A 72,089-nucleotide genomic window follows, 5' to 3' on the forward strand; every position below is an offset into this window, starting at 1 on the left:
ACTTTACATCATATAAGTTTCTGATCTATAATTCTAGTTTACTATTTATTTTGCAATCTCTATTTTCCAATCTATACAACAAAAATACCAAAAATATTTATATTATTATCGTTATCATATCTCACTTTTGCAAGTGGCCGTGAAGGGATTGACAACCCCTTTATCGCGTTGGTTGCAAGGCTCTTGATTGTTTGTTCAGGTACTAGGCGACTTGCGTGTAGTCTCCTACTGGATTGATACCTTGGTTCTCAAAAACTGAGGGAAATACTTACGCTAATTTGCTGCATCACCCTTTCCTCTTCAAGGGAAAACCAACGCATGCTCAAGAGGTAGCAAGAAGGATTTCTGGCGCCGTTGCCTGGGAGATCTACGCTCAAGTCAAGACATACCAAGTACCCATCACAAACTCTTCTCCCTCGCATTAAATTATTTGCCATTTGCTTCTCGTTTTCCTCTCCCCCACTTCACCTTTTCCTTTTCTTCGCCCTTCTTCCGTTCGATCTTTTGTTTGCTTGTGTTACCATGTACCTTCTTTTTGCTTGCATCTTCGCTTGCTAAAAGTTTATGGATCCTCATCCACTTGCTAATCTTTGTAAGAGATCCAATTATGATGAACCTTTTGCCAGTGAGTTGAGTGCACTAGATTATCTTTATGAGGTTTTGCTTGAAATTCGTGAATCTGAAAATTGTGATGAAGTACTTTATGAAGCGATTCACGATAGACCTTTGAATAAAAAGGATGATTGCAATGATTTTAATATAAATTCTATCGATGTAAATTGTGCTAATAATATGCAAAACCCTAAGCTTGGGGATGCTAGTTTTGCTATGTCCTCTACTTGTTGCAATGGTCATGATTAGGGTGATAGTGCTTCTTATGATCTTGAAAATTTATTTAAGCCCCATGATGAATATGAGATTGATAATAGTGTTTGCAATATTATTGAAAGTGGTTTTGGAAGAGTGTCAACTTTAGATCCCACATATTTGGATAATGTTCAATCTTATGAAGTTTTTGATAAAAGTGGGTTCGGAGAGGTCATGACTTTATTTTATGATAATCCCACTATTTTGGAAGAGTGTCAACTTTGCATGCATGTGGATCATGTTGAGAAAATTTTATTTGATAGTTATACTATTGAATTTGCTTATGACCCTACATGTAATTATTATGAGAGAGGAGAATACGGTTGTAGAAATTTTCATGTTACTAAATTACCTCTCGTTATGTTGAGATTGTTATTGTTTCTCACTTCTTTCTTGCATATGCTAGTTTTTGCTTGTCTTGATAATTTATTTGCCTATAAGATTCCTATGCATAGGAAGTATGTTAGACTTAGGTGTGTTTTTTTATATGCTATATGAAACTCTCTTTGTGCTTCAATTCTTGTCTTTCATGTGAGCATCATTGAAATCTCAATGCCTAGCTAGGGGCGTTAAACGACAGCGCTTGTTGGGAGGCAACCCAATTTATTTTTGTTCTTTGCTTTTTTTTAGTAATAAATAATTCATCTAGCCTCTGTTTAGATGTGGTTTTATGTTTTAATTAGTGTTTGTGCCAAGTAGAACCTTTGGGAAGACATGGGAGAAGTCTTTGCAATCTTGCTGTAAAAAAACAGAAACTTTTGTGCTCACGAGATTAGATGCCTTTTTTTACTCGAGAGTGATTTTAGGTTGATTCGTTTTGCAGATGATTAATAGACAAATTCCTCACGTCCACCAATTTATTTCAGAATTGTTTTAGTTACAGAAGTATACGTTTGATTCAGATTGCTACAGACTGTTCTGTTCTTGACAGATTCTGTTTTTCGTGTGTTGTTTGCTTATTTTGATGAATCTATGGCTAGTATCGGGGGGTATGAACCATAGAGAAGTTGGAATACAGTAGATTTAACACCAATATAAATAAATAATGAGTTCATTACAGTACATTAAAGTGGTGATTTGTTTTCTTATACTAACGGAGCCCATGAGATTTTCTGTTTAAGTTTTGTGTTGTGAAGTTTTCAAGTTTTTGGGTAAGATTTGATGGATTTTGGAATAAGGAGTGACAAGAGCCTAAGCTTGGGATTCCCAAGGCACCCCAAGGTAAAATTCAAGGACAACCAAAAGCCTAAGCTTGGGGATGCCCCGGAAGGCATCCCCTCTTTCATCTTCGTCTATCGGTAACTTTACTTGAGGCTATATTTTTATTCACCACATGATATGTGTTTTGCTTGGAGCGTCTTGTATGATTTGAGTCTTTGCTTTTTAGTTTACCACAATCATCCTTGATGTACACACCTTTTGGGAGAGACACACATGAATCGGAATTTATTAGGATACTCTATGTGCTTTACTTATATCTTTTGAGCTAGATAATTTTGCTCTAGTGCTTCGCTTATATCTTTTAGAGCACGGTGGTGGTTTTATTTTATAGAAATTATTGATCTCTCATGATTCACTTATATTATTTGGAGAGTCTTTTAGAACAGCATGGTAATTTGCTTTGGCTATAAAATTATTCCGAATATGATAGGCATCCAAGATGGGTATAATAAAAACTTCCATATAGAGTGCATTGAATACTATGAGAAGTTTGATACTTGATGATTGTTTTGAGATATGAAGATGGTGATATTAGAGTCGTGCTAGTTGAGTAATTGTGAATTTGAGAAATATTTGTGTTGAGGTTTGCAAGTCCCGTAGCATGCACGTATGGTAACCGTTATGTAACAAATTTGAAGCATGAGGTGTTTCTTTGATTGTCCTCCTTATGAGTGGCGGTCGGGGACGAGCGATGGTATTTTCTACCAATATATCCCCCTAGGAGCATGCGCTAGTGCTTGGTTTTGATGACTTGTAGATTTTTGCAATAAGTATGTGAGTTCTTTATGACTAATGTTGAGTCCATGGATTATACGCACTCTCACCCTTCCATCATTGCTAGCCTCTTCGGTACCGTGCATTGCCCTTTCTCACGTCGAGAGTTGGTGCAAACTTCGCCGGTGCATCCAAACCCCGTGATATGATACGCTCTATCACACATAAGCCTCCTTATATCTTCCTCAAAACAGCCACCATACCTACCTATCATGGCATTTCCATAGCCATTCCGAGATATATTGCCATGCAACTTTCCACTGTTCCATTTATTATGACACGCTTCATCATTGTCATATTGCCTTGCATGATCATGTAGTTGACATCGTATTTGTGGCAAGGCCACCATGCATAATTTTTCATACATTTCACTCTTGATTCATTGCCTATCCCGGTACACCGCCGGAGGCACTCATATAGAGTCATATTTTGTTCTAGTATCGAGTTGTAATCCTTGAGTTGTAAATAAATAAAAGTGTGATTATCATCATTATTAGAGCATTGTCCCGTCTGAGGAAATAAAAAAAAAGGAGAAAAGCCAAATAAAAAAAGGAGAAAGGCCAAAAAAAGAGAGAAAGGCCAAAAAAAGAGAAGGCCCAAAAAAATGAGAGAAAAAGAGAGAAGGGGCAATGTTACTATCCTTTTTCCACACTTGTGCTTCAAAGTAGCACCATGATCTTCATGATAGGGAGTCTCTTATTTTGCCACTTTCATATACTAGTGGGAATTTTCATTATAGAACTTGGCTTGTATATTCCAACAATGGGCTTCCTCAAATGCCCTAGGTCTTCGTGAGCAAGCAAGTTGGATGCACACCCACTTAGTTTCTTTTGTTGAGCTTTCATACATTTATAGCTCTAATGCATCTGTTGCATGGCAATCCCTGCTCCTCGCATTGACATAAATTGATGGGCATCTCCATAGCCCGTTGATTAGCCGCGTCAATGTGAGACTTTCTCCTTTTTTGTCTTCCCTACACAACCTCCATCATCATATTCTATTCCACCCATAGTGCTATGTCCATGGCTCGCGCTCATGTATTGCGTGAAAGGTGAAAAACTTTGATAATACTAAAGTATGAAACAATTACTTGGCTTGTCATCGGGGTTGTGCATGATGAGAGCATTTTGTGTGACGAAAATGAAACATGGCCAAACTATATGATTTTGTAGGGATGAGCTTTCTTTGGCTATGTTATTTTGAGAAGACATAATTGCGTGGTTAGTATGCTTGAAGTATTATTATTTTTATGTCAATATTAAACTTTTGTCTTGAATCTTTGGGATCTGAACATTCATGCCATAATAAAGAGAATTACATTGAAAATTATGTTAGGTAGCATTCCACATCAAAAATTCTATTTTTATCATTTACCTACTCGAGGACGAGCAGGAATTAAGCTTGGGGATGCTTGATACGTCTCCAACGTATCTATAATTTTTGATTGTTCCATGCTATTATATTATCTGTTTTGGATGTTTAATGGGCTTTAATATGCTATTTTATAGTATTATTTTTGGGACTAACCTATTAACCGGAGGCCTAGTGCAAATTGTTGTTTTTTGCCTATTTCAGTGTTTCGCAGAAAAGGAATATCAAACGGAATCCAAACGGAACGAAACCTTCGCGAGGATCTTTCTTGGAACAAACGCAATCCAGTAGACTTGGAGTGGAAGTCAGAGACGCAACAAGGCGTCCACGAGGCAGGAGGGCGCGCCCCCACCCTCGTGGGCCCCTTGTAGATCCACCGACCTACTTCTTTTGCCTATATATACTCTTATACCCTAAAAACATCCAGGAGAGCCACGAAACCACTTTTCCACCGCCGCAACCTTCTGTACCCATGAGATCGCATCTTGGGGCCTTTTTCGGTGATCTGCCGGCATTCGATCACGGAGGGCTTCTACATCAACACCATAGCCTCTCCGATGATGTGTGAGTAGTTTACCACAGACCTTCGGGTCCATAATTATTAGCTAGATGGCTTCTTCTCTCTCTTTGGTTCTCAATACAAAGTTCTCCTCGATGTTCTTGGAGATCTATTCGATGTAATACTCTTTTGCGATGTGTTTGCCGAGATCCGATGAATTGTGGGTTTATGAACTTGATTATCTATGAATATTATTTGGTTCTTCTCTGAATTCTTATATGCATGATTTGATATGTTTGCAAGTCTCTTCGAATTATCGGTTTAGTTTGGCCTACTAGATTGATCTTTCTTGCAATAGGAGAAGTGCTTAGCTTTGGGTTCAATCTTGCGGTGCTCGATCCCAGTGACAGAAAGGGAACCGACACGTATTGTATTGTTGCCATCGAGGATAAAAAGATAGGGTTTATATCATATTGCTTGAGTTTATCCCTCTACATCATGTCATCTTGCCTAATGCGTTACTCCGTTCTTATGAACTTAATACTCTAGATGCATGCTGGATAGTGGTTGATGTGTGGAGTACGTAATAGTAGTAGATGCAGAATCGTTTCGGTCTACTTGACACGGACGTGATGCCTATATTCATGATCATTGCCTTAGATATCATCAAAACTATGCGCTTTTCTATCAATTGCTCGGCAGTAATTTGTTCACCCACCATAATATATGCTATCATGAGAGAAGCCACCAGTGAAATCTATGGCCCCCGGGTCTACTTTACATCATATAAGTTTCCGATCTATAATTCTAGTTTACTATTTATTTTGCAATCTTTATTTTCCAATCTATACAACAAAAATACCAGAGATATTTATCTTATTATCTTTATCAGATCTCACTTTTTCAAGTGGCCGTGAAGGGATTGACAACCCCTTTATCGCGTTGGTTGCAAGGTTCTTGATTGTTTGTGCAGGTACTAGGCGACTTGTGTGTAGTCTCCTACTAGATTGATACCTTGGTTCTCAAAAACTGAGGGAAACTCTTACACTACTTTGCTGCATCACCCTTTCCTCTTTAAGGGAAAACCAACGCATGCTCAAGAGGTAGCACCCTACCTGGCACGCCAAATGTCGGATTTCGGGTTCCGAAAACCCTTGAGAGGTTCGAACTCTGGGGTGCGTGCGAAGAACTCGTCCTCCCCAGTCTGCCTACTCGCTAATCTCATGGCCCAGCTTGACAAACTGTAAGGGAAAGAGACACATCAGTTTACCTAGGTTCGGGCCACCTTGCGGTGTAAAACCCTACTCCTGCTTTGTGGTGGATTGGCCTTGAGGGGCTGAGGATGAACTAGTACAGTGGGAGAACAACCTCAGGAGGAGGAGTGTTCTTGGGCTCGAGTGAGCTAGTGAGTGTGTGGATGGAATGGATCCGATCCGGTCTCCCCTCTTCCCAGTTTTCTATGGCGGTGGCTAAGTCCTATTTATAGTGGCCCTGGTCCTCTTCCGAAATGAAGGCGGGAAGGGATCCCACAACATCCAAATTCAAAGGGAGACAACTAGTACATGCTATCCTGACAAAAGTAGTCTTCGCCTGCAAAAGCCTCTGGTCGTGACGCCGTGGTGGGCTCGATGATGACCTCCATCGTGCCATCCTGACGGTCTTGGTATTATTGCACAGGAATGGAAACCTTTGGCTGGTTCCTCGGGACTCCGCGCCTGCGCTTGCCTCCTTAGCGCCAAAGAGGAAACCGATACACAGCGCCCGCTGGCGCCCGCCTGGCCTTGGTCGTCATGGCTCACGTCATCCGAACCTCGCGAGGTGAGGCTTGCATAGAGATCTCCGCTCCTCAGGAGCCAGCCTGAGGAGGTGGCTCCTTGTGGAGGTCTTGGTGTCGTCTGCCTCGCAAGGGTCTTGAGTCTTGTCGCTGAAGCTGGGCCGTACCAGGCCGTTGATGGAGCCACGCCGTGGGCCGCAGGCAGGCAAGTCTGGGTACCCATGTTCCCAGAACGCCAACAGGTTGTTTGAGTTCATCGCCCATGGTGTTGTCTGAGTAACCGTCTGCAATAGAAAACCCCAATAGGCAGGGTAATTAGCCTATTATTGATAATCCATGTAGTAATCAAATTGACATTTCTTATAAAACACACCAGATATTTCATATCCATATAACGGCAACCAGGATTTCATAATCGAATTACATCAGATAGCTTCGGCACTCAGTTATGCCATTACACAACAGCACCATGTTTCACATGCAACATCAAAAACCTTTGGAAAGTAGCATCATACACGGTAAATAGACAGATGAATCTCATCTGGGAAACTGCAGAAGCAGAAGGCAAATATTGAGCCTTCAGTGATGTTGAATGTCCTTGCAACTTTAGGCCAGTGGCTATGGATAATTGCTCGCCCAACCTTCATCCTCTTCAAGAAGACTTCAATATTGTACCATGGGTGTTGAATGAATACCTTCCTCGCCTCTTGACCATGCAGGTGGTTTGAGAGGTAATCATCGGTGAACTGCTTTGAAAAGTACTGAAAACAAAGATATGCATAAATCGCTGTTATAAATTTTGAAATGGCACAAGGGGTAAAAACAAGGTAAAAGAGTTAGTACCATCCAATAGTTGACTGATGTCTTCTTCATTGTGCAAACAAAGATCTTGCTATTATTTGTCGCAAGTTTCTTCATCCTAACAATATTTTTGAGTTTCTTAACTTGACTGATATCCATGGACATCTCATTTCCCCATATGCAAAATGGGTCGAGCAGTGGGTCTAAGCCTCTGACAGTAGGACCTACATATGCAAGACCAAATTGTAAGAAACCTAAATATTAGAATGATTCCTGCAAATGCACAATAATGTGCTATTAGCAAAAGGACCATGCATGAGCAAACCTCGATGGTAAAGTGCAGTGTCTCCCATTGTTTCCCTGCAACACATATAAGGAAGATCTTGATCAGGTTAACTGAGAGTTGCCATACATGCATAACAATACAAAATTGTACCCCCAGCAAATGAAAATCAAATTGCAGAATTGAACCAAACAGTTAGATGGACAGTAGACCAAATGAACCAAAACAGTTAACTGAGCATGACATTGTAGAATAGAAACATGTACTAGAAGATAAGACAGTTAACAAAACAAAGAATGCTTGAGAACAGTACTACGAAATGTAGCAATTGTTGGACCAAACTGTTAACTGAACATTACATTTCAGAGGACCAAACTGTTAACTAAACATCAGATTGCATATTAACATTACAGAGGACAAATCACTAGAAGGCACTTGCGGTGGCCTCGAGAAAACAGCACGAACTGTATTTTAAAGTAGACAACCACGTGGCGGTGTCGACGGTGGCCTCGAAGACGAGGTGCTCCTTCAAGATCTGGTGGTCGGCACGCATGGCAGCCATAGCGACCTCATGCGCCCGTGCGGCCGTGATTTGCTTCTCCGCTGCCAGATGCTACTGAGCTCCTCATTATACTGCGTGCAAAATGGCTGTGGGCGGCACTTAATTGGAGGACGGGGCCAGTGATTTCGGCGGAAGGTGCCGCACCGTCGGTCGGGGCATGTGGGACGGGGAAAGAGGAGAATGGTGTGGGTGGGGTGTGGATTACCTGACTATATCGACGAGGCCGCGCAGCAAGAAGAAGGGTCGGCGGCGAGGAGGCCGCGCAGTAAGAAGAAGGGTCGGCGGCGAGGAGGCGGCGCTGCAAGAAGAAGGGTCGGCGGCGAGGAGGCGGCGCTGCAAGAAGAAGGGTCGGCGGCGCGGAGGCGGCGCTGCAAGAAGAAGGGTTGCCGGCGAGGAGGCTGAGCTGCCAGTAAGCAGCAGTGAAGGTTTGAACTTGGAAAGCAAGGAGGAACAGCGGAAATGTGGCTTTTGGTGGGAGGGAGGGGCGGGGGAGATAGATATTTCCGCAGTGGTAGCAAAATTTCGCTCGGTGCCGCGAGAAACCGGCGCACAAGTGCGGTCCAAGCGTGGGCAGTGGATTGTAGACGACGAAGCTTCCTGCGTAAGCCAGACAAGATGGTGCGCCAAGATATTTTATATCGCATCCCACACGATTCCTGCTAGTAAACTGTTTGTGGTATGCCTGATTTTTTCATTATGTTTTGAAAGACAAAATGGTGTTACGGAGGGAAAGGATGGTGTTTGAATTGCTAGAACATTTATGTACAGTGAACATGCACCTACATGAGTGTCGTTTTTAAATTTGGGATTATTCCAGGTTCGTTTGGCATTTTTATGCATTAATTGAGTTTTTAGGCATTTAATGTGCATAATTAAAATTTGAACTACAAGCACATGCTCCAGTGCACCAAAGTTTATTGAAAAATCACATGTGTGTCTTTGGATGAATTAATAGGTCCCATGCAAGAATGGGAATGAAATTCAAACATCTGGGCGTCGTGGCTCGGCCAGGAACATTGAGAAACATGGTTTTTAAATTCCTATAAATTCAAAACTCGCCTGAAAATCATGAAACTTGGCATGGTGTCATTTCATGCACCAACATACCGTGGTAAAAAAATTGGCCGCATTTGGACAAGTTTTGGTATAAGCTTCTTGCAAACCGGAGCTTCTCTCGAGAAGACTCGTGGTTCCTAAGGGGGGACGTGTCACCTTTGTGTGCGAAACCATATACGCTGCCTCCCCCCTTGATTTTTTACAGACGCAACATAGAACTTTATGAGTGTCATTTTAAATTTTGGAATTATTCCGGGTTCGTTTGGCCCTTTTTTATACATTAGTTGAATTTCTGGGCATTTAATGTGTATAATTCAAATTTGAACTACAAGCACATGCTCTAGTGCATGGAAGTTGGTTAAAAAATCGCGTATGTGTCCTTGGGTGAATTTCTAGGTCCCATGCAAGAAATTAGAATGAAATTCAAACATCTGGGTGTCGTGGTTCAGCCAAAGATATTGAGAAACTTGGTTTTTAATTCCTGTAAATCCAAAACACGCTTAAAAATCATGAAACTTGGCATGATGTCATGACATGGCACCAACATATTGTGGTAAATTTTTTGGCCGAATTGGGAAAAGCATCGGTATAAGCTTCTTGCAAACCGGAGCTTCTCTCAAGAAGGTTCATGGTTCCGAGAGGGAACGTGTCACCTCCGTGTGCAAAACGACATACACTGCCTTCTCCCGCCTTAATTTTTTTACACAGGCGGCTTAGACCAAATAGGAGTTTCGTGCTAAATTTTGGAATTATTTCGGGTTCGTTTGGCCTTTTTTATATATTAATTGAATTTCTGGGCATTTAACGTGCATAATTCAAATTGGAACTACAAGCACATGCTCCAGTGCACCAAAGTTGGTTGAAAAATCACATGTGTGTCCTTGGGTGCATTTCTAGGTCCCATGCAAGAAATGGGAATGGAATTCAAACATCTGGGCATCGTGGCTCGACCAGAAATATTGAGAAACTTGGTTTTTTAATTCCTGTAAATCCAAAACACGCCTGAATATCATGAAATTTGGCATGGTGTCATGACATGGCACCAACATGCTATGGTAAATTTTTTGGCCGTATTGTGACAAGCTTTGGTATAAGCTTCTTGCAAACTGGAGCATCTCTCAAGAAGGCTCGTGGTTCCGAGAGGGAACGTGTCACCTCCGTGTGCGAAACGACATACACTGCCTTCTCCCACCTTAATTTTTTTACACATGCAGCTTAGACCAAATAAGAGTTTCGCTAAATTTTGGAATTATTCCGGGTTCGTTTGGCCTTTTTATATATTAATTGAATTTCTGGGCATTTAATGTGCATAATTCAAATTTGAACTACAAGCACATGCTCCAGTGCACCAAAGTTGTTTGAAAAATCACATGTGTGTCCTTGGGTGAATTTCTAGGTCTCATGCAAGAAATGGGAATGGAATTCAAACATCTGGGCGTCGTGGCTCGACCGGAAATATTGAGAAACTTGGTTTTTTAATTCCTGTAAATCTAAAACACACCTGAAAATCATGAAATTTGGCATGGTGTCATGACATTGCACCAACATGCTGTGGTAAATTTTTTGGCCGTATTGTGACAAGCTTTGGTATAAGCTTCTTGCAAACCGGAGCTTCCCTCAAGAAGGCTCATGGTTCCGAGAGGGAACGTGTCACCTCTGTGTGCGAAACGACATACATTTCCTTCTCCCGCCTTAATATTTTTACACAGGGAACTTAGACCAAATAGGAGTTTCGTGCTAAATTTTGGAATTATTCCGGATTCGTTTGGCCTTTTTATACATTAATTGATTTTCCATGCATTTAATGCACATAATTCAAATTTTAAGTACAAGCGCATGCTCCAGTTTGCAAAAGTTAGTTGGAAAATCATTTATGTGTACTTGTGCGAATTTCTAGGTCCCATGGAAGAAGTGGGAATGGAATTCAAACATCTGGGCATCTTGGATCGGCTGGAAACATCGAGAAACTTGGTTTTAAAATTCCCGTAAATCCAAAACTCGCCTGAAAATCATGAAACTTGGCATGGTGTCATGACATGGCACCAACATGTTGTGGTAAATTTTTTGTCTGATTTGCGAAGGCGCACACATTAACAATCAACAAAGTCATTTTGGAACAAGTGTTGTCATGTTACAAATCGGAAACACAAGTATTATTAAAATCGTGGGCGTTCTACTTACCATTTACGTGCCGCCACGCGTCCCCTTTTTTTATTGGCTAGGAGGTATCGTGTGGGGTAGCTATCTGAGTACGGGAGGCGGGTGATCAGACCCCTGTGCGTGCTGTCTGGGAGGAGAGCCCTTTGACCTCTATCCGCCGCCCACCTCCCTCCCAACGTCTCCATTAATGGCGCACGAGCCCCTGTTTCATGGCATGGCTATGTCTCACTCGACTGAGATTTAAGAGAGAAAAAAGAAAATCTGAAAATAAAGTTGCAAGGATCTTGATGTAAGATCCGACGGACCTATATAGCATCGACTGCGACTTATAGCAAGACTGATGAATATAAGGACGATGACAGTGGATAATAATTGTCTTGCATATTTAGGAAGATAATTAAAAAGCCACATGCGGCAACGTCCGACACAAGGGCAAAAGAAGAAGGAAGACAACGATCTGGCTCGTTGATATCTACTTTCTTGATGCGTTGTTGCAGGCTGCGGGAACTAGTCTCCACGGCGAGCGGCGATGAGCTCTTTCATGTCCTTAAGACGCTGCTTGAGAGCATCCACGGATTCCTCCACCAGCCTTTGGCGCTCGATGCGGAGCATGGAATTCTCGTCCATAAGTTTCTTGACAATGACGCCGGTCCTCTTCAACAAGGCAGTGGTCTCCTCCTCTACTCTGCACTTCCGACGGTCTTCACCCTCAGCAGGTCGCGCTTGATCCATAGCTTCGCATTGCCCTCCCTTAGTTGCCATATGATGTCGGTAGCCTATTCAAACGAGGCTTTCATGTCATCCTGCAACCTCGTCCAGCCAGAGATCTGATCCATCTGGCTATGGACGATCGCATGCATGCGTCTGTAAGAGTCCTCACCTGCCAGTGAGACATTTTCCCAGACCGCCGCGGTGCGGGAGGACATCTCTGCTGCATTTGCGGCGCGGCGGGACATCTCTGCTGCTTCCGCGGTGCGGCCGGACCAGTCTGCTACATCTACGATGCGGCAGGACCTTCGTGCTGCTTCGGCGGCGCGGCGGGACCTCTGTAATGCTATGGCCGCGCGGCGGGACATGTCGACTGCTTTCGTGGCGAGGTGGGACATCCCTCGTGCTTCCGCTTCCATGCTCGCCTCTTCCTAGTAGTAATCTCTCGACCCAGAACTCATGCGGGCCATGGGAGACGGCAGACACAAGGGAACGACGATGAATGACTTCTTTGTTTTTGTAGATCAGGAGTTGAGGAGGAATGTGCAGTCATCTTGGAGTAGGTAGTATTTATAACCGAGTACTAATACGCTCCTAAGTGGGAAACCGTTTAGGTTTTGATCGGTGTGAACAGGTTTTGATCAGCGTGAATAGTAATTGTGAATGTGAAGGGAAGCAAGTTCAAAATTTATTGACGGTTCATATTTCAAAGTGCGGTACAATTCCCGGAAGGCGTAAAGTGGGCACACGTTCTCAGCCGCGTACATGGCGTTTGCACCATAGGGTGCTCCGCAATAGGCGATGTCAGCACACGTCTTGTTCCAACAACCGTTTGCGCTCGTTATTACCATTGCGCATGTTTATTTTAATTAGAATGTGTGTCTGTCTAGCGCACACACGTTGATCTGTCTAACCGTTTCCGTTTGTTGTGGCTAATCGCAAACAGTTCATCCATGTGAAGTGTATGACGTCAATCGCAGACACCTTGATCTGGGTGACCGTTTCTGTTGTGTTGCCTAATCGCAAACAGTTCATCCATCTGAAGTGTATGTCGTCAATCACAGACACCTTGATCTGGCTAACCATTCCTGTTGTGCTACCTAATCACAAACAGTTAATCTGAGTGAACTGTATGTCGTATATCGCACACCCCTTCATCTTGCTGCCCGTTTATGTTCTTCTGTCTCATCGCAAATAGTTCATTGATCTGAATCGTATGCCCCGCATCGCACACACAACTAAAAACCGAACCGTGTTTGATGTATCCACCATCGTAAACGTTTTTGCATATTTTTTGACGGTTTTTTACATCACCGTTTGCGATTAATGCATCGCAGATAATTTTGCCAAAGGGTCTCTGATCGTAGTGTCGCATTAGCAGCATACTGTAGTAGTGAGCATGGAACAATAAAAAATTATAGCTTCCTTGGAGACGTAGCAGCATCCCCAAGCTTAATTCCTGCTCGCCCTCGAGTAGGTAAATGATAAAAACATATTTTTTTATGTGGAATATTGCCTAACATGTTCATCACATATTCTTTTCTTTTGTAGCATGGACATTTGGACTTTTAGATGGTTCAAAGCAATAGTCTATATTTGACATGAAGACTTCAATACTCAAACATATCAACAAGCAACCATGTCTTTCAAAATATCAACACTAAAGAAAGTTATCCCTAGCCCATCATGCTCAATCAATGATCCATTCATGAAACACACTCGAATATTAGCTACATCCAATGCACAAGTATGATCATAGTGCTCCATGGTTGGTGCTTTATAAGAGGAGATGGACACTCAAATAAAAAATAAAAATTGCACAAAAGTAAATAGATAGGCCCTTTGCAGAGGGAAGCAAAGATTTTTAGAGGTGCCAGAGCTCATAGCTTAAATTGAGAGATAAAATATTTTGAGAGGCATGCTTTTCCCGTCAACGAAAATGACTGAGTAATTCCCAATACTTTCCATGCTAGATACATCATAGGTGGTTCCCAAACATAAAATAAAGTATATTCCTTTTTCCACCATTCTTTCACAATCCATGGCTAGCCGTATCCACGGGTGCCTTCCATACCAACACTTTCCAAGGAATTTATTATTTGACAACATAAAGTAAATTTCTTTTTCATTTCGGGATTGGGCATCCCTATTATCGCCACACTCTCGTGCAATGACAAGTGAATAAACACTCATCTTGAGAATAACACATCTAGCATGAAAAACTATTGGCCACCCCCTGCAGCTTCATGAGCAGTACGGGCACGGAAATTCATTTTGAAAATTATAGTTGGCACATACAAATTTACTTAGAACGTCACAGAAATACCGCATATAGGTAGGTATGGTGGACTCATATGGCACAACTGGGTTTAAGGATTTTGGATGCACAAGTAGTATTCTCACTTAGTGCAAGGAAAGGCTAGCAAATAGATTGAGAAGGAACCAAGCAAGAAACAAAAATTCTCATAAACAAGCACTAAGCATAACTAACACCGAATAATGCACCACCAGTAGTATGTAATTTCATTGCATAACTATTGACTTTCGTGCTTGCATAGGGAATCACAAACCTTAACACCAATATTCTCTAAAGCATAATTACTCACCAACATGTCTCGCATATTACTATCATCATATCTCAAAACAATTACAAAGAATCAAGTTTATAATGTCCAATGATCTTCATGAAAGCTTTTATTATATCCCTCTTGAATATCTATCACTTTGGGACTAATTTCATATATTACCATTGCTTCTAACAAGCTCTAAAACAAATTTAAGTGAAGAACATGAGCATAAAAAATTTCATCTCTCAAAATAATATAAGTGAAGCATGAGAGAATTTCTTCAAAAATTAAAGCACCAGCGTGCTAAAAAATATATAAGTGAAGCACTAGAGCGATTCCATAGCTCAAAATTTAAGTGAAGCATATAGAGCAATTCTAACAAATCATAGCATCATTATGGCTTTCTCAAATAGGTGTGTCCAGCAAGGATGATTGCGACAAACTAAAAATCAAAACAAGCAAAGACTCATATAATACAAGACGCTCCAAGCAAAACTCATGATATGCGATGAATAAAAATATAGATCCAAGTAAAATTACCGATGGTTGTTAGAAGAAACAGGGGATGCCTTCCGGGCCATCCCCAAGCTTAGTTGCATGGTTCTCCTTGAATACTATCTTGGGGTTCCATGGGCATCCCCAAGATTAAGCTCTTTTCACTCCTTATTCCTTCATCCATCGTGATCTCACCCAAAACTTGAAAACTTCAATCACACAAAATTTAACAAAACCTTCGTGAGATCCATTAGTATAGTAAAGCAAATCACCACTTTACGTACTATTGCGAACCTATTCATATTTTATTATTGCATTATACCTACTTTATTCTAACTTTACCATTGATTATACCCCCCATACAATCCATAGATTCATCAAAATAAGCACACAATGCAACAAAAACAAAACATGTAAAAAACATAATAGTATGTAGTAATCTGGACTTTGACCATACTTCTGTAACTCCAAAAATTCTGAAAATTTAGGAAACTTGTATATCAATCTTGGTTAAAAGATCATAATTATATCACGATTCTGTGATTTTTAACAATTCTGCTACTGGGTGCAAAAGTTTTTGTTTTTCAACAAGATCAAATCAACTATCACCCAACATGATCCCAAAGGCTTTACTTGGCACAAACACTAATTAAAACATAAAAGAACAATCATAAAAGTAACATAATTGTGTGAACACACAAAAACAGAAAGAGAAAGACAAAAAAATATTTTATTCATTGGGTTGCCTCCCAACAAGCACTATCGTTTTACACCTCTAGCTAGGCATAATGCCTAGATTCAAGTATTGTCATCTTTGGTTTTCTTTTCCTTACATGTGGTTTTGCCAAGAGGTTTTCCAAAAATAACTTGAAACACATTGTCCATAGAAATTTTAGCATTATCAAGTTGTACATCTTTGTATCCCCTTTGATTCCCGGCTACAATCCAAGAATATTGTTGATGAAGATCATTGAAAACTTGTTGGCTCACATCCAAAACAGGAATTTCCTTTTTAAGGTCCTCATCAAAAAATTGATTATTACCAAGCAAATGTCTAAAAACATAATCACTATTGTAAATGATCTCATCTATTACCGGTTTTTCACGGTTCATACCATAAAAATCAAAGATCTCTCTAGATTCTCGTACTATGTGATCAAATTCATTCATAAGAACAAGGGTGGCTATCTTTTTAGCTTTCGGATCCTTTATAACGGGTAGGTCATAAAACAATCTTTGCAAGGTAGGATGAGTATGGATAAATCTATTCTCAAGTTTCAGAACTAATGCTGAAATAGCTTCCGCATAAGTTTTAGTTCTTTTAAGTATAGGAGCATCATCACAAGTCAAAGTTCCAACACAATTAAAGAATTCTTGGATCATTTATTTTCCTATAAAATTCCCTTGTCCCAAAAGAAAAGTTTTAGCATCCAGATTGCCATAACGTCAAAAATTTAGGTGTTCTGCCATCATCCATTCCTGCCATACCAAAGTCACTCATGATGATAGTTTTGAGCAAACAAAAGAACGAACGAGAAAAAGGCGAATAAGAAGAAGGCAAATATTTTTGTGCTTTTCGCAAAAAAACGTTTTAGAAGTGGGGGATATGAAAATGAGAGGAAAATGGCAAATAATGTAAACTACGAGGAGATGTGATTTGTGATTAGGAACCTAATAGATGTTGATGATGTCTCCCCGGCAACGGCGCCAGAAATTCTTCTTGATTGCTTGTATCTACGTTAGTATTTACCCGAAGAGGAGAGGATGATGCAATACAGCAACGGTAAGTATTCCCCTTAGTTATGAAACCAAGGTTATCAATCCAGTAGGAGAATCAAGCAACACTACGTAAACGGTACATGCAGACAAATACCAAATACTTGCAATCCAACGCATAAGAAGGTTGTCAATCCCTCCTCGGTTTTGAGATAGATTAAATTGTATGAGATTGGATAAATAGATCTAGCGAAAACACAAAATAAAATAAAGAAATAAAAAGTGCAGCAAGGTATTTTTGGGTTTTTGGAATAATAAATCTGAAAATAATATGATAGAAAATAGACCCCGGGGCCGTAGATTTCACTAGTGGCTTCTCTCGAGCAAATAGCATACGGTGGGTAAACAAATTATTGTTGGGCAATTGATAGAAGAGAAAATAATTATGACGATATCCAAGGCAATGATCATGTATATAGGCATCACGTCCAAGATTAGTAGACCGAAACGATTCTGCATCTACTACTATTACTCCACACATCGACCGCTATCCAGCATGCATCTAGTGTATTAAGTTCATGAATAAACAGAGTAATGCACTAAGAACGATGACATGATGTTGACAAGATCTATTCATGTAGGAATTAGACCCCATATTTTTATCCTTAATAGGAATGATACATGTGTGTCATGTCTCCTTCTGTCACTGAGATTGAGCACCACAAGATCGAACCCATCACAAAGCACCGCTTCCCATGGCAAGAAAAATCAATCTAGTTGGCGAAACCAAACCAAAGTTTCGGAGAAGAAATACGAGGCTATAATAATCATGCATATAAGAGATCAAAGAAGACTCAAATAATATTCATAGATAGAACTAATCATAAACTCGCAATTCATCGGATCCCAACAAACACACCACAAAACGTCATTACATCAAATAGATCTCCAAGAACATCGAGGAGAACATTGTATTGAGAATCAAAAAGAGAGAAGAAGCCATCTAGCTACTGCCTACAGACCCGTAGGTCTGTGGTAAACTACTCACGCATCATCGGATGAGCACCAATGAGGATGATGAACCCCTCAGTGATCGTGTTCCCCTCCGGCAAGGCGTCGGAAAAGGGCTCTAGATTGGATCTCGTGGTTCTGGAACTTACGCCGGCTGGAATTGTGTTTAGTCGACTCCCCTAGGGTATCTGGAATATTTGGTAGAGCTGAGAGGCGGTGGAAAGGACTCCCGTGGGCCCCACCACCCACCTAGGCGCGCTAGGGGCCTCTAGCGCGCCTTGGTGGGTTGTGGGCCCCACGAGCCTCCCCTCTGGCACTTCCTTGGCTCCCAAGTTGTCTTCTGGGCAGAAAAAAATCTCCAGAAAGTTTTGTGGCATTTGGACTTCGTTTGGTACTGGTATTCCGCGAAGTAAAAAACAAGCAAAAAACAGCAACTGGCACTGGGCACTATGTCAATAGCTTAGTCCCAAAAATGATATAAAGTTGCTATAAAATGAATGAAAAACATCCAAGAATGATAATATAACAGTATGGAACAATAAAAAATTATGGATACGTTGGAGATGTATCATTATGCTACATCGTGGACAGATGCCTCATGAGTCCACGTCAGAAAAACAACCTATGTGGAAGCAAGAGAGAAAAAAGCTACTGATATCATAGGGAAGCGGGCTCTTGTAGAAGAGGCGGCTTCCTCATCCAAAAGCAGAGGGAGAGCTATGATGCAAGTGTGAAGGCCCATTTGAGAAAGTAATAGAGAGAATCTAGAATAAAAATGAAGTGTGGTCCGGTGATTGCATCATTGGAAGCTCGGGCAGCACAAAGGGGTAGCCTCCATAAATCATGCCCTGATAGATTGACTGATGCCTTGTCTTTCTTGCTTAGGTGGAATAGCTGGGGTAGTAGCATGGTGACGCCTCCTTAGTACGTGCCCTCAAAGCCAACTTACTGAAATATGAATCCTTCACCTACATGATCAAATCCCAACTTTAAGAAAGAACCGAGTATTTAACTTAAAACTACCACTATTGGGGTTTTGATCCCGCCAAACTACCACTTTCAAATTGTCAACAAAAAAAATACTAGTTGAATCTTATTTTTTCACTAACAACTACCACTTCCGAATAGTGGCCAGTTTAGACAATTTAAACATGTTTATGAAAGGCGGGACCCATCTATTAGGGATGACGTGGCATGAAAGTCAATTCTGTTTATTTTGACCATTGAGTTGACTTTTATGATAGGTGGACCCACACGTCAGCATCAACCTTCTTCTTCCCTCTCTCTGTCTCTGCGTTGGTAATTCCCCAAAGAGGAGAGGATGATGCAGCACAGCAACGGTAAGTATTTCCCTCAGTTATGAAACCAAGATTATCAATCCAATAGGAGAACAAAGCAACACTATGTAAACAACACCTGCACACAAACCACAAAAACTTGCAACCCAATGCGTAAGAGGGGTTGTCAATCCCTCCTCGGCATTGAGATAGATTAAATTGTATGAGATTGGATAAATAGATCTAACAAAAACACACATAAATAAAGAATAAGTGCAGCAAGGTATTTTTAGAATTTTGGAGTAATAGATCTGAAAACAATATGATAGGAAATAGACACGGGGGCCATAGATTTCACTAGAGGCTTCTATCAAGAAAATAGCATGCGGTGGGTAAACAAATTACTGTTGGGCAATTGATAAAAAAGCAAATAATCACGATGAAATCCAAGGCAATGAACATGTATATAGGCATCACGTCCAAGATTAGTAGACCGACTCCTTCCTGCATCTACTACTATTACTCAACACATCGACTGCTATCCAGCATGCATCTAGTGTATTAAGTTCATGGAAAACGGAGTAATGCAATAAGAACGATGACATGATGTAGATAAGATCTATTCATGTAGGAATTGACCCCATCATTTTATCCTTAATGGCAATGATACATGCGTGTCATGTCTCCTTCTGTCACTGAGACTGAGCACCGCAAGATCGAACCCATCACAAAGCACCTCTTCCCATGGCAAGAAAAATCAATCTAGTTGGCGAAACCAAACCAAAGTTTTGGAGAAGAAATACGAGGCTATAACAATCATGCATAAGAGAGTTCAAAAAAGACTCAAATAATATTCATGGATAGAACTAATCATAAACTCACAATTCATCGTATCCCAACAAACACACAGCAAAAAGTCATTACATCAAATAGATCTCTAAGAACATCGAGAAGAACATTGTATTTAATATCAAAAAGAGAGAAGAAACCATCTACCTACTGCCTACGGACCCGTAGGTCTGTGATGAACTACTCAAGCATCATTGGAGGGGCAAGGGTGATGATGAAGAACCCCTCTGTGATCGTTGACCCCTCCGACAGAGTGCCGGAGAAGGCCTCTAGATTGGGTCTCGTGGTTATGGAATTTGCGGTGGCTGGAAATGTGTTTCGACGACTCCCCTAGGGTTTCTGGAATATTAGAGTATTTATAGAGCTGAGAGGCAGTGGAGGGGGTGCCTGTGGGCCCCACTACCCACTAGGGTGCGCCTGGGGGCCCTAGAGCGCCCTGGTGCCTAGTGGGCCCCATAGGGCCCCTCTGGTGCACATCTTGGGCCTCATGGGTGTCTTCTGGGCAGAAAAAAAATCTCCAAAAAGTTTCGCTGCATTTGGACTTTGTTTGATATGGATATTCTGCGAAGTAAAAAACAAGCAGAAAAACAGCAACTGGCACTGGGCACTATGTCAATAGTTTAGTCCCAAAAAATGATATAAAGTTGCTAGTAAATGAATATAAAACATTAAAGAATGATACTTTAATAGCATGGAACAATCAAAAATTATAAATATGTTGGAGACGTATTAGGGTGAATAGGGAGGCGTCCTCTCATGAATAATACCATGTTTCGCACAGAATAAATCGAACTCATTATAAAAGTACTCTCCACCATGATCAGACCGGACTCGTTTTATTTTCTTCTCAAGTTGGTTCTCAACTTCATCCTTATAGATTTTAAAGTAGTGTAGAGCCTCATCCTCTGTATTTAACAAATACACATAACAGAATCTAGTGGAATCATCAATCAAAGTCATGAAGTATTTATTTCCACTTTTAGTCAACACACCATTTATCTCACAGAGATTTGAATGTATGAGTTGTAGTGGTGCAAGGTGTCTCTCCTTCGCAGGCTTGTGAGGCTTATGAGGTTGCATTGCTTGCACACACGCAAGGCACTTAGAGCCTTTGGCTAAGGAGAAACTCTGGATTAAATCCATCTTAGCCAGTCGCGTCATACAACCAAAATTTATATGACAAAGACGTAAATGCCAAACCTCGGATTTGTTCACATTAGAATGAATTTGGTTCACGACTTTATTACAGAAATCCTTCGGGGAAAGGCGGAACAAACCACCACATAATATCCTTTTCCAACAAATAGTCCATGCCGAGATACGACTAGTTTGTTGGTCTCAAATACTAACTTGAACCCTTCTTTACATAAAAGGGAGCCACTAACGAGATTCTTCTTGATGGCGGGGACATGCTGCACGTTCTTCAGTTGCACAATCTTTCCTGAAGTAAACTTCAGATCTACCGTGCCAACACTATGAACAGAAGCATGCGAGCCATTCCCCGTCAGGATGAAACAATCTCGTGCGATCTGGTAAGAAGAAAACAAAGACACATTAGTACACACATGAATATTGGCCCCAATGTTAACCCACCAATCGGTGGACTGACAAACTGAAAGTACGGTAAACGGATTACCATACCCAGATGACCCATCATTGTTGCTCAGAGCAACATTGAAAAACTTGGGGTCTTGTCCTGGCTTCTTGTACTTGTTTGGGCACTTGTTTTCCCAGTGTTCCTCTGAACCAAAAGTAAAGCAGCCATTTCTCTTTTTGTCTTTCTTCTTACCCTTCTTTTTGAAGGTAGTATTCTACTGGACAAAGTTCTTTCCCATAAACTTGTGGGAATTCTTTTGCACCACATTGGTGCTAGAAGAACCCTCTGCCCCTTTCACGTGTGAGTCCTTTGCTCTCAAGTTCTGCTCAACACTTACATGACCGATGACATCGTCAATAGAGAATTCACGTCCCAAGTGCTTGAGAGAAGTAGCAAAGTTCCTCCATCCAGGAGGGAGTTTTGCAATAATGCAACCCGCGACAAACTTGTCTGGTAACTCACACTTCAGGAGCTCCAGCTCCTTACCGATGCATTGTATCTCATGGGCCTGATCCAATACAGAACGATTATCAACCATTTTGTAATCATGGAACTGCTTAATAGCATACAAGTCGCTTCCAGCATCGGTTGTGATGTATTTAGCTTTGATCGCATCCCACAAATTATTGGCAACGCGCATATGGAGATATGCGTCAACCAGCCTGTCTCCGATCACAGTAAGAACGGCTTCGACAAAGATGGTGGTTGCCTCCCTAACTGCATTCTCCTATTTAGGAGCAATCTTTATAGTGGGAGACACACCACCAACCTAGAACACGTTCATCGTTGTGAGCCACAAGGTGGTCCTAGTCTACCAACGCTTAAAATGCGTCCCGGTAAACTTTTCCGGTTTCAGAGCGACGAAGCCATGAGTCGAAAAGTGCCTAAAATAATGTTTTTGGATTGTTGGAAATATTAGCACTTTTCCGACTAATCTAATCCACGAGTAAGCAGTAAACATGGCAAATACGGTATGCATCTCATACCGATACATAAGCATGTGAGCACGTACAGTACATAGAACTGAAACATCTATGAATAGCATATATATGGCTAGCACATGTATGAGTAAACGAGGGATGAAAAGAGCATACCCTCCGGTTGGCCAGGCCAATGCTGCGGCGGTAGCAGCAGCCTCGACGTCGTCCGTGGCATTCTTCTTGGCGGCGGCGTCTTCGACCACGATGTAGGGGAAGTAGTAGAAGCAAAGGCAAACGGAGACGGGGACGGATCGGGAGCAGTTGCGTCGAGACGCTCCCCAAAAACCTTATTGATGTTCTCCAGGGCAGGATCTCGAACGGCAGGGTTCCGGAGGCACCTACTCTCCCGACCAACCGTGCACGCGGTCGTCGGGGATCGCCGGAAGCAGCACAGAGAGAGGAATAGTAGATGATGGCTAGGGTTGTGCGAGAGGGAGTGAGTGAACTGAGTTAATTAGGGTTCACTCCACTGGCCAGCGCCTTCTTATATAGTCCGTCGGGTAGATGGGCCTGGGCTCAGGCCCACGACCGAGTCCACGAACAGCCCACAGTCCAACGTCTCGGACAATGCACTTCCGTAAGCGACTCATTAATTAATCTGAGATTAATTGACCATTCCTGACCGGAAAAAATAAGCTTTGGCTCGGCTCCCCGTAACCCGCCGCGTGATGGGGCATGGCGAGGCGGGTGGTGGAGGAGAAGGAGCGTGTGTGTACATCTCCTACTCCCAAGCTCCCAATAGCAAGTGCCAGAGCAGCCCTTATAAAGAGGTCTCGCTCTTCTTATTGTAGCAATATGGTACTAACTTCCCACCAAACTTCCCACCACTTGTCGTGCACATTCATGGGCCTTACATATTAACTAGGGATTATTGTCTTATATGGACCTATGCCCATCCATAATCCATCAACATAGACTACCAGGTCGATTTGTCTAGCATCTCTGGAGCATCTAAGCTGGAGGTGGAGGACGATGCCCAAACACCCTTGCACAGACTCCACGTAGGCCTACCCAACCTAAGCCTTCAAGATGATTATGTTGTTTACTACCTTGCCAAGATCGACTACCGGGACAGCGAGCGCGGGCTGTGGGGCATGGGTGTTGGCTGTTGACTTCAGGAACAACACCATACAGGAAGTGACGGAGTATAATGCCATTGACACGGGCGGTTTGATTCTCAGCTATGGTGCAAGTAGGATCTCCAAATATCTCAAAGATGCCCAAGCTACTTGATCATGCTTTGCTGGTGCCTAACTGCTATTGCTTTCAAAGATCTTTCGCTCCTGTCACGCGTTCTTTCCTCCTCCACAAGAAAAGATCACATGCTCTCCTTCTCCTCCTGTCGGTGTCGTCGCCGGTCTGCCCCATCTTCGACGGCCTTCGGGCCATGGAGATGCAAAGGACCTGGGCCCCTTCACCGCCAGGCAGGAAGAACCCCGCTCTCGTTCTTGCTAGGTTTAACGTCTTGGTTGGGGTTGTGCGGCGGCGGCGATGTCCCTCAATAGAAATAATGTCTCCCATGTTCAATCTCTATCCCGATGGTGCGTCTAGCAACGTCGGAGTGTGTGTGGAGGCGTGCCTCCGTTGGATCTCGCGGAATACGGTCTGTGTTGGTCATCGGTGGATCTATTTAGATCTGGTCTTCATTTGGGTGTATTGGTTTGATCCTTTCGATCTACGACTCTCTTTAATAGCCATGGTTGCTGCTCTGGTGCGTTGATCCTGTGGCGTCTTACCACGATGACTTTTCGACTGCCTAATACAACAAGACCTGCCTAGCTCCAATGATGAAGGGACGATGGCCGTTGCATGCCCTTCGGCTTGTAGTCATCACTATATGGTCCGTAAACCTGGTTGTAATTATTGTTATCTTTGAAGCTCTTTTTAGTGCCATGATTGGTTATGAATAAATCAGAAGTTTCTCCCGCAAAAAAGAAAAAAAACTCCGTTACACAATTGGAAGTTTGCATCCCTGGTGTTGTTGTTTTGCATGGCAATACGTATCTAATTTGTATCCTAAAGATCATAGTATTGTTGGAAATATGCCCTAGAGGCAATAATAAATGGTTATTATTATATTTCTTTGTTCATGATAATAGTCTATTATTCATGCTATAATTGTATTGTCCGGAAATCGTAATACATGTGTGAATACATAGACCACAACGTGTCCCTAGTAAGCCTCTAGTTGACTAGCTCGTTGATCAACAGATAGTCATGGTTTCCTGACTATGGACATTGGATGTCATTGATAACGGGATCACATCATTAGGAGAATGATGTGATGGGCAAGACCCAATCCTAAGCATAGCATAAAAGATCGTGTAGTTTCGTTTACTAGAGCTTTTCCAATGTCAAGTATCTTTTCCTTAGACCATGAGATCGTGCAACTCCCGGATACCGTAGGAGTGCTTTGGGTGTGCCAAACGTCACAACGTAACTGGGTGACTATAAAGGTGCACTACGGGTATCTCCGAAAGTGTCTGTTGGGTTGGCACGGATCGAGACTGGGATTTGTCACTCCGTGTGACGGAGAGGTATCTCTGGGCCCACTCGGTAATGCATCATCATAATGAGCTCAATGCGACTAAGGCGTTAGTCACGGGATCATGCATTACGGTACGAGTAAAGAGACTTGCCAGTAACGAGATTGAACAAGGTATTGGGATACCGACGATCGAATCTCGGGCAAGTAACATACCGATTGACAAAGGGAATTGCATACGGGATTGATTGAATCCTCGACACCGTGGTTCATCCGATGAGATCATCGTGGAACATGTGGGAGCCAACATGGGTATCCAGATCCCGCTGTTGGTTATTGACCGGAGAGGCGTCTCGGTCATGTCTGCATGTCTCCCGAACCCGTAGGGTCTACACACTTAAGGTTCGGTGACGCTAGGGTTGTAGAGATATATGTATGCGGAAACCCAAAAGTTGTTCGGAGTCCCGGATGAGATCCCGGACGTCACGAGAGGTTCCGGAATGGTCCGGAGGTGAAGAATTATATATAGGAAGTCCAGTTTCGGCCACCGGGAAAGTTTCGGGGGTTACCGGTATTGTACCGGGACCACCGGAAGGGTCCCGGGGGTCCACCGGGTGGGGCCACCTATCCCGAAGGGCCCCGTGGGCTGAAAGTGGAAGGGAACCAGCCCTTAGTGGGCTGGGGCGCCCCCCTTGGGCCTCCCCCCATGCGCCTAGGGTTGGGAACCCTAGGGGGGAGCTTCCCCCTTGCCTTGGGGGGCAAGGCACCCCTTCCCCCCTTGGCCGCCCCCCCCCCCTTGGAGATCCCATCTCCCAGGGCCGGCGGACCCCCCAGGGGCCTATATAAAGGGGGGAGGGAGGGCAGCAACCTACAGCCTTGGGCGCCTCCCTCCTCCCCTGCAACACCTATCTCTCTCTCGCAGAAGCTCGGCGAAGCCCTGCCGGAGACCCGCTACATCCACCACCACGCCGTCGTGCTGTTGGATCTCCATCAACCTCTCCTCCCCCCTTGCTGGATCAAGAAGGAGGAGACGTCGCTGCACCGTACGTGTGTTGAACGCGGAGGTGCCGTCCGTTCGGCACTCGGTCATCGGTGATTTGGATCACGGCGAGTACGACTCCGTCATCCACGTTCATTGGAACGCTTCCGCTCGCGATCTACAAGGGTATGTAGATGCACTCCCTTCCCCTCGTTGCTAGTAGACTCCATAGATGCATCTTGGTGAGCGTAGGAAAATTTTAAATTATGCTACGATTCCCAACAAGTATAAGGCACGTAGACATCCATCTGCCCAAATTGAAAACAATAAAGCAGACACTGATCAAATAAAACTGAAAAGAACATAACCCTAGCATCTGCACAAAGAAACACCAGCCAAGAAAGAGAAATACAATCAAAACCGAAGAATCCTCTGAGCTTGACACCAACGCCCGTGACCTGTCTCCGGTGCCACCACAGCAGACACCAAAGGAAAAATGACAGATTGGCTCATCACCCGAGCTCGACACGGTTCCATTGCTGATACGCAACTTTACGGACCTCCAAGGTGGCTTACCAAAGACAAAGTCATTTCCATTGAACGAATCAGACCAGGGCAACACACTAGACATGTTGGGTTTTACGGCAGGGTGTGCGACTGCAAATTAAAAATTCCTACCTGCAGAACATCCAAGAACATGCTACGAGAGATGAATCATGGATCCTTACCACTAGACGAGCAGTGTCGTGCAGCGGAAGTAGAGTTGGCGCAGCACGTCCGCGTGGATCGTCTCCTTCTTGTTCAATCTCCCTCGAACAGTCGGTCGTCGGATTCCACGTATTGGTTCACCGGAGTGGCGCAAGTGCACCGCCTCTAACGGTATCCGCACGTGCAGGAGGAACACCGTGTGTTAGACTGCTAGGTCCGATCACACAGTCATCAGCGAGTGGAGGTGGCTACTTGCAACACATGCAAAGCCCTAGTGGCGGCGCCGAAGTGATCAACCCAATGAGTGTGTAGCACCTCCACTATATATATAGGCATCCGTCATGGGCTCAACACGTGGGCCTCACACGGATCCTAAAGCCCAAATTCTGTTTGGCCTAAATCCGAGTCCAAGTAGGATCACATCTGACTTGTGGAGTTTGATCTAGCCTCACAGGTTCCTTCCCTTAAGCGTGTGACCCCTTAGGTTCAAGTCGGCTTGGTCGCAGGTCGGATCACCTCTGACCTGCTCGGCTGGTAGCGGCCTCTAGCAAGGCGTGCCGACCACCAAGTAGACAATGAAGCCGGTTGGCGAACCTGTATTACATGTCACACTTATGTTTCCTTTGCCACACAATATATGTTGTCAGGCTTAAGGTGAGTCTGTCATCCTTGTGCTAGCCCGACATCTTTCTCGTTCTAGTGATGCCGACCACAAACCGGATTATATTATAATCCTTGTCGCCTGACCATGTTTATCTTGGTTGGATCACACGAGGGGCCCAGAGTATATATCTTCTGATCGGAGGGGCAAATCCCATATTGCTCGACCATGTCTCGCAGCATGGGTCTGGACAAGTCTGAAACCTACCTTTATAACTACCCAGTTACGGAGTAACGTTTGGTCTGCCCAAAGCAGGGTTGTCACCATCACGAGTACATGCGCCAGCTCAAGTCTTAGGACATAGAATGTATGTTGTACTAGAGACTCACAAATGATATATTGTTGCGTCTCATAGTTGGGTCTGCTCGACTCAGATCCGACTATGTCGAATCCAACCAGATCCTTCCGAGTCCATATTATCCGGTTAGCATCAAATGCTCCATGACTAGTGAGACCAAGCCATTGTTCATGTCATATGCTAGTCTAGTCGGTTGCACGTCCACACAGCCTTTTCGGGTAGGGACCTTTTAGGACAGTCATCATATAATGCATAGTCTCACAAACAAGTCACGTACTTGTTGATATACATCATTGATAATGTCCAAGGACTATCTTTATTCATAAACACATAGAAAATATCATCATACATGATTGCCTCTAGGGCATATCTCCAATAAGACATGCCATCAAACTCCAGATCTGTCACCCCTGTACGACTAAGACGTCGGAAGAGGACACCATACATGCCTACCACGAACCACAATCTAGACACATGATACAACATATTCCAGATGCCGACGATGCAGACCACAATTTGCATCTGCTCCTCAACTACCTCCCAAGCTCCACGCCGGCACTGGAGCAAATGTCGGTGCAATGGCGGAGCCCGAGGACACAAGTCCACCATGAGGATGCCGCCGCCACACCGTTATTGCTTGAACAGACTGGTTTCCAAATTCAACCCCAACCATATCACGGATCGCCTCGTCGGGAAAGGATCTGAAGATTCTTTATTCAGCGCCGCCATCGCCACGGCCGAGGCCATGTCATTGAACAACCCAAAAAACTATGCTACTAAAGCCAAAAATGATCCACACGCGTGGATCCGGTGCCCCCCCCCCCCCCCGCCACCGATGGCCGAGGTTGCCAGGGGACGGTGGCAGCAGACAAGATTGCCTTTCTTTCTTCTCCTAGAAGAAAGAAAACGATCGAGGAAAAAATTGCTTTGTGCTTTTGCAAACCGAGTCGTTGAAAACCATGGCATGGTGATAAATGCGAGTCCCACTTATGTTTCCTTTGCCACACAATATATGTTGTCAGGCTTAAGGTGAGTTTGTCATCCTTGTGCTAGCCTGACATCTTTCCCGTTCTATTGATGCCGACCACAAACCGAATTATATCATAATCCTTGTCGCCTGACCATGTTTATCTTGGTTGGATCACACGAGGGGCCCAGAGTATATCTCTTCTAATCGGAGGGGCAAATCCCATATTGCTCGACCATGTCTCGCAGCATGGGTCTGGAAAAGTCCGAAACCTACCTTTATAACTACCCAGTTACGGAGTAACGTTTGGTCGGCCCAAAGCAGGGTTGTCACCATCACGAGTACATGCGCCAGCTCAAGTCTTAGGACATAAAATGTTACGTTGTACTAGAGACTCACAGATGATATATCGTTGCGTCTCATAGTTGGGTCTGCCCGACTCAGATCCAACCATGTCGAATCCAACCAGATCCTTCCGAGTCCATATTATCCGGTTAGCATCAAATGCTCCATGACTAGTGAGACCAAACCATCGACCGTGTCATATGCTAGTCTAGTCGGCTGCACGTCCACACAGCCCTTTCGAGTAGGGACCTTTTAGGACAGTCATCATATAATGCATAGTCTCACAAACAAGTCACGTACTTGTTAATACACATGATTGATAATGTCCAAGGACTATCTTTATTCATAAACACATAGAAAATATCATCATACATGATTGCCTCTAGGGCATATCTCCAATAAGACATGCCATCAAACTTCAGATTTGTTACACTCGTACGACTAAGACGTCGGAAGAGGACACCATACATGCCTACCACGAACCACAATCCAGACACATGATACAACATATTCCAGATGCCGACGATGCAGACCACAATTTGCATCCGCTCCTCAACTACCTCCCAAGCTCCACGCCGGTGCTGGAGCAAATGCCGGTGCAACGGCGGAGCCCGAGGACACAAGTCCACCACGAGGATGCCGCCGCCACACCGTCATTGCTTGAACAGACTGGTTTCCAAATTCAACCCCAACCATATCACAGATCGCCTCGTCGGGAAAGGATCTGAAGATTCTTTATTCAGCACCGCCATCGCCACGGCCGAGGCCATGTCATTGAACAATCCAAAAACCTAAGCTACTAGAGCCGAAAATGATCCACACGCGTGGATCCGATGGCCCCCCTCGCCACCGATGACCGAGGTCGCCGGGGGACGGCGGCAGCAGACAAGATTGCCTTTCTTTCTTCTCCTAGAAGAAAGAAAACGATCGAGGAAAAAATTGCTTTGTGCCTTTGCAAACCTAGTCGTTGAAAACCATGGCATGGTGATAAATGCGAGCCCCCCCCCCCCCCCCCCCACACACACACACATATTTTAATGCGGCGTATGGTAAGTTAAGTCAATAAAATTCCAAGTGTCAAGTCAAAAAAGAGAGAAGATTAAAATAAGAGGTCAAAGGAGAAAGCTCATGAAGAAAGAAGCCCATCATAGTGGATGGATGGAAGTGTTGAAAGTTAGATGGTTTTTAGGCACATATAACAAATAATCTCTAGATAAATCGCATATGCCCATTTGTGGTTTCATGATTCTTTGGACAAAAAATATGTGGTTTCACTTTCATGACATGATGTGAAGTGACTGAATACAAGTAAAAGGATGCAACTTATATACAACAAAACCAGACAACTTACAAATAGCAAAGAATATATTGAACAGGGCCTCCGCTTTTCTTAACAGAGCACTGTAACACGACCCAAGTAAGCGTCGCTTACAGATATTTGAGCAATTTTCCATGGTGATTTTACAAAAGTTTCCTCTTGATGCTAAACTATAGCTCTAACTGAGTCAAATACTCTGCAAACAAATCGAAATACAACACCCATGTCAAACATAGCCGATCAGAATTCAGACTTGACATGATCTCAGTCCAGCAATTTAAAGCCAGACCCTTGTCAATGAGCGCCCCAGTAGGGTATGACGCCCGCGTTGACGCCGACCATAAAGCCAACCCACAAAAAGAGAGCCACGTAAAACAGGCCGGTCGCCAGCGGCGAGCAGGGCCACGGGCACGCCGGCGCGAAGCCGTCGCCCTCGTCGCGCGCGCCGTCCTCCACCTTCGAGTACGCCCTCCTGGCCGCCAGGAACTGCTGCTCGTCGTCGAAGTAGGCCGCCGAGCCGCTGTGGTACCAGTAGCCGCCCACCGGCCCCTGGAACGCGCCCAGCGGCGGCAGCCTGGGGCACGCCCGCGGCCCGCCACCGCCGGACCTGGTGACGAGCACGGTGGGGCAGGGCTCCCTGCAGATGCAGCACCGGCGGCTGGCGTGCTGGGGCTTGGAGCCGACGCGCATGCGGACCGCGCAGTCCGAGCAGACCTCGCGGTGGCCGCACGGCCCGATCGCCACCCACTCGAGCGGCTCCATGCACACCCCGCACTCGGACGGCTCGGAGGGCGCCGCGTCGACGTCGACGGCGTGGCGGGGATCGGCCGGGGTGGCGAGCTTGTCGCCGACGCGTTTGGCTCCGCCGACGTCGATGTCGATGACGTGGCTTGGATTGCTTGGAGAGGCGAGCTGATGGTCTGCGAGAGGCCCCGTGTGTTTGGCGCCTCCGCCGACGTCCATGTCGATGGCGTGGCCGCCGTCGACCTGAGCCATGGTCGAGTTTACTACACGATCGATGGAGAGTAGTTACGTCGCTGTACCTCTATGCCCTAGACTAGCAGAGTCTGAATTCCCATGGCGACGCTTGCTAATTGCACCCAATGTCATGTACGTACACGGCATATATAGGCTCGTGATCCGACACCCGGCTGAACTGGCTTCCGGTTCGAATTAACGTGGGGAAGAAGCGTTGATGATCGGACTAGGAAGAGGGTTAGACCATCGATCCGACTCGATCGCATCATCAGAGCTGACCGCAGTGCGCACGGGATGCAGGGACCAATGACAACGTGGATTTAAGATTTTTTGCAAAGAAGTCCAGAAATTCACGGTGGATTTATGAGTTTTTGTTTTGCAAAAAGTAGGGACTTCATCTAGAAAAAGACATTCAGAGAAACAGTAGGCATTTTAGTTTCCAGGGGGGATAGAGAGAGAGCCATACACAGCATCAACAAACATTCAGAAGGGTTTTTAATGGTATCGTACATCATCTCTGCTGCTAAGCATATAGAATGACTTTGACAAAATTTCTACTTTTTCTATCAAGAGGCGCAACGAGTTGCACGGCTGACAAAAATCTTCCGGTATACAAATTCACTTCCGAGTCTCTCTCATCAACCGCGAGAAAATAGTAGTAGAAACTACAAACTAACACTTACGGAACACATGATTAATCTCTAACCAGCGTCAGACATCTTAAAACCGCCTTTGCTCCCTCGGCTTCGACTCTGCGACGGTAACCCGGATCTGCCTGCCGTCGAGGTCCTACAGAACAAAATCATGCACTGAATTAGCATAGCTATTCAGAAAACAATGTGAAGGAACTGTACAATTCACATTAAACAATTCAAACTCGACACTGAACATAATACTATACAAGAACTTACCACGCCGTCGAGGTTCGAGATTGCATTGTTGACCTCATCAGCAGAGCCATAGGTAACGAAACCAAAGCCCCTCGACCTGCCGCTGTCACGGTCATAGATGACCTTGGCATCAAGCACCTTTCCTTGTTCGCTGAACAGGTTCTCGAGCGTTGAGTTGTCGACGCCCCAGGATAGGTTTCCGACGTAGAGCTTGTTGGCTGAATCAAAGCTGCCGCCGCCGCCGCCACCACCGCCCATGGTCCTCGGTGTTCTGGGTGCGAATTCATCTCTGGGTGGTGGTGGTCCGGAGTTAACCCTGAGGGGTCTTCCTTGGAACGTCTAATGTGAGAGATAAAAATCAATTAGTCAACAGTCTAATACTCCAACAACTGCACTACATATGCAGACTAAAACAAATAGTCCCAACAATCAGCAAAGTTCGCACTACAAGGCTTAATTATGCTGGAAATCAGATTTCATTTGTATCACTAAGCTGAACATATATGAGCATCATTTCTACATAACACTACATGAAAAACAAACACCCAACAATGTATAGAGAACTAACTTTTTCACAACAGCTTATAAAATTTATCCACAGATAGTCATTTAAACCCATTTAATGTACCAAGATAAGGTGGTTTAAAACAGATGAAGTCTTCTTACATAACCATTGAATTGCTCGACAGCGGCAGCAACTTCCTCAGCTGAACCCATTGTGACGAATCCAAATCCACGGCTCCGTCCGGTCATCCTATCGTATACAACCTGCAAGAAATGAGATACTATATCATTCTGAAAAAATAAACTATCCAAGGCTTAGCGTGCAGCTCTGCTACAATTGAGCATTGATTTGCTGTAGTAATTTACTGAAGCAATTCGAACTTAGTTCAAGCCGAGATCATTTTACAACATCTTATCTTATCCTGAAGAAAAACAACCTATACTAGTATAACAACTCCACGTCCATGCGCAGCTCTGCTACAATTGAGCATTGATTTGCTGTAGTAATTTACTGAACCAATTCGAAGTTAGTTCAAGCCAAGACCATTTTACAACATCTTATCTTATCCTGAAGAAAAACGACCTACACTAGTATAACAACTCCACGTCCATGCACAGCTCTGCTACAATTGAGCATTCATTTGTTGTAGTGATTTACGAGGCCCCTGAAGTACTGAACCAATTCGAACTTACTCTAGGCCGAAACAATTTACAGTATCTTATCTTATCCTTAAAGAAATAGTCTACACAGCAACAATTCCACATCCATCGGATAACCTGACACTACACTGAAACAAAATGTCCTGACCCTGAAGACTCTATCCCAACCATGCAATGCCGAGCAGAAGTTTACAATTATTTTTAGGAAATTAGAGTATTTAACTTAAGCCCATTACAACTTGTAGCAAGACGAGAGACTGTCAATTTATACCTCGACCATCTCGACGGAGCCGGCCTGCTCGAAGAGCCCGGCGAGCTGCGCGCTGTCGACGGTGAAGGGGAGGTTGCCGACGAAGACCTTGAGGTCCTCGGAGTACTCGGCCTCGGAGTCGCCCCCGCCCTCGCCCTCGCTCTGCTCCTCCTCGGCGTCCTCCGTCCCGAACTCGGACGACACGGCCACGGCCACGGGCAGCAGGAGCCGCCTCCGCGGCGCCAGCAGCGCCGACACGGCGCGCAGCGGGCCGCAGGCGAAGGAGGCGGAGGCGGCGGCGGGCCTGGCGGCGGAGGGGAGCGGGATGAAGTGGTGCGAGAGCGCGGTGGAGAAGAGGGTGGCCGCCATTGCAGAGGGGGATAAGACTCGCAGGGGATAAGGTTCTGCCGCTGGGGTTTGGGAGGGGTGAGTGTGGGAATGGACTGTGGAGGGGGTTTTATAGTGTACGGGGACGATGGATGGACGGCCAGCCGATGAGCCACACCAACGGCTGGATATTTCTCTGGGGAGATATTTTTCTTGGGTTGGGATGAGAGGGGGTGTGGCCCACTGGCAGTGTGAGAGGCCGGCCAAATGTTTAGCTGGAAACTAGCTGTGTTATTTTGTTGGAATTGGATGGGATAATGCAAACTTATCAAGATTTTTTTTTTAGACTTCATGATAATGCACTAGCAAGCATCGTTAGCACCGGTATTCTTGTTGAGAATGTTTCTTTTAGAGGCATTCTTGCTGAAAATAAAGCCCACTGCAACTGGAAGGTGAAGTGGTAAACAAAAGGGAAAAAAAAAAGAGGAACAGAGTAATAAATTACTCAAGGTAAACACAAAACTTTAGAGGCATTAGCTTGTTGAAAGTGGTAAAAACAAGCTGCTCGTACCAGCCGAAACAACAACGAGATGAGATACATAGCAGCAGCACAAATTTTTTAGGATCCCAGTCCCAGGCTGTCAGCCCAAAATACAGGGCAATAGCTTTGACATCATAAACAATCCATATAGGGATGCAAATTTGGAACCTAAAGGGTAACCTCCGACCCTACCTAGTTCAACTAAATGAGCTAAATTTTCAGAATTTACCCCATTTCTGAAAACTTAGTTCATTTGGTTGAACTAAGTAGGGTTGGAGGATACCCTATAGGTTCCAAATTTGCATCCCTAAATCCATTGAATGATACAAAGTTCCGAAAAGTCTCAGGTTCCAAATGCATACTAAAAGACATGACTAGCACACCTACAAGATTTTCTCTCGGCTAAACAATTCGCTCTTTTGCCAAAAGAAACAATCACCACAGCCATGTAAATTGTGCTCCTCCAAACATCAGCCCTGTCCTCCTTCCCTACAAAACCTCTACAGCTAAGGATATCTGTTGCGAATCTGAAAACATGTGTCTGCTCAAATGTCATTCGCTCGCCAAGCTCGCGGGGTCTTTCAAGCGCTCCCGCAATATCTCGCAGAGCTTGCTGCAAGCATCCATACAGAGCTCTACCGCCTGTTAATGAACATAGCAAGAAGTTAGTATAGTCGATGTTGCTTTGCCATCATCTCAGGTAATGCAGTAGATAACATACATTGGTGATTTTGCCATCAGTCCACTCCCCAGTCAGCGTAAGTTGTGTGATCTCCTTGCGGGCCGGCATGTAAGACACCATAAGGCCTCCGTCTTGCCATGCCTCCTCGTCTGAGGTTGGATCGATGATGACATTCTTCCCTAAACAGGACTGGCAGATCAAAGTTGAAACTGATCAGCTTCCAGTTTAAATATCTCTTGACATAAGTACATGTGTCATAAAGCAGACAGAATGTGAGGGCATACCACAGATACTGATGTAACAAGGTCATACATCATGATCCCAGCATCTGCCAATGCAAGACTAGCACAAGATATAATAATGGGAAGATCGCCTGAAATGAAAGAGACGGCAGTAAGGATGAAAGTAGTTGCTTCTCTTTATCAGAAAGTATGGTACTGCAGAAAGAAATGGTGGGGGATAAAGGCTTCGGTCAAATAAAATATGGAAAGAGATACAAAATGTATGTATCGGCAAATGTGATGAAATGCAGACTCAAAGTATTAACCCATTACGTATACCTAATCCCTCCGATCCGCTATACAATGTAAAATGGACATTGTATAGAGATTGCGTCAATTAATTCGGATCGGAGGGAATACCTAAATATGTTAACTTTTCCTCAAATTAGTAAATACTACAATAACACAGTACATTCATACTATGAACTTGTGAGTAATATAAATAACTTAGCTTTCTTATATTGCAAGACCAAGAACATAGTGTGTCAGTGTGACACTACGATGAGTGAGAATATGAACACAATTTATGAATAAGCACTAGAAAAATAATTTAGGAGCATTTCCTAGTTGAAAGATGCAATAGGTAACTAGTGTAATATACTGGAAACCAAAAGCAAAGTCATGAATAGTATCATACTGCCACCAGACTCAAGAACCAACGCAAAAACATCAACAGTTGTCTTCGGAAAAGTATGTAGCATTACTGCGCCTTCCAGGGCTTTGTGAAGCATTCCAGAGTACTCTTTGTTTTCCAACCCCTGAAATGAAGATGCATGCTATCAATCTTTACTTTCAAATATATGTGAGTGACTTGGAATATTCTCCAAATAAAATGATGAAAGCTCATTAAACAGCACACCTGTCCACGTATACCAGTAGCAAAAGTCGTATAGCTCACACTGCAATTGAGCCTACCAGTGTCACTGTACAGCATTGCTTTCTTGCTCTCCCTTGGGCCAAACCTGCAAAGATGGCAATCAAATAAACATGACTAACCAATCAATCAATAGGAAACAAAGGGCAGCCCGGTGCACATAGCTCCCGCTTGCGCAGGGTCCGATCACTTTGGGTCTATTGTACGAGTCCTGAAAAACTGCACAATTCAACAAGCTCGCTAACAGGATACACCGAATTCACTACAAAGCTAGGAAGCACATGCTGAAGCTGAAGGACTTCAAAGTTCAAGATATCTTTCTGAATTTGTGATTTGCCCAGTGAGAAAGGTTTAGCCATGTAGTCAAAACTCCAAAGTGATAAATGATAATAGCACAAGATTAGAAAATACTTAGTACTTACATGTGTTTGCACACTCAGAATGATAGGAAATACACTGTTTCAAGATGAACATGATGTTCTTGGTTGCTTAGCAAAAATATGCATTTTTGAGTTCAAACAAAGAACTTGTAAATATATATCAGTTGACCTTAACTTTGTAATATTTGATTCCACGAACACTCAGATGACTACTAAATTGTCAAATCTGGAATAACTTCGAAGGATGAATTTGGCACACTTCTAAATTTATGTTGTAATACATCATACATAAAATGAAAAAATATAAATGATGTTAAACTTACACTGACACAATGACCTTTGTCTTCCCAAATTCTGCGTAAGCAGACCCTGATGCAGCAGTAGTTGGCCCTGTTTGCATAACTGCAACATACAATTAAATCATAAATGACTCAGAACTGAAGATACACACAGTTTCGACTACATAGTTTATAGAACAACAAGCAATATGTTCTAGCCAAGGTTAAAAGAAGAGAAAGGGAGAGCCGTGAAGCACACTTTCAGATGATATATCAAAGAAATGTGTGCAAGCATGTTATATATCATGATAATACATAAAACAAATTTGTGTGCTGCCCTGAAGATTTTGTGAAGATTTACCACAAGCAAACTGGTTTAGCATATATCTACAAATCACCATGTTTTGAACATTTTATAACTAAAATCAAGCACGGAAAAAACTGGCACAAGGCTAAGCATAAATCCGTCGTGTTCAACACTTTGCAAGTCAGAAAAGCACAACATCAGTGTAAGGCAAGTGCAGGCTAGAAAAGCCAGCAGGACACATCTAGAATGCTGTAGACAATCATCATCTAGGGCAAACTGTCTTAAACCTTCACTATTCCCCAAGAGCAATAGCATTATATCATCATCTGCAGAAGCAGATAGCAGAGTACAGATTCTCCAAAGGAACACCTGAAAGTGTTGAATGGTAATTCTCCGAAGGAACAGCCTTTGGCTGAATACTAGAGAATCACCCCGAAAGCATGAAATCCAGGACTTCCATCATCTAAACAGCTGAAAGTGCAAGTGGCTCATAGCCATGGATCCAATTCAAATTTATAAAGTATCTGTCAAGCACCCTCAGGAAAAAATTACCATTCAGAACATCGATGCTAAAAAACTTTAGCCTGAATAAACCACTAGCCCAGGAGTGCACAAGGAACGCCAGGCAGCAAGCCATGTCAAGCAACATGTCTGTCAAGAGATACGGCAGCATACATGACACAGGACACGCAAAAAACGCTGTGGTCATACAGGCATTCCACAGTACAAATCATAAAAGACCGCAGAACCCAAAGAACTGGATATCAGCGTTGCATCAGACATGCGCTCACTGTTCAGGCATAACGTCGAACACCACAGGTGCTGTCCAAGCTAAGGGACAGGCGGCCAACAGAGATTGTTCAGCACGAAGCAGAGCATTATACAGAGGTATGCACACACGGAATAACATAGAGAGATGCAGGAGTGGGGTAGTTACATGCGGGGCGGCAGTCGTGCAAGGAGCGGCCGTCGGCGCGGGGCCAATCGGCGTCCTCGGCGAGGTGGCGCCGCAGCTCCTCCCTCCTCTCCCGGCGCTTGCTCCCAGCCTCCGCGGCCGGGGAGTACGTGTCCGCAGCTGCTGCCGCCGCCGACATGGCCGGAAAGTGTGTCTGCGGGTCTGCGTCGCCGGCCGCGCGCTCGAGCAGTGCTAAAACCCTAGGGCTTGTCTGTGCTGTTACGGCGAGGGTGGAGGGATGAGGTCGCTGCTTTTAGATTCGTATAAACTGAAAACATACAGCTCGGCTCCGGTTCGACCCAGTCGATTACCAGTGGAACCTGCGACCGGCCAGGGCACCCCCGGACCTCAGGCCTCGACCCAGTTTTTTCTTGTTTTTTTTTCTTTTAGAAAACTACCGATCTATTCATTAACGTATAAAAAAAGGAAGTGTTTTTTCCGGAAGCGAAGTTCCTGACGATTAGGTTTAGCGCGTCGCCGCCGCCGGCGACGGCCGCTGATCCTGTGGGCTGTGGCCTTCTCGTGAAGCTGGATTGATGTACTGACGAGGTACTACCTTCTTAGTTTTCTGTCCCTAGCAGAGGAAGCTAGGATTTGATGTCCTCGGGCGACTCCGTCGACCGTGAGTTCTCTTCGTTCATCTCCGTTGTAAAGAGGAGATCTGCTATCCTCCGGCGGCTACGCCGACCGAGAGTTTCTTCGTTGTCGAATACCGGGTATACGGTCTCCTCGTCGTAGGCGGGCCGGTCGTCATGAAAGTCTTGAGTTGGAATTGTCGCGGGCTTGGGAGCGCCGCGGCAGTTCGAACTCTACTGGATGTCCAGCGAGCATGCAACCCTGAGGTGATGTTTTTGTACACATCTTGAAAGTTATCCATCGGAGTGTTTGAGAAAGAGATTGCACATGGACCAAAAGTTTGTGTGCCCTGAAGATGGTAGAAAGGGAGGACTGATCTTGTTTTGGAAAAAGGAAATCAAAGTGCAGCATCTGAGCCTAGATCCGATGTATATAGACGTGATAGTGGAAGACTCAAATAGCTTGGTGTGGAGACTTACGGGCATGTATGGTGAATTTAGATGGGAAAACAAGTACAAAACCTGGGGTCGCATGCGCCATTTCCATCATGCTCACAATCTTCCCTAGTTGCTGATCGGGGACTCAGACGAAATTCAGTTTCTACAAAAAAAAAGAGGGTGGGAATCCACGCCCACAACAGTATATGCATGCATTTTAGAATGCTATTGATGATTGTGAGCTAAGGGATATGGGTTTTTTGGGTGATAAATTCACATGGCATCGAGGACGGATCCGAAAACGACTAGACAGGGGTTTGGTGAATAAAGCATGGGCGAACCTTTTTCCCATGGCAGCTTTGGAAAACTTGCAGTACAACAACTCGGATGATAGACCATTGTTGGTCAACACTGAACACTATATTGTGCCCGTTCATGGCGATGCAAGACCAATGAGATTTGAGTCGAGGTGGTTGCGAGAAGCAAAGTTCAATGATACTGTAATGGACGCTTGGCAGAAAGTAGGATCGGACCCTACAGCCAACTCGGTTTATGAGAAGTTAAATCGCATGCATGCGATGTTCTACGATTGGGACCAGAGGGTTTTGAAGAAACCTAAACAGCGCCTCCGTAAGGCGCAGCGTGATCTTGAGAGGGTGATAAGAGGCCCAATTATTGACGACAGTGAAGAAGCGCGCAAAGAGCTTTCAGAGCTGATTGAATACCTACTAAAACTTGAAGAAATTCATATGATGCAAATGTCACGTATTTCGTGGCTGAAAAATGGTGATAGAAATACGGGCTTCTTTCAAGCCTATGCTTCGGCAAGGAGAAAAAGAAATTTTATCAAAAAGTTGAAAGACTCGGATGGAAATTGGATGGAAGGTAGAACGGAACTAAACCCACATATTCAGAGTTACTTCTCCAACCTTTTTACATCGGAGGTACAATACACCGATCCATCTATTCTTGTTAAGGTCAATTCCAAAGTTACAGCTCAGATGAACAACATGTTATTAGCTCCTTATACTCCGGATGATGTTCGTAAAGCTGTTTTTAGCATCGGTGATCTTAAGGCACCAGGGCCTGATGGCCTCCATGCAGTCTTTTTCAAAAAATACTGGCATATATTAGGGGAGGAGATAACCCAAGAAGTTCTTATTGCAATTATTTCAAGGCAGATCCCAGCTGAATGGAATGATACAACGATTGTTTTGGTTCCTAAAGTTGACTCTCCAGAGATGGTAACTCAATTCAGACCTATTAGCCTTTGCAATGTTTTGTACAAGATTATATCAAAGATGCTTGCTGCTCGATTGAAAACAGTTTTTCCTGATATTATTTCTCCAACCCAAAGTGCCTTTGTTCCTGGGAGGCTCATTACTGATAACATTATCATCGCTTATGAATGTATTCATAAAATAAAAATAAAAGAGTGGGCCAATCAGGTCTATGTGCAGTCAAGTTGGATATGCATAAAGCATATGATCGAGTAGATGGGTGTTTCTGAGGAATATGATGTTGAAGTTGGGATTTCATGAAAGTTTTGTGGAAATGATGATGGCTTGTGTTGGATCTGTAAGATACAAAGTAACGTACAATTCACAAGAAACTGAGATATTCATACCTACTAGAGGAATTAGGCAGGGAGACCCCCTTTCTCCCTATCTATTTCTCCTTTGTGTAGAAGGTCTTTCTAGTCTATTGTAGTATGAAAAAGAAGCTGGTGGCATCGAGGGAATTAAAGTGTGCAGGAATGCACCGTCAGTCTCACACCTTTTATTTGCTGGCGATTCTTTGATTCTCATGAGCGCGGATGTTTTGAATGCAGCTTCCTTACAGCAAGTACTAGATAACTATTGCCAAAATTCTGGACAATTGGTAAGTTTGGCAAAGTCTACTGTTTTTTTCAGTCCTAATACCAATGCAGTTTCAAGATCTGAAGTTTGCCAACAATTACATATTGATACTGAGGCACTATCTGATAAGTACCTAGGCCTTCCGGCTATGGTAGCGAGCTGATCGTAGTGACTGTTTCAAGCACTTCATTGAAATGATTAAACAAAGAATCCAAGGATGGATGGGAAAACAATTATCAGTTGGAGGTAAAGAAATTCTTCTTAAAGCTGTGGCACAAGCTATTCCTGTTTTTGCTATGTTTGTCTTTTGTCTACCAAAAGGTATTTGCAAGGAAATCACAGATATTATTGCTAGTTTCTGGTGGGGAGATGATGAGGAAAATAAGAAAATGCATTGGTATTCTTGGTGGAAATTGTGTTACCCAAAGAGTGAAGGTGGTATGGGCTTCAGAGATCTATACTCGTTTAATTTGGCAATGCTAGCTAAGGAATGTTGGAGACTTATTACTTCACCTGAGTCACTTTGTGCACGAGTTCTTAAGGCAAAATACTTTCCAAATGGAGGCCTCTTACAAGCATCTCTAAAAAATGGGGCTTCGTTCACTTGGCAAAGCATCATGAAAGGTCTTGAAGTGTTTAAAAAAGGCTATATTTGGAGAGTGGGCAATGGGAATGAAATCAACATATGGTCGGATCCATGGATTCCTTCTAGTCCCAATAGAATGATCATCACGCCCAGAGGTCAAGCAGTTGTATCGGTGGTGAGTGACTTGATTGATCCTCACACAGGACTTTGGGACGAACAACTCATTAATATGATTTTTAATCCCGTCGATGCTCGAAGGATTCTGCAAATCCCCTTAAGTCTTCATGCCTTTGACGATTTCATCGCATGGCACCCCGATAAAAAAGGGATGTTCTCCATTCGAACAGCTTGTCGAATCCAATGGTTACATAAATTTGGGGCGCATGCAAATGACACCAGCCGATCGGGAGGTTTTGCTACTCCAGCGGTATGGAGTAATTATGGAAGCTGCAAATTCCTCGTAAAGTTTTCAATATTTTGCCCGCGTTTACTGCACGGAATTCTACCCCTAAAAGGTATACTCGCTAATAGACACGTTGGGGCAATTGGAGGGTGCCCAATTTGCCACCAGAGCTCTGAAGATATTCGCCATCTATTCTTCACGTGTATTCACTCAATAGGTATGTGGAGCCGACTTGGATTGACAGATTTTATCAACACCGCAACAAATGTTGATAGATCTGGGTCGGTTATTATGGAGTATATCTTGTCTATTGATCGGACGCCACTACCTCTAATGTCGACATTGGAGATTAAACATGTAGTAGTGGTGGGATGTTGGTATCTCTGGTGGACACGCCGCCTTATAACACATAATGAGAGTTGCCTGCAGGTGGTAAGATGGCCTTTGTCGGTCTTGGCAATTACAAGCAACTATCAACGAGCCATGGAGAAGATAGTTGTGACAGAAGAGGAAAGATGGTTGAAGCCAGACCCAAAGTTCATCAAACTTAATGTGGACGCGACCTTTTTTGCGGAGGAAGGAGTTGGAGCCACGGCAGCAATTATTAGAGATGAACGAGGTATTTTCCTTGCAGCTCAATGTAAGTTTATCCCATATGTAGCGGACACAATGACATCAGAGGCAATGGCGATGAGAGATGGACTGCACTTGGCAAATAGCCTAGGGTTCCAGCGAGTTGAAGCGGAATCCGACTCTCTAACGGTGATCAACTGTTGCTCCGGTCAGAGTACTTGGTGGGACGCAGCGGCAGCGATATTCACGGAATGTGTGGACATCTCTACCTTGATTGAGAAGGTCAACTTTAAGCATTGTTTTCGATCGGCAAATCAAGCGGCGCATGTGCTAGCTAATTTTAGTTATTGTAATAAACTTTCTTCTAGTTGGACAGACGAGCCTCCGGATTGTCTGGTGAGCAAGCTCGTAGATGATGTATCTTCATGTGTTAATCAATAAAGCTAACCATGATGGCCTTTCCTAAAAAAAAATAGTAAAAAAACACCAGAAAGATAGATCCGTAGACCACCTAACAACGAATACAAGTACTGGAGCGAGCCGAAGGCGCGCCGCCGTCTTCGCCCCTCCCTCATTGGAGCCGAGCAAACTTTATTATACTAGATAGGCGGGAAGTTGTCGAGCTAAGGCCCTATAAAAATAGCACACCAGAACAACAACCGCCGCCGATGAAGAAAAGCGTATATCAAAAGGATCCAGCCTATAGACACACGAACACAGACGAATGAAGACAAGATCCATGTGAACCCACCAAAGACAAACGCCGACCGAAATCCCGCAAGATCCGCCGGAGACAAATGTCCACAGCCCTCCGACTATGCTAGAAACTCCACCGGGACGAGGACTAGGTGGGGAGAATTTTATTCCATCTTCATAGAGTCGTTATCGTTTCGCCTCTTTGAGCAGGACACAAACCCCTAACAAAACTAAAAAAACATGAAAAACGGAGTTCTCCCATCGGCAAGCACCGGGATCCACCTTGCCTTCATGGCCCTAAGATCACAGAACACTAGGTAGACCGGCTGCGGCACCCATGGGAGGCACGAGAAACTGTGAAAACTTTAGACTGGGATTACCCGCAAAAAAACAGACTTTTACGTTTAACAAATTTCATATACATTTTTTAATACACGTTTAATAATTTTCACGGTTAACATATTTTCCCAAACAAGGATTGTCGACATGGAGTCGAACCAGGATTGTTCATTTCCGCTGACAGAAATGGCCGGTTGGGCGCGGCTCGTGCGTAGAAGTTGGACTTGCCCATAGCGGTCCACCCCGTCCATCCTTGTTTTGTGTATATTTGGAATATGCATATATATTTATATTTATAAGTAAGGAAAATATATACTATCACCTGGGAGTAATTACCTTCATGCCCCATGTCCTTTATAAATATATATACATTTGACATAAAATTTTGAAAAATGGTAGACATGTACAAAAAATGTTTCTAATATATACAAAAATGTACAAAGTATATAAAAAATAATTATTAAAAATGTTAATCATGCATTTATTTTTATTAAACATATATAAAAAATGTTTCTCATGTATACAAAAAATGTACAAGGTGTGTGTAAATGTACAATGTGTTTTAAAAAGGTAGACTTCCAAACATAAAATGAAAAATGCTAATAATATATTAAAAAAATGTTAAACATGCATAAAAATGGTTATAACGTATATGAAAAATGTACAACGTGTATGGAAAAAATAGACATTAAAACATAAATATGAAAAAATGTTCATCATGTATTCTAGAAATATTAAACAATGTTTCTGATGTATACAATAATGTAGAAGGTGTATAAAAAAGTGGATATAAAAACATATTTAAAAATGTTAATCATGTATTTAAAAATGTTAATTATGTGTATAAAAAATGTTCCTATTTGTATATAAAAATGTAGGATGTGTATAAGAAGGGAAAATTGGCATCAAACATATATTCGTAAAAAACATTAACCGTGAAAATTGTCGAACATGTGTTTAAAATGTAGTTGATGTATACGAAAAATGTGGACTTGTGTTGAAAAGAAACTCAAATAAAACTGAAACAGAAAAAAAAAGAAAAACTAAGAAAGAAAACATAAAAAACACAAGAAAAGGAGAAGGAAACAAAAGAGAACAAGAAAACCATGATAAAACCGAGACAAAAATAAAAGAAAATATATAACAAAGAAAAAGTAAAAAAAAGGAAGAAAACAGGTGAATAAATAAAAGGAAATGAAAATGAAAGAAAAAAGGGGGAAGCCTAAGACAAGCAGCAATCAGAACAAACGGAGGAACGCACGACTCAGTCAATAATCTCAGGGTTTGACTTGCCACATCAGCAAATACCAGCTAAACACTCTTAAGGTTCAGAATAGACCGAGATAAGAGAGTTCGGTTTTGCTAATTTGGGGAATTAGGTGTTCAGGGTTCGATTTAGCTTGTGTCTACAAGTTCAAGGTTTGTTTTCAACTCTTTTTGTATTGTGTGCACCAACATTCGCTTCTCGGCGTTCGTGGCCGAAGGTGATGTTTCCTATTGGGTTCTTCATGCTCACTCACGATCTCCTTGACTGACTATAGGCGCATGTTCACCATGACTTCACTCCTCAATATCACGGACTACAAATGCTCAGCTCACGCAACAATCGTGTTCTTTCATGGAGATCTTGCAATAAAACATGAAGCTTTATTACTGGCCCGACCCAGTTGTGTACATACAACAATAATTTGTTGGGATCCAAGTACTATGGACTAGTAACAAACAACAAAGACAGTGGTTAGCACCTTCTCTGACTTAGATAGGCTAGAATTCATGTTTCGGACGAAAGTGGTCATAGGATTGACTCAGACAAAGCGTTAGAAGTTGATCTCCGAATCTATAAGCATTGGTTTGCCATCTTTCCTTATCTAATCTCTTAGGCAATAAGAAAGTTGATCCCTGTGGCCATAATATTCATACTATTAAAGGCAAATATATATGTCGTCTCATCCATCCATCTCCACCCCAACTCATGACCTCCATACCCCCACCGATTTTTTCCTAGCTGGACTGCACCTCCCGTTTTGGTTTTCCTACCTTTTTTTCTCAAACCAAAAAAAGGAAAACGGCTAATATTTTTTTGCTTCCGCTGCAACGCACGGGCATTTTTGCTAGTGAGAACAAAAAAGAAAATATATATTTTTTTAGAATCAAGAAAATATATAGCTTTTTTAGCAAAGATTTTTTAGGGGAGCAAAGAAAAAATATAATTCGCTACAGTGCATTAGCTCACCTTGTGCTAAATGGGCCGCCCCTCCGAGTTCTCTCCTTGTGCGTGAGAACACTGAATTTTGATATTGGGCTCGAACTGCACCTCCTGTTTTCGTTTCCTACCTTTTTTCTCAAACCAAAAAAAGGAAAACGGCTGATATTTTTTTGCTTCCGCTGCAACGCACGGGCATTTTTGCTAGTGAGAATAAAAAGGAAAATATATAGTTTTTTTAGAATCAGGAAAATATATAGTTTTTTAGCAAAGTTTTTTTTAAGGGAGCAAAGAAAAAAAATATAATTCGCTAAAGTGCATTAGCCCACCTTGTGCTAAATGGGCCGGCCCTCCGAGCTCTCCTTGTGCGTGAGACACTGAATTTCGATATTGGGCTCGGCCTGCTCTTAGAAGTTAGAAATATATAGAGGCTGAAAGGGAAACTGCTAAAAAATTATGTAAAACTGTTACAAACAATAAATATTAATAAAAATTTAAAAGTAAGTTGGCCCATGCAGGTTTCGAACCTGCAACCTTCACGTTATTAGCACGACGCTCTAACCAGCTGACCTAATAGGCCTTTCTGATATAAAGGAAAAAATGAATATTATATAGGTTTGTTTTTAGAATCAGGAAAATATATACTCCTAGCTTTTTTAGCAAATATTTTTTTAGGGGAGCAAAGAAAAAAATATAGTTCGCTACAGTGCATTAGATCACCTTGTGCTAAATGGGCCGGCCTACGAGCTCTGGATTTCGATATTGGGCTCGGCCCGTTCTTAGAAATATGAAGAGGCTGAAAGGGAAACAGCCTAAAAAATATGGATAACTGTTACAAACAATAATATTAAGAAAAAAAAAGGCCCATGCAGGTTTGAGACCTTCGCGTTATTAGCACTACGCCCTAACCAGCTGAGCTAATAGGCCTTTATGATTTGAAGTCATTTAGAGCTTTTAAAAATGAGAACTGGCGTGATGGTGTTCATTTAGAATTAGCTGTTGGATTCCTTCGTGCTATTTAGATCCCTTGGGATGTGACAAATCGACTAGATATCAACTTTTGATCTGATCTCCCACTAGACTGGACCGATCCAAGATCTTTTGAATCAGTAGCCTTTGCAAGGGTTTGATTGTCTGTAAGAAACGTGACTTCTTGAATCCATAATTGTTTCCCCGCAAAAAAAAAAAAGAATCCATAATTGTTACGCAGTTTCTGCAACAAGGTGGAGCGTTTTCACCTCAGCCAGCATAGGGGAGTTAGCAGCATCTTTATACATGCATTTAAGAGCATCTCCAGCCGTTGGCTTCTTAGGAGACGCTAAAAATCGCCTCCGGGGACGCACCGGCGCAAACCGCGTGCTGGGGTGTGATGCCCCCAGTCGCGGCGCCCATGATTTTTTTAAAACTAAAATCCGGCACAAATAAGGCGCAAATTCAACCAAACTTCGGCGAGTTCATACATATTTAAAATATTTTACAAAAGAAGAAAAAAAACGCTACTAGGCCCGCCGTCGCCCTCGCCGTTCCTCGCCGCCCGCCGCCCTTGAAGCTCTACATGCCGAGGAGCCTCTAGAACTGCGTGTAGTCGCCGCCAACGCCGCCGCCGCCGTCGTCGTCGTCGGCGGCTCCTCCTCCGCGGCCGCCGTCCCTGCTGCACCCCTCCCCAGGTTGACGCGGCGGGTTGGACGGTCCGGGGGCGTCCTCGTCCTCGTCGCTGTCGAGGATCACCACGCCGTTCTCGTCCTCGCGCCCACGCTTGCGGGCGGCTATCTCCTCCAGGGCTCGGCGCTGCCGGACCATCTCGTTGCGGAGGTAGTCGTCCCGCGCCCACTTTAGGGCTTCCTCGTCGGAGAAGCCGCGCCGGACTATGGCATCGTACTCCGCGGGAAGGCCGGGCTCCGGCTTCGGCCTGACGAGGATGAGGCGGCCAGAGGTGGGGGAGGAGTCGGCGATGCGGACACCGGAGCTGCGGGTGCGCTGGTTGACCGGCGTGTCCTGGGGCTCCGGCTTGACGGGGCGGAGGCAGGGAGAGCCGGAAGAGCGGCCGGACGAGGAGGAGGACGCCCTCGGTCCATGCGCCTCGGCGTCCACGAGCTCCCACGCCGGCGGGAGAAGGACTGATACGAACATGGGTGATGCTAGTGATGTTGAGAAATCAATAAGGCGAAATATTTACGCTCCTAATTATTTTCAGTTGAGTGAAGATAACGAGGCAGACAAAGCTTTGGTCATTATTTGTACGCAAGATGATGCTTTACAAAATATGTGGCATCCTGGTCAAGAGAAGATTAAAGCCGAGTCAATAGTCGGTGTTCTGCCAAAATATGAAATACTAGTAGATGCTACAGTATTAGCAAATGAAGAGAAGAAGTCCCAGACATGTACGTTCGATCAAGGTGAACAGGAATTTGGTTGTTTCTTTTGGTTGTCACGTCCAGAACTTGGCCCGGCTATGCATGTACAAGAGATATTTTTTAATGAGATCAATCAAAGAATCCTAATTAGCTACTACTCCCTTCATTCGGAATTACTTATCATAAAAATGAATGTATCTACAACTAAAATATATCTAGATACATTTATTTTTTGGACGAGTAATTCCGAATGGAGGGAGTATTTCTCACGATCAAGACCGCCGGAGCAAGATGCGTACATCAACAGGTTTCAATGGTGGAAATTACTTTGCCTGAGAGATATCGGATGGGGGCCACCAAATAAATTGCGTTTAGTTATTTTCGTATTTAATCTGTACTGGTTACCTGCTAAAATAAAGCACGTGATCAGATTTCCTTCCTTAGTTGTTAGGTCTGACAGTTAGAGACATAGTGAAGATTTTGCACGGTCAACTTCTTAGGCAAGTTAGCTATACTAGTATATATAGTCCTTGAACGGCCATGTTATTTTTGGAGTTTAGACAGAGTCGTGTATCGGCTATGAAGCGGCCCTTTTCGGGTGTCGTTAGTTATTTTGTGTGAATTTTCTGTTTGAAAGTTGCATTCGGCTCGAAGTCCGTCGTTTTCGACGGGTTGCGCGCTGGTTACGTCTACTTTGGCGGTAGGTTCCTCGTGTCTCGAGGGATTGGCCGTTGGTTGTCGTTACCCCATCTTCAGGTTACGTGTACTGCTCACGTAGTTGAGAGATTTTATCGGTGGATTTCGGAGGAGTTCGTTGTATCGTGAAAGATAGGGCCAAATCATCGACGCGACCGAGATCATGCTTCCATCAGTTGGTATCAAAGCAAAGGTTGTTCACGGTACAATTTTTTTCTTTGAGTTACTATTAAATTTTTTATCATGAGGAAAGATTGTAGCTCGCAAATGATGATGTCGATGGAGAAGGATCCATTGCGTGCCTTGCCTTGGTACCAATGCTTCACGCGTGTGCTCGTCGGGCCGGCGAGTTGTGCAACGTTGGTAAATTGCTATTCCAGTATGAATTTGGTGAGTCAGACTATGCTTGATGCTTTGAACCTGCCGACGGAACATCCAGAGCCATATGAGCTTTGGTGGAAGCATCAGTTTGTCAAGATTATGCATCGCGTCGAGGTACAGTTCAGTTTATGCGGATATGGTGATCTGGTCATGTGTGATGTGCTTCCTATGCACATGCACACATGTTCGATAATGCTAGGAAAACCATGGACGGATAAAAGACAATTGACATATCATTCGGTTGGAGAATTTTCTTTTGTACGTGGGAAAAAATACATACCACTTGATTCATACACATCGGAAAAGTATATGGCTGATCGGAAGAAGCGGGATAATGCTCAAGTTGCATCAAAATTAAAGAAGGTTGAAGCTCCTAAAAAATTTCTGGTCACCGCTCCATCCGCTATTGGTGAAGGGTTTGACTTGAAACCGAGGACGGTTTCGTTTCAAGGAGGAGGGGAAACACTTGATGAAGCACGGACTAGCAAGATGCTAATTCACGCGCGTAGACGGCCCGATCTTTCACGGCGATGCTTTGTATTTCCGCCTTGTTCCTCGCAACCTTCAATAACAATCTCTACCCGTGCACGATCAGTACAAGAACAAAGATAATGATCCCCTTGAATCAGCACGTAGGCGTCGATCTGATGATCGATCCTCCGTCGCTAGTAAATTTTCTCGATGGAAAATCACAGAAAAATACTCATGATATGGTCGCCCCCAAACTAGGCGTTTTCTGACCTTTTTTATAACTGGCAAAAAAAAAACTCCCCTTTACACGGCCGAAGCCTTTGCCTTTTATATGGCACAAGCACACGCCAGCCTGGTCTATAGATAAGAAGAAAGGAAAACTAAATCTTACCTACTAAAACTAACGCACAAGATTTACCCTGTTTCTCTTTCCTATATGATGAAAAGACGTGCCCTCCAAGACTTCTTGTAACACCCGTACCAACTAAGGCTAATAATCAAGTACTAATTACGATTGTAATTGAACCTACAAAAACTATACATGGAGGAGTACGAAAGTTGGGAATTATTTTAGCCGGCCGTGGCTCCACCTGGCTAATCAACTGATTGTTGAACGCATGCATGTACAGACTCCTCTCTTTACACGTTAAATCTATAAGAACTCTTGATTTAACCTCTTGCACCACATTTTTCTCTCGGCACATGTATTTTTCTTCTGATCTTGACGTCTAGCAGGCACAACACATTTGTTTCTATTTGACTCGATAATCTCCGGCCACAAATCATGCGTACTTTTCCATCTTTCCCTCTATGTAATTTATCCGAGTCCACAGCCTATTTTTGCTGTCGAGCCAAAACACAATTTTGAACATGACTAACCATGCCCGTAATTAAATTATCTCCCACCTTCTTAATTGATTCAGTCTGAATACGAAAAATGCTTGACGACACACTGGATGCCATAGTGGTCGTGTCAAGGACGGGGGAGCGGGGTACTCCAGCCTGGGCGTGTTGCCGCCCTTGATGTACTCGAGGACGGCCTCCAGCGTGCGGTCGGGCACGCCCCACCATCGGCGGCGGCCTTCGGAGTTGAGCCTTCCGGAGGGCACGACGCGTGGCCTCGAGCTGCTCGGCTTGGCGACGACAGAAGTAGGGCTCCCACAGCGGGCTGTCGGGGACGTACCGCTGACCTTCCCTCGCCGCCTGCGGCAGAGAGGCGCGGATACGCGCGATCTCCGCACGCCGCGCCGCCTCGGTGGGCGGTGGTGGCACCGGGACCCCGCCGACGCTGATCCTCCACGCCCCGGGCACCCGCATGTCCGGCGGGACCGGGTACTCGGCCTCATAGAGGAGCCGAGTTTCGTCCTCGTGAAGGTGGCGGCGACCGAAGCCGTTCGCAGCCGCGCCATCGCCTGGAAAGCGCTCGGCCATGGTTGAACTGGAAACGACGAGAATAGAGGGAAGAACGGGGGTGTCGAGGAACGGGGGCGTCGGCGGTGGAGAGTGTGCGTCACCGGCGCGCTGGGGGCGGCGTATATAGGCGGAGGCACCGCGCGTACGCGTGGCCGCCGTGTGTACGCGTGGCGGGCGAGGGACGCGCGTCGTCCTGTCTTCACTGCGCCGCGCGTGAGGCATCAATGAAGGAGGCTGACCGGCGCGGCAGCGCGCGGCAGCTTTGGCATTGATTCCGCCGCGGGAACCGAGGCGATGAGGACGACGAAGCGGCGAGAAGAGCCGAGTCGTTGCCAAGGAGGGCCCGCCGATTTTCGCGCCAAAAACGATTTGGCCGGCGCCCCAAGCACCCCCCAGCGCGCCGGGTTCGGCTTGGGTTCGCCGGCGCCAATTTCGGCCCAAGCCGGTGAAAAAAGGGCCTTTGGGGACGCGACTGGGCCGATTTTTCGGTGCCGGCGGCCGAAAAATCGTCTGGGGGCCTTGTTGGAGGTGCGGCTGAAGATGCTCTAAGGATGTCGATTTTGGATCCATGGGCTTTCATATGAACTCCAATCCATGCATATGTACCTAAGTTGTGTCTGTGGCACCTGAAAGTTTAGCTTCCATAGAAAACCGTTGCATGATAGCAAAAGCAGCGGGGTAGACCTGGTTTGGGGATCCAACATTCCTGCAAAAAAGGTTGTCATTTTGAGATTTCTAGAGACACCATAAGAAAAAATCATAATGTTCTGCAAAGAAGCGCTTTGGTGCACTGGAGAGAGAAATATCATGGATAGTGGCAGGGAAAGTTCTAGCATGCTGAACATAAACTTCAGAGCAAATATGCCAACGCTCAAAGTACATGCAGCTTTAGGTGATGCACATGCGGGAATTATTCCCTATGCGTTTGCAAACCAACCAGCACTTATTACTGAGCTTTTCTTTCATCGATGGTCTCCATGCAAAAGTTTCCACCTTATATGGGCCGGGCATGTCCCGATCCATTTACATCCTCAACTAGTTTTTATTTGATTATGAAGATGAAAAAAATGTTCACACATAGTATAAAATAAAATAGGACTTTTATAATTACCAAACGTTCGGATTTTAGCAATAGGCAAGAACGATTCTTATTTCACTCTAATTACATGCATACATGCATTAGAATGACTATTTTTGCTTTCACGTGCACTTCTCCCTCTAATTACATGCATACATGCACTAGAGGACGAAAAGTTGATGTCATCTTAGATTCCCTTTTTTAACTTTAAAATGTTTTCTAGTTCAAACTGTTGCTCCGATTGAAAAATTGTTTTCACATAAAAGATTCGTCGCGAGGAGACCTTCGAAACTAAATTCCATATTGATATGTTCCGATGACTTTTTTTAGTCAAAAGTTATCAGGCCCACACTAAGTAAGTTATCACGTCTTTGGTTCATAAGTTATCATCTTGTTTATATAGAAATTACCGGGGCATAAAAAAGATCAACCAACCTTCTACCCACGTGCAAATGAACTAGAGGACATAATAGCTGATGTCATCCTAAATTCCCCCATATTTCAAAACTTCAAAATGTTTTGTAGCTCAAACCGTCAGTCTGATTGAAAAAATGTTTTTACATGAAAGATTTGTCGCAACGAGACCTTCAAAATTAGATCCCATATTGATATGTTCCAACGACTTTTTTTAGGGTCAAAAGTTACCAGGCCCAGGGTACATAACTTATCAGGTATGCGATGTGTGAGTTACCATGCTATTAACATTAAAGTTACCGTGTGTGTATTTTATCACCCCCCTCATCAAAGTTATCAGGACCGAGGCACATAAGTTATCAGGTCTGGATGTGTGAATTACCATGTTGTTCGCACAAAAAGTTACTGCAGGATATTTCGTCACCCCCCCCCCCCCCCAATGCCAAAGTTACCGAAGTACATAAGTTATGAGATCTGCGATGTGTGGGTTACCATGCTATTCACATAAAAGTTACCAAGGGGATATTTCATCAACCACCCCTGCCTCCCCCCGGCGCCAAAGTTACCAGGATCGGGGTACTGTGTGATGTTCCAAAACAAATTTTCATCCCGGGTCAAAGTTATCGTAGTGTTTTTACGTAAGTTATCAAGGCCCGCGGTGCGTAAAATACCGTGATATTTAAATAGAACTTACACGGGGGGGGGGGGGGAGGCATGCTTTCAACAACTTGTTTTTCCTCGGGTCAAAGTTACCAACAAAAATGTTTGTATGTATGCCTAATTCCACAACGTATAATCTCGTACGAAATGATGTACTAGACAAGGCCAACAAGCAATAAAGAAACAACTTTTCTTTTGCTGCCATGGGGTTTAAAAAAGGTCATCTAGGTATTTTTCCAATTAAAAGACATGAAAGTGGTATTAGGTGAGTTGGTCATCGGCATCATACAAAAGCTAGCAGACCCAAGTTCGATTCGGATCTATTCCCAAGATCCGAACGTTCGGACGTTGCATATCTCGAATAAAATATTCATCACATATTTAAGTAATATTGTGTATAAAAATACATTTCATTATTAAAAAGGTACATGTGCTTTTAAGAAGAAAAATCATGCATTCGAAAAATCATGCATTCATACATATGCAGATATATGTTCATGTACTATAGAAAATGTTGAAAGTTCAAAAATTATAAAACATAAACAAAGAAAAAAAAGGTAAAAATGAGTAGAAAAAAGTGAAAAGCGAGAAATAGAGCAAAAAATTCATCCGAAACCGGCAAATGGGCCGGTCAAAGGACGCACATGACGAAAAACAAAAGCATTGCTCGTAGTCATCACGCTTTATGGCCCAATTTATCACAAAGAAAAGATGGTAGTTGCTGTGACGTGCGTGTGTGGCGGGTTAAGAGTATCTACAACTGGACCCCTCAAATCTCCTGTATATGTCCGGACGGACGGTCCGGTCACTGCCCGGTCATGAAATTGTCACCCAACCGGACCCCTATACCCAACTTAAACATGCGGGTTGTCCGATACCCCTCAAACCGAATCCATATGTGAGAAAATATGGAGAGGCCCAGACGAATCCATCACGTCGGATCCAACATGGCAAACCCATCCCAAATCACTCCAAATCGCTTGGCCTGCCATCTTCCGTTCCTCTTTTCTGCCTTGTCTGCACCGCCGCCACCATAGCTCCGCTGCTCCGGCTGCAGTGGGAGTCGGTGGCAGCGCTTACGGGCGTCGTTCCCTTTTTAGAGTTGTCGATGTTGGGGTCCTTCCCTTCCCCTTCGAACGTAGTTTTAGGGAAACCTTAGATCCGATCACCTAGATCGAAGATGGCAGTGTTATTAACTTTGCTTAGCATCATTTCCCTCTTGGGGGCTTCGTCTTGGAGTTGGATTCAGCCAGAGGGGCTGGGGCTTGCAGAGGTGGCCGGCGGCGGCTAGCATGACATCTCTGTGAGGACAGCAGGAGGGCCCTCCACATACAAGGAGGCAAGGAGCGTCACGCGAGTTAACTTTGCCAGCCTTGAAGGATCGAAGCGACATAAATTCGCTCTATCGGACATATGAGTCCTCTCCAGTGTTGTCGAGTTTCGCAAACGTGCTTGTGTCAGCTTGGTATAATACGAATGTTTTTAGAGTGCACTCTGGTAGCGGCGGAAGCGCTCGAGTGCCTGGCCGGGAGTGATGTGGGGGTGTTGGCCTTCTGACATTTTGTATGTATTGTGATGTTTTAGACCTAGTTTAGCTAAGCGTTGTTTAGCTTTTTGTCTGATTTTTACTCAATAAACCGAAGTCTTTTCAAATTTTGGCACTCACTTTTATGCCGTGCCTTATATGGGGTGTTCTTGTAATATCCCTATCTTTTCAATTTTATGCCACACCCTTGTTTTTTTTTTCTGCGGTGTGCTTCCACACACTTGAACGGGGGTGGCTGCGCAGCCTGGGACCCTTCTGTAGGTGTCAACCTCACCAAAATTTTCCCAGTCCGTACACCGCGAGCAGCTCCGAGGAAGCTTCCTTGTGACGGCAGGACGAAGTAGCAGCCTGTGATGTCGACGCACGCACGCGACGTGATCCGTCAGGAGGAAGAGATTCGCCGGGAGTCGGTGGCCTCTTTGTATCGTCTTGCACAGGGACCCAAATAATATGCTCTCAGGTCTGAGGGTTGAACTTGTCAGGCTTGATTTATCGACACGATTTGGCAGAGACAATTCGACGACTATGCCGAAAGGCAAGATCATTGATACGTGAAAGTGAAGCAAACCACCGGTCGATTTTGGGAGCAATGTGTATAATCATTAATCAAAGATTAGTTATGATCAATTGGCGAAATCAGTTCGATCCATCAATAAGCTCGAGAATTAGTGCGTTAATTTGTTGCACAATCCATCCACCCCACCCCCAACTCTTCGCGTCGCAGAAGGAAAAACAGGACAATCAAGAACTCCCATCTTCTGCCGCGCGCCAGCTGAGGCCGATCTGTCAGCAGAGTCCGTCCTCAAGGAACCTGACGAACTGGAACAGGTTCATCCTGCCGTCCCTGGATCCGCAGCTCGCCGAGATCATGGCCTCGCACGCGGCCGCGTCGACCTCCGGGAACCCGAGCCTGGCCAGGGCGCCCTGCAGGTCCGCCGCGCCGATGAACCCGTCCGCGTCGCCGTCGAACACGGCGAACGCGCGCCGTAGCTCCGCGAAGCTCGGCTCCTCGGCGTCGAACAGCCGGGACACCTCGTTGTGGCCCATGCTGGCCCTCAGCCCCTCGCCGGAGCCGGCCACTCCCAGCCCCATCCTAGCCATGATCGCCTCCACCTCTTCCTTCCGCAGCTCGTTGTCCTCCTCCTCCTCGGCGCGGACGTCCTCGCAGCACGGCGCGACGTGCGCCGCCGAGGACGTTGCGTAAGCGCACTTGGCGTAAGCGGCCGGCGACGGGACGAGGATCGACCTGGCAAAGGACTGCAGGAAGGAGGCGTAGCTGTGGAAGAAGGCGGACGCGACGGTGCCGAGGAAACCGACGAGGTGGGGGATGAGCAGCAGCGGCTCCCGGAACGAGAGCGCGCGGCGGAGGAGCGGTCGCGGCGCAGTCGCGTCTGCCATCGCTAGACTTTAGAATTCGCTGGTGTTGAGCAAACAGTTGGTGCCGGCTAGAATGGAGAATGCTGCGTGGGTGTACAACTACAAGGTGAGGTGACAGGTGAGGATGAACGACGGTGTGTGTGAAGATAGAGGGAGGGCGGGGGGTTTATATGAGAGGCCCGAGCTCGATCATGGAGTAAACAAGTCGTAAAGGGAGGAAGCTCCCTTTGCATTGCATATTTGCATGGCGTTGGGGCGTTGGCAACTTGGCACGGCGCGTTCGAGGGAAGCTGCCTGCGTGCTTCCCCCAGCGTGAGAGTGATGGTTAGGGGTTGGGAATGCAGTAGCACTAATTATCAGTGAGTGTACAGATTTTTTTTGGAAAGAGGGATTTTGAAGAATCCTTCGAGAATTAGGCCCACTTTGTTTGAGTTGCAAATTCCCGCAATAGATTTCAGGGAATTCGTTGTGGCTCTAGATTCCCGAGAATCAGAAGTTATCTGTTTGTTTACCCTGCTGTTGGACAGCTGTAGGAGTTTTGTGTGTTGTGAAATGTCAGTAATATGACTTGGTGATGAGTATGATGTTTATGTGCAGAATAAAACATAGTTAGCTTGTTTTACTAGATGAATGGAGAACTGGCAATTTTTTAACCATATAAAATATTAAATAATCTACAAATGTAATGATTGTGGAAACATATCATCCAAAATATGCCTATGAAACATAGCATCCAAATAAGCACGAACCATCGTAGTCTTACATATGAAACATATTCTCCAAAATATGCACTAACCATCATAGTCTTACATATGTACATATCATCCAAAATATGCATCAATGATCACAATCTCGTTAAGTAATATGTCAAACTATGGTTGACCCTCCAATAATCTTTTAGCAATCGCCTCACGAGTTGCTTGCATGGGCGCATAATCACCAACCAAAATGTTGGAAACATAGCCTATGGGTGGGGTTGTGGCATGTAGTTCTCGTCATGTTCACATCTATCAAACTCGAAGTCTCTCAAATGGCTTTCTCTAATGCAGTTATGAAGTGTCATACGTGCAATGATGATCCAAGCTTGCTTCTCATAAGGGTAACTTGGCATTTTCAGTAAAATACGCCATTTCATCTTGAACACACGTTCAATGACATTGCGCAGGGATGAATGTGCATAGATTTAAAAAAAATCCCATTTGGTGGGAGAGCTTGGCGGAATTCCGGCACATGGTACTTTTGCCCTTTCTATGGAGCTAAATATCCATCACAATTGGGATAGCCCGAGTCAACAAGATAGTACCTGTCAGCATAAAGCAATAGCTTTATACATGGAATCAACAAGATGAGCGAGACAATATTGTGATGCATCCATAAAAAAATGGATACCTATAGATGGATGTGGAAACCTATCTACATACTTGACCAAAGTATCTCTAAATATGCTTGGGTTGTCTGCGCTTTCCCCTCCTCTCTTTCGTCATCTTCAACATCATGCACTTTAGTGTTCTTACAACCAGGCACGATAGAACTTTCTCCTGTAACATTGATATTCTCAAACATGATACACAGTTCCTCCAAATTTTTAGGACCACATTTATGAAACTACAATATGTCCTTGTTTTCCTAAATAAATAGTTTGGCACTTGTGAACAAAAAATCCTAGTGGAAGATTAGTTAGATGACAATTTGATCTTATTAAGATAACTTATTTCACCAGCTTCCCACCATTCATTGTCAGCTATCACGGTGTTGTTACATCATTCCAACTAAGTTCAATTGATTTGTTTTTAAGGATCAACCTATCCCTGAAAAAAGTCCTCAACCCCCCCCCCCCCCAATTTGTTTTTGTACAACAACCTATTTAATGTCATCCGATCTTCTCTAAGAATCCAACTTCTTCGTTTTTGTACCCAGTAACATTCAAAAATTTGATAGGTCTGTTCCCCTTTTGCTTCTCAATATCAGCAAGTTTGCAAAACATTGTGGTCACTTCCACATTCCAGTTGACTTTTGATCTTTTGACATCTATGCATATGGCATTCATAAGTACAACTAAGCCAGTATATGCAATTCAATTAAACTGAACACACCACATATTGTAGCCAGGAGAAGAGAAAATAACAAATTGTTGGGGAGGAAAAACATGACAGAACAAATCTCACCTTACAACGTTGGACAAGGGAGAAGAGCTGGAGTAGCTTGGGGTGTCTGATACAAAGCTCGTGCATGCATTGGCTTCGAGGGAGCTTGTGGGAAGTGCGACCATGCTTGGGGGTGGCCGGTGCCGCAACTACAGCCGGGGGCGACGACGGGCGCAACTGCAGCTCGTAGATGGAGGTTGGCTAGGAGCGGAGGACAGTGGACAGAGGTGGGGGAGAGGTGGAGCATCTGGATCTGTGGAGAGCAGATGGTGGCAGAAGACGAGGACCAGAGATCAAGGAGGGGTGGAGCAGTGGGAGATGATGCATGTGGAGCTCTCGGGTGGCATACGCCGAGCTCTCGGCCGGAAGTGGCGACTAGAGATGAACATGGAATCAGTTTGTCTGGAGGCAGCCTCACTAGTGAACAATCTCATTAGTAATAAGTCCATATTTTCTTTCTTGCTTGAGGAGATGAAGGTGAAGATGGAGGAACATAGTTTTTCTTTACCCGCATTCATCATACTACTAATATTGCTTGTGATTACATGGCAAACTTTGGTAGAACCCAATACCAAATTGCATCGTGGCTGGGCTCTGGACTCGAAGGCATCATTGATATTGTCAGATGAGATTGTAATCCCTAAACTTTGATTAATACAATAATTATTCTCAAAAAAGTGGTCGGCCTAGGTTCTGGTTATTTCGGTTTACAAAATTGGCTAACGTGGGTGTGAAGGCTCCATGCCTCCATGGAATTTTCTGGCAAGGAAGTTGAAGCTAGGTTACAATGGTAACTTCAAGGAAAACCACATTTGGAAGTTTCCCAAATTCTCAAAAAATTAACATTGTATGTTAGAAAAATAATGTTCCAGAAACACGTGGATTTTAAAGTTCAAACCCATGCTCTCATTATGCTGAATAGAGATCTAGCATTGTTTGAGACTATTAATTGTTATTTTCTCACACTTGCCAAAACGAATATAGTTTTAACTTTGAAATTTTACATGCTTGTACAACATCATCTCCCAACATACCACATTTCTTGGACTTTTTATAAACTTATTTGAAACATGGTATCACTAGTTTCAAGTGGACATAGGTATGAGTAGTTTGATATTTTTGCTCAGATTGCTTCGAGAGCTTTTATACTAGTTTTTGGCACTAACTAGCTTTTGTTGTTGTTGCACATAAACCCTATGAAATATTTTATTCTGATTGTTAAATCCAAATCAAGTGCTACTTTCTAATGTCTAAGTCAACACTCTGAGCCGCATGATGCCTGCACGTTATGATTCTCGCATTCAAGGGATCAAGACTGTATAAAGGCTTGCGTCCCTGGAAATAAAAAGATTGGACAACTAGCAAAATCTTATTTGGACATAAAAATTATTGGGTCAACTTTGGACTTCTATAAAAATATTTGTGGTAACAACTAGACTCTTTTTCTCTTTTGTTGAAACATCGTACTCGTAAGAGAATTGCTAATTTCTCTGAAACCTTTTTTTCAGGAGAGCGCAACTAAGGAAAATAGGGAGAGTCCAAAACAACAACAAAAATGTGGGGTGGGGGAATAAAAAGGTAGCTTCTTGTGTAAAAAATACTTTAAAATAATATTTGGAAATACATAAATCAAAAGGATATTTTGGAAGTTAGACAGATAGGAGATTTGGATTGTTTTAGAAATTTAACTTTTGAATCTATTGAAATCTATGTTTTTTAAGAATATCTCTAATTATTATTTATGTTTCTTTTCTTGGTTGGCATGTGAAACAGTCGCATCTTCGTCAAAACGCTTTTCACCATGTAAAGGACCAAATGTAAATGCTTTTGACACTTTTTCTCTAGAGATTTTTTTGACACTCGAGAGACTATCAAAGTCAAACTTAGACAATGATTATTTGGTGGAATGCCATCATGGTTACATCGTCCATGATAAGACTACAAATAAAAGGGGTGATGTCTTCGTCCACACACCTAGAGGATTAACCCTAGCCTTCCTAGCTAGCTCATGAGCCACACAGTTAGTCTCGTACACACAAGCTCAATAATAATATTGCTAGAATTGTTACAAATATCGAAACAATCATTAAGGATGTGAAACCATCGTTCCTTGCTAGATTTCATTCACTGGTCCCACATAGTCAGAGTGGACCAACAATGTATGGATGCCCAATGAATTTGCAAGTTTAAGTCCCTTATTCATCGCCAAAGCTTAAACTTATTGTACAGTTGTCCCCATAAATCTACTCTCTGCCGCAATGAAATTGGCAACCTCATCTCTTAAAAGGACACCAATAGAAGTTGTACTTATTTCACATTCGAATGAGGCATCCACATTTAACTTCACTGTATCCTGCGGCGGTTTAACCCACATGCTCTTTGTCGTATGAGCTACAGTACCATCCCAACAATAGTTAAGCGACAATACTTGTACCAATAAGGAAAATCATTCTGGTGTCGATATATTTTCACCCTTTGCACATTGCCTTCTTCCCCACCATAAATACAAGCTAACCACCAAAATAAAGCATGTTACAGGGACCTTCTCAAGGTATAGTGGGTCATCACGCGAGCCACCAATCAACTCCTCTAGTACAGCTGAACCGACCATATCATTTCAGAGTGTTTTCCACTTCGTCCAGCAGACCCAATTTCCCCAGACTTTCTTTGCTCAACAATACTCCAATAATGGATGTCGTATGTCTTTGATATTCACCTGACACACATGCACACTATATGGGTATTCATATGCCAATCAATAAGAACAACTTTGCATGGGATAACCCATGCAACGTCCGCCACACATGAACTTTCACTTTACCTAGGACTTTTGAATTTCCACAGTACCTTCTAGATTGGATTGGCAACTGAGGCACCTTGTATATTACTTCCTTCAAAATTACTTCCATAATAACAATTCTACTCTAACTGATAAGCTGATCTCACAGAAAAATTATGGGACTTTGTGAACTGGCAAGAAAAGCTGATCTCGTAGAAAAATTATGGAATTTTGTGAGCTGACAAGCAACAAAATCCTCCATATCATTGTTTGGTAGTGGAATTTGAAGAATCCTTTTTGCATCAACTTCCTAAAAACATCCCTAATTAATACTTTACTAAAGTGTTGGGTACTCGGATGGACGAGTTCATGTACCTAGTGAGTAGGGTTACACCCCTTCTGGTAGCAATCTTTTTGGAACTACTAGTAGGGATCCATGGAACATCCCAAGGATGAACACTTGCACCATTACCAATTCTCCAGATACGCCCTTGGTTGAACGTTTCAATGCCTAAGCATATTCTTTAACAAACATATGAAGAGCTCTTATTCAACTTAACTGAAAGGATATTACCATCTTGATAATACTTCGCCCTAAGAATTCTTGCACATGAAGATTTATTATTACCAATCAATCGTGAAACTTGTCTAGCTAAGATAGCTTGATTAAAATTGCTAATATCTTTGAATCCCATGTCTCCTTTCTCCATTGGAACACACATTTTCCACCACACTAGCCAGTGCATTCTTCTCTAGTTCTCATCATCACACCACCAGTAATGCACCATCGCATCAGTGATTTTATTATGGATTTTTCTGGGAGCCTAAAGACGGGAATTGATGTTAGGATTGCTTGAGCTATCACTTTCAGAAGCACCTCCTTGCCCCCAAGAGACAAGGTTTTCTCTTTGTAACCGTTCACCATTTGACAAACTAGAACGATAAGATGCAAAAAAAAAACGACCTATCAAGGCCAACCATCAAAGGAAGTCCAAGATACTAATCTGATAATGAATCAGTAAGAATATTCAAGATTTGACAGACTTCCGCCTTAACTGTAATTTCTGTATTCATCTATTCAGGATAAAGTAAATGGATGATTTATCTCCATTACTAATTCGCCCGAAGCTGCACAATAACTGTTCAAAACATTGCGTAGGGCTAATACACTCTGTGAGTCTGCCTTCATAATTAAGGATTAATCAATACTTTGCAAATAACATATTTGAGACCAAGGGGGCATCTCCACAAACTTGCACTCAATGCAAAACATTATTCCTTTCCGCCCCATTAATAAGGGTTGTCAGTCCCTCTATACAATGAATAAACAGGTAGGGGGAGGGGATCGCCCTGCAAAAGTCCTGTTGTGGGGATAATCTCATCTGTTTCACATTAAACCTGACATAATATTTTAATGTACTCACACATTGCATATCCAAATTCACGCATTCCATGGAGAACTCTATATACCGAGAAGAATGACTCTCAAAAAACTCAATTCAACACGATCACATGCCTTATGCATATCCAACTTTACCACACATAGACCAGTTTCCCCTTTCTTCTTTTTGCATCATAACACTCATAAGCCACTATAACATTGTCCGTGATAATAGGACCCAGGTTAAACACATTTTTGGTGTCGGAATCCGCTCTGGTAGGAACACCTTTAGACAGGACGCATTTTATATTACCTTGCAGATAACGTTACATAAAGTGATAGGACGGTACTATGTGATATTCTATGGACTCTTTATTTTTTGAATGAGCACAATTATGGTATTGTCCCCCCTCTAGTATGCTTAGAGAGTTAATTGCCCCTAGTACTGCCACTATCAAATCATCCCCTAGTAGTGGCCAAAATTTTGTATAGAAGAACGCATGAAGTCCATCCGGACCTGTGGCCTTAAGGTCACGATACTAAACGACATTTTTTTTGACTTCTTCTACAGTATATGGGGTAATAAGAGAATAATTCATATGCCTCGTAACCCATGGATAAACTTATTAGTAACCTCCATATCTGGTTCAACAATATCCGCACCAAACAGATTAGGAAAACAAAAGGAAATTTGATGACCTAGCTCATCACTACCTTCATGCCAGCTACCTTCATCACCCTTCAACTTCTTAACAGAATTCCTTTTCTTCCTGGCCAAATCGAAATTATGGAAGAAATTGGTATTGTGATCTTCGTTCTTGATCTAGATGGCATGACAACGTTGCAAACAATAGATTCCTCTTGTTCCAATACATTTTAAATTTGAATCAAACTTTCTAGTAACCGAGCATCATTATCATCTATGGGCTACGCCCTACGGGTAGTCTCCTGCGAGCCTTCACATCGTCAAGCCTTTCCTCTGGGGTCCTTAAAACTTGGTTATCCAACCTATGCAGCACACCATGTACTAGAGCAGTACATGTAGCAAAATTAGGTGCCTCTAACGCATCATTCCATGCACTTGAAATAGCCTCTTTCACCGATCCTTCTTGTAGCCATTGCGCTTCAAATTTCTTTCCTCCCGCCAACTGATGAATAACAACATCATTTGGTTTCAAATAAATGATAAGGGGGTGGTGGTCAGAGTTGAAATGTTCTTCATTTGTTACAGTTGTCGTAGGGAAGATACCTTGCCAAAGTCCATTTCCTAGCGCACGACCAAGGCGTTATTTGATATGGCCTCGACGACAAGTGAATATATCTCCTAAATAACCAAGATCCTCCAAACTACAATCAACAAGAACATCTCAAAAGTTCTCCATCATTTTATTTGGTCTAAGATTACCACCCTCCTTGTCAAAGAGTAGAGGATCTCGTTAAAGTCACCTGCCACAAGCCATGGAAGATTAGCTTGGCGGTCTAGATCATGCAAATTGCTCCATAAGAGATGCCTCCTCTCCCATTTTGATTCCCATAAAAACAAGTAAATCTCATGTATTTCCATCATTGTTCTCTAATCGCACATCAACAAACCCAGGTTGAGTGAATTGCAGAAAAACCTTGAACGAATTCTTCCACGTCAACTTCAAACTTCCCGCCAATCCATCACTTTTCGAGCATTCGAACAATCCAAATCTAGTCACTTAGTAAGCTTTTCTACCTTGAATTTTTAGGTGCGATTCAGACAGAAAAATCGCATCTGGCCAAACTTGCTTCTGGATTTCTAGAAGCAATCTCTTTGCCGCAACATTGGCCATAGTGCGACAATTCCACACTAGTATTTTCATTGCGTTCAGTCCCCCCATCTTGGAGGCCACCAATATCTTATCAATTAGGTTGTTGATCACTCTACCATCATTCATCCTTAAGTTCCTTTTGTTCTTTGAATTTTTTGGGAGTACTTTCCTCCCCTTCTAGCATCTCCTCTGGATCAATCAGTACATTCTGACCTCCTTCAAGCATGTCTACTATAGTCAGAACCTTCGATCTACCCTCCATGTTACCACTGATTAAGGGGGGGTCTCCTTTTTTTGCATTGAGTCTTTTACCTAGCAGTCTTGCACCCTCTCATGTTTGGTTATCAACCAGTTCATTACCAGTGCTCGTAAGCACCAAAGCATTATTAGACTTGGCAGCAGTATCATTCGCATCATAGTCCATGTCTCCTTTGTACACATCCTCAGTTTCAGTATGCTCTGAATCCCATGTACCACCTCTACCGCCAAATCGCCCAGCCGTATTAGCATGAAAACGCCCACAAAAACCACCTGCATTGCCTCAACCTTTTCCCCTACTTGTATCTCGGCTAGGGCCTGATCCTCTTCCTCCTTTACGCCCTCTCTTGGTTGCTAAGATGAACGAACCCCACTCCATATTGTCTTCACTGAGCTCTACCATGCAACACTCCTCATGCCAACATCCAAGCTTACCACACCAATAACAGAAGTGGGTAGCTTTTCAAATTTAACTTGATAAAACTCAGTATTCTCGGCCTTGGTGAAGCTGATAAATCTGGCCAGTTTCTTATTCACATCAAGCTTAACCCTAACTCGGACAAACTCAATAATGAAACTGCTAGGTAGGGTAATTTGCAGCTCATGTACTTCTCCAATGCGCTTATCCATATTCTCTACAAACTATTACTTCTTCAAAACTCCATCTGGCAGCCTATGTATTTGACACCTGGTTTCGATCTTGTCCAATTTAGCACTTTTCGGCAATTACCAGAGTCGTACCTTGGAAATCCCAAGGGCCTTGGTAGATAGCCTTATTCCAATCAGCTAAGCAATTGAATTGCACCTAGAAGAGGTTGGCATTAATCCTTCTCCATGCCACATCCCTCGTCGAGTGCCATGCGGCTCTATATCCGCAATTAGTGCTCCTTGATTGAAAGCTTTTGTAGTCAATAGCCTTGCAAGGGCTAACCACGGCTTCTCCTTCGGATCGTCGACTTCCTCCTTCCAGATCATATTATCAAGTTTGTCATCCTCCAAATGCAACCTTTCTAGTAGAACGTTGGGATCATCATCTTTCTTGTTGCGGGAACCAGACACCCATGTGTATCTGCCATGATGATCGATCTCTCCGTTGCTTCCTCGAAACCCTAAGTTCCCAACCAGACAAGATAGGGCAACCAACCAGGTTACCCCTTAGTCGTCTCGAACAGTGGGAGAACAAAGGGGATCGACGATCACGAGTGGAGGAGGACTAAGGGAAACTCGGGGCGTCGGCCACTAGAGGACTAGAGATTCTTTGTGCACTTACAAAACTTAGACAATGATTAAGGGACGAGAAAAATGTACATTTTCTCATTCATAAGACAGTACATGTAAACCATGAAACTGGCACAAGTTCAAATGCACATTAGCTGTCACGCCACGGTACGGCAAAAGAGAATCCCTCGAAATTACGATCTGAATCCGGCTGATTCCGTAATGACCTGAGAGCATCTCCAGCCGTTGGTCCCCTAGGGGGCTCGTAAAATCGCCGCATGGGGGTGAACCGGCGCTAAAATCGGCGTGGGGGCTTTCGGGTTCCCGGCCGCCGACCCTAGGGTCGCCCCCAGAAGGCATTTTTAATTATTTTTGAAAAGGAATTCAGCTAAAATTCGGCAAACGGGACAAAGATTCGGCGAACATGACATTACTTAGGCGACTTAAATAGTTTTTTTACATATGAAAGTGAAATACTTAAAAAAACAAAGGCCGCAACTACTGGCCGAAGAACGCGCTGAGCGCGGCGAAGTCGCCACCATCGCCGTTGTCCTCGTCATCCTTCTCCTCCTTCACGCGGCCGCCCCTGCTGGACACCTGCCCGGGGTCGCCCTAGCGGACCGGTGGCGGCGCGTCATCGTCGCTGTCGTCATTGAGAACTACGACGCCTCCCTCATCGCGCCCACGACACCGAGCGGCGATATGCTCCAAGGTGCGGCACTGGCACTCTAGCTCCGTCCGCGCCCAGTCTTCGCGCGCCCACTTCAAGGCAGACGCGTCGGAGAGCCCCGGCTCCGTCTTCACGGCGGCGAGTCCTGACTCTGTCTTCACGGAGGCGAGCCCGGGCTCCGTCCTCATGACGGCAGCGATCCCTGGCTCTGTCTTCGGCTTGAAGAAGCAGGAAGGAGCTGAGGAGGAGGCGCGCCTGCCCTCGTTGATGACGATGCCGACACTGTGGGTGCGCCGGCCGAGCGGCGTCTCCGCAGGCTCGGCCTTGACGCTGAACAGCGCCGGCGACCCGGAGGAGGAGGAGCATGAGGAGGAAGAAGAGGACACCGTCCTCCTCGGCATCCATTGGCCACCGCTCCGGAAAGGGGCGACATGGTACGTCAAGGGCGGGTCGTTGCCGGCCTCGAGGTGCCGGAGAACGGCGTGGAGCGTGCGGCCGGGGGCGCCCCACCACAGGCGGCGCCCCTCGCTGTTCTTGGTGCCCCGCACCACCGGTGCCCCGTTGGTGGAGGCCAGCCGCTGCGCCTGCCGGTGCTGGAAGTACACCGGCCACGCCTCGTGGTCGCCGGCGGCGTACTGCGGGAGGGCCCGCTCCTCCTCCGTCAGCGATGCCTGAGGGAGTCCTGGATTAAGGTGTCCTCGGGCGTCCGGACTATGTACGTGGGCCGGACTGATGGGCCGTGAAGATACAAGACTGAAGACTCTTTCCCGTGTCCGAATCGGACTCTCCTTGGCATGGATGGCAAGCCTGGCGGAAGATTCCTTTCTCCGTAACTGACTTTCTACAACCCTAGCCCCCTCCGGTGTCTATATAAACCAGAGGGTTTAGTCCGTAGAGGCAATCATAATCATACAGGCTAGACTTCTACGGTTTTAGTCATTACGATATCGTGCTAGATCAACTCTTGTAATACTCATAGTCATCAAGAACAATCAAGCAGGAAGTAGGGTATTACCTCCATAGAGAGGGCCCGAACCTGGGTAAACATTGTGTCCCCTGTCTCCTGTTACCATCGACCTTAGACGCACAGTTCGGGGCCCCTACCCGAGATCCGCCGGTTTTGACACCGACATTGGTGCTTTCATTGAGAGGTCCGTTGCATCGTCTTCAGGAGGTTCGATGGCTCTGTCAATCATCTACAACAACGCTATCCAGGGGGAGGTTTTTCTCCCCGGACAGATCTTCGTGTTCGGCGGCTTCGCACTGCGGGCCAACTCGCTTGGCCATCTAGAGCAGATCGATAGCTACGCACCAGGTCACCGGATTAGTTTTGGAAACCTGGACTATGTCGCTGACGTCCGGGGAGACTTGATCTTCCAAGGATTCGCGACTCCAACTCCCGCTCTGGCCTTAGATCCGGAATACGTCGCCATGTCCGAAGACGGACTTCACGAGCCCGCCGGACTGTCTACGCCCACCAAACCCAGTACGGGAGAGCCGACTGAAGTGGCGTCGCTGGCAACCATCACGAAGCCAGACCCTTCTTCGGGCAGTGGCTCCAAACCCTCGGAGTTAGCACTGTGTGAGTCCGGCCGGGGAGTATCCCTCCCGCCGTACTCCATGGACTTTTATCTCTCCGAACAAACCTCGCCTTTAAGCGAGGCTCTGGACTTAATGCGATCCCTTGTCATTACTGAGGAGCAACGTCCGAACTATGCCCAGCTCGGACTAGGGGCTGAGAGCAGGGAATTTTTTCTCCCACCCACGACCCACCTTATAGCCACTGTCGAGGATTTAACCGACATGCTCGATTACGACTCCGAAGACATCGACGGTGTGGACGATGACGCCGGAGAGGAGAAGGCCCAAGGCCCACTGCATACTGAACACTGGGCGGCCACCTCCACGTACGATATATATATGGTGGATACATCCAAAGACGATGGCGAGGACGACGGTAAGGATCCGTTTAAGGACAATAACGCTGATAAACCACCGAAGCGGCGGCATCAGCGGCGCCGTTCAAAATCACGCTGTGACAAAGAAAGCAGTACCGACACTGGAGAAAATAGTACTCCAGAGAATGCCGAAGACCCAAACGCCCTCATCGAACTAGCTTCCGAACAGGAAGGCAGGGAGGAAGGGCGGAGTAACCCCGACGAGCCAGTTGGGAACGACGACTCGGAGGACAGCAGCTATATGCCACCCTCCGAAGACGAAATAAGTCTCGGCAACGAAGACTTCATCTTGACAGAAGAACCCCTCGAGCAAGGACGCTTTAAGCAACAGCTCATCGCAACCGCGAGGAGCCTGAAAAGGAAGCAGCAACGGCTTCAAGCCGAACAGGATACACTCAACGACAGATGGACTCAGGTCGTAGTAGCCGAGGAACACGGCCTCGAGTGCCCGACCAAAAGTTATCCGAAGCACAAATTGTTACCTCAATTGGACGACGAGGCGCTGGAGCCTGTACCGTCAGCACGTAATGCGGCTGATCGACCACCACATGGCCGGGACAAAGCAGCAACTCAAGCCGAACACCAGCCCACACTAGCTCACCGTAAAGGCAGAGATAAAGCAGCTCGGGGACATACATACAACCTACGGCAGGACCTGGACAGTAGAGCAGGTCAGACCAGATCGATCTATAGATCGCGGGGGCGTGCGCCGACGCGCGACGACGGCCATCTAGCCGGACGCGACAAACATAACCACGCCCAAGCCGAAAACCGTAGACGAACTCCATCCGAGCTGGGTCACGACTTGTCCCGATATAGAGGCGCCGTACACCCCCTTTGCTTCACCGATGAAGTAACGGAACACAAATGCCCAGAAGGGTTTAAACCCATGAATATCGAATCATACGATGGAACAACAGATCCCATGGTATGGATCGAGGATTTTCTTCTCCATATCCACACGGCCCGCGGTGATGATCTCCACGCCGTCAAATACCTCCCACTAAAACTAAAGGGACCAGCGCGGCACTGGCTAAACAGCCTTCCAGAGAACTCCATTGGCAGCTGGGAGGACCTGGAAGACGCCTTCCACGATAACTTCCAAGGTACATATGTCCGGCCACCAGATGCCGATGACTTAAGCCACATCATCCAGCAGCCCAGAGAGTCAGCCAGGAAGCACTGGACTAGGTTCTTAATTAAAAAGAACCAAATTGTCGATTGTCCGGACGCCGAAGCCCTAGCGGCCTTCAAACACAGCGTCCGGGATGAGTGGCTCGCCCGCCACCTCGGTCAAGAAAAACCAAAATCCATGGCAGCCCTTACCGCTCTGATGACCCGCTTTTGCACGGGAGAAGGCAGATGGCTCGCTCGTAGAAGCAACAGCGCCAGCGATCCGGACACTTCCGAAGTCCAAGACGGCAACGTCAAGCCACGACACAATAAACATAAGAGTCGCAATGATAATGAAGGAACGCAAGACACGTCGGTCAACGCCGGATTCAGCGGCTTCAAACCCGGTCAACGGAAAAAGCCATTGAAGGCAAACAGAGACGAACCATCCAATTTAGATAGGATACTGGATCGGCCCTGCCAGATTCATGGCACCCCCGATAAACCAGCCAATCATACCAACAGAAGCTGTTGCGTCTTCAAACAAGCCGGCAAGCTTAATGCCGAAGACAGGGTGAAGGGGCCGCCTAGTGACAGTGATGACGAAGAGACTTGCCAACCAAACACCGGGGGTCAGAAGCAATTTCCCCCCGAAGTAAAAAACAGTAAACATGGTATACGTGACGCACACCCCTATAGGGGAGCGCAAGCGCGCACTACGGGATGCCTACGCCATAGAGCCGGTCCCCCAAAATTTAATCAATGGGTGGCCTGCCCGATCACTTTTGATCGCAAGGATCACCCTGTCAGTATCCGTCACACAGGTTCAGCAACTCTGGTCCTTGACCCAATTATCGATGGGTTCCATCTCATGAAAGTCCTTATGGACGGCGGCAAGTAGCCTTAATCTACTCTACCAAGACACTGTCCGCAAAATGGGCATTGATCCTTCAAGAATCAAGCCCACCACAACTACCCTCAAGGGAGCAGTACCCGGCGTAGAAGCTCACTGCACGGGCTCCATCACATTGGAAGTCGTTTTCGGTTCGCCGAACAACTTCCGAAGCGAAGGCTTGACCTTCGATATTGTCCCATTCCGCAGTAGCTACCATGCACTTCTGGGGCGTACCGCTTTTGCTCGTTTTAATGCGGTCCCACACTACGCCCATGCAAAACTTAAGATGCCCGGTCCACGCGGCGTCATAACAATAAATGGAAATACGGAACGCTCCCTCCGTACAGAGGATCATACTACGGCTACTACAGCCGAAGTAAAAAGCGGCCTCATCAAGCCGCGTATCTCATCGGCCATTAAGCCGCCGGTCTCTATTAAACAGGACCGATCAATATCAGAGCTGGATTAGCAGTTCGGCCTCCGTCGTTTGCCTCATATACCTGCGAAGTTTGTACCGCGCATACATAATTATGCACTTAAAATACCCTGGTCATCGGCGGAGGCACAATACGGACAGGCCTACAAGCACTCCCATAGCCTCTTTTTCTTTTCTAACTATTTTCTATCTTTTACCACAGGTGGCTCAAAGGCTGGTCATCTCATGGACTATTTTGGAGTTCGGCTTCGTACACTTACCAAAGGCTATTCCTGTTAAGGAGTCCTTTCACCGAGGCAAGGCGGCGCAGACGTGTGACAGGAGGTCAAAATAATTTTTTGTAGACCGCACTCTCTATTTCGAGCCTGTAAAGTGCCTTTTCCCTCAGCCTTCGACCCCCGGCATGTCAAATAGCCTGGATTGTGGCGTTATTCTTTGTAAGATGGCGATTGACATATCAATTAGGTCCCAGTGAACATAATCCGTATTCAGTATTCACTTCTTTCTAAAAGAACTGGATTTTGCCTCTTCGGTTGTTTCACACACGCACCTCGGCACAAATTGCTAGGGGCTCGATATGGGAACAAATTGAGTTGCCGACAAGTCCGAACAGCTTTATAGCACACTTCGGCGTCATGAGTTTGGCCTTATATGCATTAGCTCCGAATCATGTCTTTGGTCAATAGCTGGGTTGTCCGGCTCCTGTGCTTACTACCTTACGTTCTGCTCTATCGGCTAGGGTAGTAAAGGGAGAACTACTGCGATTGTGTCCCGGTTCATCTGGTCAAGCACCTCATTAGAGAAAGTCGAAAACTGACTGTCATGATGCGGCGAGAGCTGGTCAACCACTCGATGACTTATCAAAATCTTTCGCGATTCTTTCCATATTACACGAAGGACCGTTCTTAAGGTCACCTATGTAACGCACCGTATTGGGATAACCGCGTACATACCAGGGGCTATATCGTAGACCCACCGTCAAACTCCTATGGCTAAGTGAAAGTGTTAAAGCCCTATAGTCTGATTGCCTAGTTCACCGCATTGACACCTCCTTCACGGACCAAGACGTTGGGTCAAGAGTGATCAAGTGCTTTTCCGAACACCCCCGTATTTTATGCGAGGGGGCCGAAGCCGACGACCGGA

At 44.6% G+C, this 72,089-nt stretch overlaps 3 protein-coding genes and 1 non-coding gene across 4 annotated transcripts; all 4 read right to left on the bottom strand.

The window, feature by feature from the left end:
- Window positions 1–31,770: 31,770 nt before the first annotated feature.
- LOC123051986 (29 kDa ribonucleoprotein A, chloroplastic) lies at window positions 31,771–34,052 on the bottom strand. The gene is made up of 4 exons (XM_044475000.1): window positions 33,633–34,052; window positions 32,864–32,965; window positions 32,219–32,536; window positions 31,771–32,096 (listed from the first exon to the last, which is right to left on the bottom strand). The coding sequence occupies exons 1-4, from the start codon at window positions 33,978–33,980 to the stop codon at window positions 32,028–32,030; spliced, it is 837 nt and encodes a 278-aa protein (XP_044330935.1). The 5' UTR covers window positions 33,981–34,052; the 3' UTR covers window positions 31,771–32,027.
- Window positions 34,053–34,449: 397 nt separating this feature from the next.
- On the bottom strand, window positions 34,450–38,517 carry LOC123051987 (exosome complex component RRP41-like). Its single transcript, XM_044475001.1, has 7 exons — window positions 38,219–38,517; window positions 37,020–37,098; window positions 36,302–36,404; window positions 36,080–36,200; window positions 35,446–35,534; window positions 35,201–35,350; window positions 34,450–35,121 (listed from the first exon to the last, which is right to left on the bottom strand). Exons 1-7 carry the CDS (start codon window positions 38,373–38,375, stop codon window positions 35,032–35,034), a joined length of 789 nt encoding a protein of 262 aa, XP_044330936.1. The 5' UTR covers window positions 38,376–38,517; the 3' UTR covers window positions 34,450–35,031.
- Window positions 38,518–46,414: 7,897 nt separating this feature from the next.
- Window positions 46,415–46,488, bottom strand: TRNAI-AAU (transfer RNA isoleucine (anticodon AAU)). Its single transcript has one exon. It is a non-coding gene; the product is annotated as a tRNA-Ile (tRNA).
- Window positions 46,489–55,447: 8,959 nt separating this feature from the next.
- On the bottom strand, window positions 55,448–56,477 carry LOC123048951 (probable calcium-binding protein CML46). The gene has a single exon (XM_044471962.1). It carries the CDS (start codon window positions 56,317–56,319, stop codon window positions 55,708–55,710), a length of 612 nt encoding a protein of 203 aa, XP_044327897.1. The 5' UTR covers window positions 56,320–56,477; the 3' UTR covers window positions 55,448–55,707.
- Between the last annotated feature and the right edge of the window lie 15,612 nt (window positions 56,478–72,089).

This window comes from Triticum aestivum, chromosome 2D (genome assembly GCF_018294505.1).
Source record: "Triticum aestivum cultivar Chinese Spring chromosome 2D, IWGSC CS RefSeq v2.1, whole genome shotgun sequence".
In the NCBI taxonomy this organism is placed as follows: Eukaryota; Viridiplantae; Streptophyta; class Magnoliopsida; order Poales; family Poaceae; genus Triticum; species Triticum aestivum.

What these genes read in the sequence shown, in the direction of transcription:
- LOC123051986 (XM_044475000.1), bottom strand. Translation starts at nt 33,980, where the DNA reads ATGGCGGCCACCCTCTTCTCCACCGCGCTCTCGCACCACTTCATCCCG. An exon ending in GCTCCGTCGAGATGGTCGAG is followed by an intron (nt 32,966 to 33,632) that starts GTATAAATTGAC and finishes CATTTCTTGCAG; the next exon opens with GTTGTATACGATAGGATGAC. An exon ending in TCTCGAACCTCGACGGCGTG is followed by an intron (nt 32,097 to 32,218) that starts GTAAGTTCTTGT and finishes TTTGTTCTGTAG; the next exon opens with GACCTCGACGGCAGGCAGAT.
- LOC123051987 (XM_044475001.1), bottom strand. Translation starts at nt 38,375, where the DNA reads ATGTCGGCGGCGGCAGCAGCTGCGGACACGTACTCCCCGGCCGCGGAG. An exon ending in CTACTGGTATACGTGGACAG is followed by an intron (nt 36,201 to 36,301) that starts GTGTGCTGTTTA and finishes TCTTCATTTCAG; the next exon opens with GGGTTGGAAAACAAAGAGTA. An exon ending in GGTTCTTGAGTCTGGTGGCA is followed by an intron (nt 35,535 to 36,079) that starts GTATGATACTAT and finishes CTTTCATTTCAG; the next exon opens with GCGATCTTCCCATTATTATA.
- LOC123048951 (XM_044471962.1), bottom strand. Translation starts at nt 56,319, where the DNA reads ATGGCAGACGCGACTGCGCCGCGACCGCTCCTCCGCCGCGCGCTCTCG.